We start from the raw sequence: 72089 nt of genomic DNA, 5'->3' as shown, positions 1-72089 counted from the left end.
AAAGAGGCACGAAGCAAACACCATGTGACTTTTCCTGGCGCATTTCAAACAGAACACGTTAAGGTACGAGGCATGTGTGCTGCACGTGCCGCCCAGCTCTAATCACCATTTTCTGAAAATTACGATTGAAGTTAAACAGAGGAGAGAGAAAGAATTCGATCAAATTCCTGAAATTCAACAACTCTTCCTGATCAAATCGAATTTAGTGCGTAATCCAATAAAATTTACTCTAAATTTTTCAGCAATTATTGCCATCTTCTTCAGATGAAGAACACATTTCCAGAGAATTCCTAGCAATGGATGCCCAGGCAGATGAACCACAATCAGTAGAGCAAAGTCAAAAGAGAGAGAAAGTAGCGAAGAACATTCAGGAAGCACACGAAGAAGAAGAGAGGAGAAAGAATGTGGAGAAGAATGAAGAAGTAGATCCGGAGCTGTTTAGCTGCTTGCTTCAGCCAATTGTCGCTGATTCCGATATCGATTACATCGGAATTCGCCGCCTTCTACTTTATCGCAAAGCTCAATCCGGTGTCCACCGCAGACTTGTATGATTCTCTCCGTCTCTAATATTAATCGAATTCAATTAATCAGTAATATGTGCAATTTTTCATTTGATTGATTTGGTTTGGTTAATTTTTGGATAATTGAATTGAACTGCTTTGTTAGATCTCCATCTGTGTGGTTGATTTGTGATCTAGGTCATTTTTAATTGTTTACTTGAATGCCATTTGAGTTGAAGCCTCTTTTCCATGTTTATTAGTTAAGTTCAATCTGCTATTAGAATGTAGGGTATGCACTTCATGTTTTCGTAATGCTACCGTTTTCGTGTAGAAATTGTGCAAAAAGATGGAAAATGTATGTCGTGTTTAGCTAATTTGATTTTATTTATGCCAATTTTCAGCTTTTTGGCCTGTGTTAATCGGCGTATGCACTTAAAGTGATAGAGTATTGCCATTCACTCATCTAACTGAAAGTATTGTTCTTATTAGATTCTATATCTGTTTTTGTATTGTAGGAATGGAGATGTAATGGTAAAGGTTATGCAGCGTATCGTAATTTTATCAACCGACCACGGAACTGGGAGAGCCTCCTTTTGCAAAGCCAATCAAGCACTCCTAATCAAAGGTTGCTGAAATTTAGTTTCGTTCTAGTTTTTCATTGCTTGTGAGAGTGTTAATATAATTGGCATGGCTCTTGCGTTTATAAAGAGGCTGAAATGTTCCATTGGATATTTTAGTCCATTTTCTCCTGTCCATGCTATTATAGATCATATGTAGTCCCATTCCATTTTCTCCTGTACCGTGCTGTTTCACCCTGCCCCCCCTCCTCTCAACCACCCACACGTTGATGTTTTTAATTCATGCTTCGCAAAGGAAAAAAATTATTAGAAAAAAATGGAAATAACCTTGTTTCTTTGCTTCCCAACCTCTGGTGCTTTTCTTTCGATTGTGAACACGTAGAGTATGCCATGGTCTGATTTACTAGTGTCAACTTTGAATTCATATTTCCGAACAATTCTGACATCAGGTTCATTTACTGGTTGATGAATCAGTGGACGATGGATTGCATCTCCAGGCCCACTCTCCCTTCTGTTGGAGGTGGACAGCTTGAACTCTAGCAGGGTATGTGAATGTCATCTCCCATTTTACTTCTGCTACTTTTCCTTTTATTGAGGTATGGCTTGCTAGAGTGTGAGACATTGAGACCCGAACTGAGACCAGAATATTAATTGTTTACACTTCTTCCTTCTCGTGTAGTAATATGCATTTCACACTTGTGTTGTGGGACTTTCTGTTTGTGAACTTTATAAGTTCATCAACCACAAACACAACAAGCAAATAGCAAGCAGAATATGCAGCAACCAGCAATGTTTTTCTTTCATTTCATTTGTGTTTCTTCTTTGCTCTTAAATGAGCATTATAATGCCTTTAAATAGGCGGTGCAATCTTCCTCAAACTATGTGAGAAATCCCACCAACCTAACCTAGGACAAGTGGCCTACAAGCTGACAAAAGACAACTGTCATTCTTACTACAAAACCAAATAAAACAGAAAATAGAAAAGGCTTTGTTTGGACTCTAACTGGACCAAATAGCTTGCTGGATTGGGCCTTAATATTGTAGTAACATTAGCTACTCTCAACACTATTTCTGAAAATTGAGGAGTACTTGCACTTAATGTTTACTTCCTGAAGTTGTATTTGGTAATCATCAAACTCTTCACAGCCTTCAAAAGTACCCCCATGCCTCTAAAAAGCCTCTCTCCTGAAGACTTAGTTTTAAAAAGCGCGCTTTTTTGCGCTTAAAGATCGGAAGCTCACAGCAAAACGCTTCTGCCAACCAAAGCCTAGCGACATACAGGAAGCGCGCGCTTCCTAGCGCTTCGGTGCTTCTGCGCTTCCTAACGCTTTTGCGCTTCCTGTAGTCTGGGCGCACATCAGACCCTTCTTTTTTATAAAAAATAAAGTCACGTGACTCTAATATTCTTTTTTAAAGTATCACGTGATTTCTTTTTTTAAAAAAAGCAAATATTTGGGAAATTTTTGAAAACCCTAGTGCAATTTTATTCCGTAGCCGGATTTCTCTAGCCTTCTCGCCGGATTTCTCCCGTCGGAATCTGAATTTTTCTTTCATCGTTTTGATTTCTCTTTTTTTTTCAATCTTTTCTTTCCATATTTTCTGAACTTTGAAATTTTATTATTTATTTCCGGGTGCGCTTCGCCTACGAAAAGCGTGCGCTTTCGCTTTGCGCTTAAGCTCCAGGGCCCTTTTGCGCTTCAGTGCTCTTCGCGCTTTTTAAAACTAAGCCTGAAGATCAAGTGTGCGGAGCTTTATCCCCGGAATAGCAGAAAAGTTGTTAGTGTATGGCTCTTGATTTGATGCACAATGAGTCAATGACTGTCTGGCATTACATGCTTCACTATATATAAGATAAGAGGCACTTTAATGAGTCATTTATTTTACTCGTTTAAAATCCAAAGGCCAAAGAAGGGTAAATGGACAATATTCATCAAAACCTGTATCTTTCCAAATATACATAGGACACATGTGGGATAAACCATGCTCCCAGATGCACATATTGTGGATAGAAGCTGGAAATTGTGCTATTGTCTATCTTTCACATGTTATAGAAGTTGCTTTTTCCTTGCTATTTCAGGATCTACGAGGTAGCAGCCAAGCAAGAAATAGTTTTAGCTCCAGTACTAGTGACAATGACCATCGCTTTGACCGATCAAGGAGGAAAACTGAACCTGCTTATTCATTTGTAGGAATGCACTGTATCTTTGATCAGTGCAAAGTTGCAGGTGATCATTGCTTTTTTGTTCTATAGAAGAGTATAACAGCAAAAGTACAGGATTCGTGCTAATTGATCTTATATGCAGTAACTGTATTGAAGTTCGGGCACATGAGTTCTGATTTGCTCGCATATGGAGCAGCCGATGGATCTCTGACAGTTTGCGCTGTCTCGGACCCTCCTTCAGTCACAAAACTACTGATAGGGCATTCTAAAGATGTCACAGGTGAAGTGAACTGGTACTTGTTCTCTCCAGTTTTTTTTACGTGTAGTCTAGCGCGCTATGTGAACTTTATTTTTCCTCCCACTCCTGGAATCCCCAACCTTTCTTCATTGGTCTTATATAACTGAATTGTTTGTATAGCCTACTGATGTATGAAGGATGTAATGGTATGTATGGATGGTTTTGTTGTTAGGTACCTTTCAATAACGCTATTTGTGTTTCTTTAATAGCTTTCCAAATGAATCTTTGAGCCTTTTAGCTTTATGTAAATACTGTAGAGTTAAATACATACGTAGGACATGGATAAGTGGTCAAAACTTAAAGAAAATTTGGGAACAACTATATTTTAGTTTACCAATTAAATCTAAGATTTCTCATTCGTTATTTAATCGTTTTAAGTGATTTAAAGCTCATTCTCCTCCTTTATGTGTATACATAGTGACTTTGCTTTTGGAATTTTGTGAAGAATCAAACGAATTGTAAAATATTTGTGAACTTTTAAAACATGAGCGAAGGATCAAACGAGTTGTTATGAAATATCGGTATCTATGAAATCTTTACAGAAAAAGGAGAAAAATGAGCTTTGAATCACTTAAAACGGTTAAGAAATGAAAGAGATACATTAGTTTTAAAATGAAAAAACAGTAAAGTGATAGTGTTTCCAACACAAAAACATAGTCTAAGGTAGTTATTTACAAAAAACAGAGTAGTGTGCCAAATTGAGTTAAATATTTGTCCTTTTGTCCAGATTTTGACTTCACAGCGAACAACCAGTACATTGCTTCAACATCACTTGATAAATCAGTGAGAGTGTGGGACCTATCTAAAGGTGTCTGTATTCGGGTTATTTACGGAGTCTCATTACAATGGTGTATACGTTTTCACCCTGTAAGTGCTTCCATTTACTATATACGCTCGTATATGGATTTTCTCTTGCTTTTCTGTAACATTATATTCGTTAGTCTAAGCTTGATCATTGAGATGACATGGTAGTTGACTCATTTTCCTTTTGTTGCCTATTTCGTGGGATTTACAGTGATATGTGCTACTTTAGTGTTTGAAGATTTTGATTACATAACCCATGACTGTATATATTCTTCTTACGATAAGTATATCGTGGATGCTTTCTTACTTAATATGTTCCTGATGCAGGTGAACAATAACTTTCTTTCAGTGGGGAATGCAAACAAGGAAATTAATGTGAGTTCCGTAATGTTGCCCGTTGCATCCAAATAGGTGGAGAAAATGGCTCGTTTTACAATTTCCTAGTAAATATTTGACTCATGCATTTAAAAACTTCCTTAAGTTGAATGAATATGTTCTCTTCAGCAGTGGGTTTGAGTTTTATTCTTGTTGTTAAGCATTCTGCGTTCTTTGACATCTTTGTTATGGTTATTGTATGCTATTGCAGGTCTATAATTTCAGTACTGGTCGATTGATTCATAAGCATGTTCTTGAAGATGAGGTTACTGCACTGGACCATGATCACACTGGCCAGCTTCTTTTTTGTGGCGATGCTAAGGTAGTGTCCTGCATACACAGAAGTTGGTATTGTTGTCCTAGGAGTAATATTTGTCTTTATGCATGAATATAGTTCAGCGGGATGATGTTTGCAGGGATGTATATATACTGTAGGTATGAACTCTCGGACTGGAGCTTTATCTCGTTTACATCGAAATCGGAATGGGAGTAAGCGCAAGTCCCCGGTGACAGTGTTGCAGTACCGAACCTTTTCTTTGTTGGCACGCGGTCCTGTTTTGCTGACGTGCACTCAGGATGGAAGTTTGGCATTCTTCAGGTTTGGATGACTATTTAATAAAATAAACTCAATTCAGGCGTCTTTTTTGAGCTTGTGGGGTCTGATGATGGTTCTCCTGCAGTGTTGCCTTGGAGGTAAAAGGGTACTTGACGCTTCGTTGCTCTCTCAAGTTAACCCCAAGAGTGCATAGAATTCGAGCTTCTTTCTGTCCTTTATTATCCCTTGAGAAGGGAGAGTACATAGGTTTGCTTTCTCTTCCTGGCTCTTTTAAAAATCTTTTTAGCTTTTGTAGCTCAAGTCAGACCTTCAAGTCCTTAATAAATTATCAGTCTGCTAGTTTTACATGTGTTCCTAAAGAACATTCTGTATCTACCCTTCATGTTCACTTGTTATTTAGTGTTATCACTTAACAGTTTTCCATTGGGCTGATGGTTCTTGTACATCCTCATCAAAACCAGTTGAATTTTATCTTTAGGTGATCTATTATCGGTAATGAAGTGATTAGACTGTTAATGTTCCAGACTGTGATACTATAGTGAATAATTACCCTACTGAACATCGGAGTCATTTGCTCTCTGTGGTATTGCAAGCCGTGGAGAAAAGCAAAATTTTGCTGTGATTATATTGCATTACTATAGTAGTTTAGTGATACTTTGTCTATAAATTGGCTGCTGATTCTTCTATTATATGGGTGAAGTTGCTGGAAGCGAGGACTCTAATGTGTACTTCTATGATTTGACTCGGCCAAGGCATACTTGCGTAAACAAGCTGCAGGTAAATTTAATTCTTGCCATATATTCCATCAAAGATCCATCACTCCGTTATACTAATTTAGGGAACCATTTTCCATCACAGGGTCATAGTTCATCAGTTATAGGTATCACCTGGAACCATGGAGAGAACTTGCTGGCTTCATCTGATTCTGGTGGTACTGTTATAGTATGGAAGAGAGCTAAAACAAGTTCCTAAAGTCCTAGTATATGTGACATGTTCACACTTGTAGGTTGTATTTTCCGTTTTACCCTCTCTCTTTTGTGTTAATTACTCTTTAACATGTTTTTTTACCCAACATTGAAACTGTTGAATTCCTTCATTCGAAATTTCTCATCAATATCTTCATTCGAAATTTCACATTTGATAGGACTGGTATGTATTTTTGTATCCTGAATCTCTGCCTCCCATTTTCACTATTCAATCGATTCAATAATTGATTACCCTTAACTAAGGGTTGGTTTTCAGGACCTGCGTCAATGGATTTCAGCTTCAAATCATGTAACACCTTACATTATAATAATGATAGGCTCACTAGTTTGCCTATTGAGTTGTTAATCCGAATACTTGTTTGGTTTCTACCAGGGATGCTGCTTGTGTGTGCATGTTGTCTACAAAATTGAGAGGTGTTTTACCTTGGATTACAACCCTTGACCTCAATGATTCCTCTATAAATCATTGTTTGTCATGTCCCCATCGAATCGAACGCTTCCCCAGTTTTGTCAACTTTGTGGAAACTGTCCTCCATGCATACCAGTCTCCATATTGAAGCTTGATTTCAACCTTGGTCTTGATCAAACTTGCACCATGCCAACCTCCGTGCGGCTTTCATTGCAGAGGTTTGCTTCCTGACAACACTAGTTTCAAGCTGCCCTTTACTTAGTAAAGACCTTGATGTGGATGCCTTTTTTAACCATATCCATGTCGCGAATATCACTTCATCTTCTCTCCGGAGATTGAGTTTAAAACTGTATCAACTTGATACAGCTGATAACAATGATTCTGGGGTTATTGATACTCTTAATTTGGAGTATTTTGAATACCATGATAATTTATCATTACACACTACTATATCCCTCAAATGAAATCTCTTGCAAAAGCAATCATCAACCTCAGAATTTTTTTGTTTTTTGTTTTTGTTTGTGAAAAAATATATTAAAAAAGCCGAACAAAAACCCGTATCAAGAGAACCACAGTACAAACAGAAAAACCACAATCCCCTTGGGGAGGGAAAAACAATCCAAGCCCAAGGAACTAGAAAAATAACTTGAAAACACTATCTCAAAAGGACAAGGCTATAACAAGTGATAATTGACTGATCCTGGTTGCCCTATGTTCTTAATGCATTCTGAAATTAATCTAGGGTGTTTAACTTTGTGCTCCCATACAACCATATTACGTTGAAGCCAAATATGTTTATGTATGAAGAGCGTGAGGTTCGTTTTCACCAAAGGCTCTCCCTCATTCCTTAGGACAATATTATTATTAGCCCCCACTATAATATATTTGCCATATTACCAACCCAATACCAGCACACCAAACTTACCAATTCAATATCAGCACACCAAACTCAATGTCCCACTTAGCAAATACTCCCACATAAGCAAAATGAAGACTATTATTCTAACACAATGTTTAGTATTTTTCTCTGAACTTCGCATGCACAGAGGTTTGTTTCAATTTCAAGTTCTGTTTTGCTTCCACTTAAAAACAAAAATACTCAATTTTTCAATAAAAAAAAAGGTACTCCGTATAACAACGAACTAGTGGGTGGCCCGGGCGATGCCCCGATCGCTACACTGAATAGTTAAAATTTTAGATTTTTTTGAGCTCAATATTTGACGAAATGCATGTATACCGCAAAGTGAAAAACATCAATTAAGTTTGTCAACTACACAGATACACTACGTCAAAAGTTATCATGCCAGGTAATTTTTCAATTAGATCATCTTACAATTGTATAATTTGTTTTCTAGTGGAACTAAGTGCTTCAAATATAACACCAAATTAGATATAAGCAGCCATGCAAGGTATTTCTATAGTTGATGCTTATGAGATTCATGACATCATGTTTTTTCATAGTTGTCCTAATTATTTATTTTTATTTTTTTCAAAATATTCCATAGAAAATAAAAAATCAAATAAAAATTTAGTTGGTTTAGACTTCATGCTAACATTTATTTATAAATTAATGTGAAGAAATAAACCACAATTGGTGGTTGGTTAAGATGGTAATGAGAATTATCATTCAGACATGAGGTATAGAGTTCGAACCTTGTTGTATTGATTTTTGGTTATCCATGACATGACATACCACTTGGTGAGTGAATGATGTGGCGCAAAGGGAGAGTACTACGTGACACATAGACGTTTTCCAAAACGCCTTTTAATATATTAGTATAGATAGATGTGTATGTGTATATGACTGGCTGCTGTGGTTGAAGGAACTAAACCATGTTGAGTTGAAGTACCAACTGCGCGTCGGTGTTTTGTACTATCTCCAATTCATAAAGATTTTTACGGTTACTATTTCCACAAATATTAAGACAAAAGTAGAAATTTTGGTAGAATATAATAAAATATGGATAAAATATGGATAAAATAAGAGAAATGTGTAAAAATGTGGATGTATGTAAGAAAAAAATGAATAAAGTAAGAGAAAGTGAGTGGAAAAATGTAAATATTATGGGGTAAGAAGGGTAAGGTAGTAAATTTGCATGTCCAAAAATAGAAGAAAGCAAAGTGTAAAGAACATTATGAAATTGACTAAAACGGAAAGCGTAAAGATCATTTTGAAACGGATGTAGTAGCTTGAATTATCTAGAATTGGGTCGTTATTTTAATAACTTATGGGATCAAATTTTGTTGGGAGTTCCGAGTCGTACGCCAGTCTTAGAAACACTCATTTTTCCGAAGGTTAGTACGTGTATGGTTTCTAGCTTGATCTCTCTTTAGAATTATCTTACACTAGTATGTGCCCGTGCTAATGCACGGGACATTGATAATGTCGAAAACTATAAAGATATTTACAAAAAAAAAAAGTAAAGGATTAAACTTAAACTACGTGCAATGGTTTTTATCAATGACGAAGTACAAAGTATAGCCGTTAAAATAAACCCAAATTCTTATATGAGACTGTCCTCACCATCAACTGATGGTGAAACCAGTTCACACTTGCGAATTTAGGTATGTTACTTCTATAGTTTAGACATGTTACTTTTTTTTATAATTTTAGAGGAGGTACTTTTTTAGTTTAGGTATGTTACTTCTATAGTTTATACATGTTACTTTTTTTTATACGGAGTAGTTTTAGGGGAGATACCTTCTTAGTTTAGGTATGTTACTTCTATAGTTTAGACATGTTACTTTTTTTAAAATAATTTTAGAGGAGGTATTTTTTATAGTTTAGGTATGTTACTTCTATAGTTTAGACATGTTATTTTTTTTTATACGGAATAGTTTTAGGGGAGGTATATTTTTAGTTTAGGTATGTTACTTCTATAGTTTAGACATGTTACTTTTTTTTTTTTTTTTAATTTTAGAGGAGGTACTTTTTTAGTTTAGGTATGTTACTTCTATAGTTTAGATCTGTTACTTCTATAGTTTAGACCTGTTACTTTTTTTTATATAGTTTTAGGGGAGGTACGCTATTGGTTTCGCGCTCGTCACACCATCAAGTTGATGGTGTGACTGGTCTCACAGGAGACGCGCTGTAAAATAAATATGGTGCTAGAAACATACGATTACTGAAATTTAAAGGATTAAACTACGTACAATAGTATCCCGGAAGACTTGTTAAAGTGTGCGGAGTAGAATAAAAATATGGTGCCAGAAACCTATGATTACTAAAATCCACCTTCCATTATTCTCTTCAGTCAATTGAAACCATACACACCATTAACCATCAAATTCATACCATGTGTCGATTTTTTTGAGTATACATGGAATTTAGTTTAGATGTGATTTTTTCTACCGTTTTCAAATTTATATCATCTTGTGACCTTTCAATGTATATTGTACATGAAAATTAGCTCTACTAAACGTAAAATAGTTGTAAAATTTAATAAGTCGGTTATAGTTCAACACCTAGAAAAAGAAGATATGATTAAGTTTTTTAAAAATGGATTTACATAAATTTACTTGATATAAATTTTAAAAAAAGCGATAAATATCTCTATATCCAATCCAACCAAAAATATGTTTCCTAAAACAACATACTCCGTAGTTACTTCTTCGTCATCAATCGCTCCGACACCCAACATTAAGACACTAACTTCCAATACTATTACTCAAATATCATAGATAAAATCATTTTCAAGTTTTTGTTACTCCATATTAGTGTTGCTAAGTAGTCCGTAGAATCGTAAATATGTGCAATATGAAGTAGATAAATGCAACTTATAATCACATACTTTGTAATGAATTCATAATTCATGAAGTTCTGAAAACAAAATTATCACATACGAAATGGAATATGAAAAGGCGACCAACTTTACATTTAGGGCACGCTTGGATTGGGTGTAATGGATTATGGGGTAATAAAAGTCAAACCACCATAATAAAAGGACAATGAAGGTGAATTGAAGTGGTTGCAAGGAGGGTGGTGTGGTGGTATTGTGATGAGAAGTTGTGGTAGTGGTGGTGTTGTGAGAAGAAGGGAGGAAGGGAGGAAGTAATTACCCCCGAAATGAGGGAGATCATACACTTATCCTGGGGGTAAGCTGACTAGACTTACCCTGCAATCAAATTAGGACAAGTCAGCAAGTTAATATTTCATTTAAGGGGTAAATGTTCTGTTTTAGGGGGGAAAGAAATTCACCCTTTCCGCCATTTTCATCTTCAAGATCTTGACCTCTGTATTCTCTACAGAAATTATCCCGCCCAAAATTTCAACATTAAAAAAAAAAAAAAACAGAACTTCCATAATCGTATTTTTTAGAGTGAAGTTTTCAGCCCTTCTGTAAGTCATTTTTGTTCTTGACACTAATTTGTAATAAGTTTTAATACATTGCAATTTTTAACATCCCTTTAACATACTCAGATATTATGATATATTAGAAAACAAAACCCCACCCCAACCCCATTTTTTGCCTTCAAGAACACCATTTTTTTCAACCTTCAACACAAAAATGTCTGGTTTTTTTTTAACACCATTTTTTTACAACACAAAAATGTTTGGTTTCTTCAAGAACAACGTTTTTTATTACCTGTAAGCAAAATCCATGGAATACAGAATCATTGGATTACAATTTTTTTACAAAAAACTTCGGTAATATCGAAGAAATTCTGAGTTTGAGCTAGCTTAGGAAACATCGAAAATGAGAAAACGGGTATCATCTTCAGCATAAAGGGAATCACTTTTTAACTACGGAAATAGAAACATCAGGTATATTAACATTCAATCACAAATTACAGTGGAATTAAGTGAACAGATCTTGTCAAAAAAAAGGTTTCATCGTTTTCATCGAAATTAATAAGGAAAAATAAAGGGAAAATAAAACCAAGAGTTTTTTGAATTTCAATTTCAAAATAACCATTAAAATTTTCGTGTTGACTGGACATGACTAGGATCTGAGTTGGAATAAATAAGCCAACTGAAGAGCAGGGTACAATGACTCAGCTTACCCCCAGGGTAAGTGTGGGTTTCACCAGAATGTTTAGTGTTCTCTCTCTCTAGAAGAGACCTCCCCTCTCTAGATTTCTAGAGGCCCACCACCAACCACCAACTTTTGCAATTTCTGCCACGTTACTTCTTAAAACCACACCAATTCCCTCAATACCAGCCAGAAAACAACAATTTACCAACTTTTAACCAGAAAACCACCAAAATACCACCCTCTAACCAGTTTTATTTCTTTTCTGTAATACCACCTTCAATTATTCAAAAATGGAACCGAGCCCAACCCAAACAAATAAACACCCTGATTGTGTGAATGGGGTCCTAAAACAAATGGGACCAAAAATTCAGTACTGCCCAGCGGACTCCCTTCAAGGAGACCGTTTATACCCCATGGCGGTGGTCGGAAAATTTATAGATTCCAGAGAATTTTCATAGAAATCAGTTCAAAACTGGGTAAACATTAACTGGGTTTCAAGCGGCGTTATTCGAGTGGAGAAAGTGGGTAAGCTATTCATTTTCCAGTGCAACCACATATATGACAGAGATAACCTCATCGACCGCGGAACGGGTGACCTTCAGGGAGCTCTTATTGTTTTCAAACCATGGAAACCGGGAGCGGCACTAGGAGACTTTAATTTCTCATCTGCATTTATGTGGGTCAAAATAGAGGGACTTCCGATTACGGTCAATGAAGTCAGAGTTGCAAGGAAATCAATTGCAGGAATGGGGAGGATCTTATTCTTCGATAACGCCTCATCAAAGCCAGGAACTAAGCCATTCCTTAGGGCAAAAATCGAAGTGCAAATTGAATCTGTCCTAATTCCTGGATTCTTTTTTGAATTTGACAGGGGCCAATTTAAATGGGTGGACATCCGATACGAAGGAGTATTCACATTCTGCTCTACGTGTGGGAACATTGGGCACAAAAAAATCAATTGTCCAGCTACATTGGAAGACACCATTAAGCAATTTGGCACCAAAATAGGTAAAATTTGTAAATCAGCCTCAAACCTCAGAGTGGGGGAGGACCAACTCCCATTGTTCTCGAACAAACTCATCGGCCTCAAGAGGGTGGAAAGGAACAGAACAACAAACCTCAACCTAGTTTCATACTCTAGGGAAAAGTAGGAAGATGGAGATAGCAATTCAAACTCAGACGGTGAAATTCAAAGATCAAAACGGAAGTTTTCTAGTCCAGAAGAATTGGGGTGTTTAAAAAGACCTAAATATGATTCCTCATCAGGTAGCAGTGATAATTCAACCACCAGAAAGGGACCTCTTTGGAAGCGTAGAAATGTAAGTCATCCAGGAAAAATTATAACAATGGGCTCGTCCGATTCAGAATTCCGATCAACTGATGAACCAGAAAAGGGGAGATTGAACAAACTCAGTGAGATTATGCAGGATTCAGTTGCAATCAAGAAAAGGAAGTTGGTAGAAAATGCGGGATATGGACTCAAAAATAACCGTTATGTTCGCCGGCAGGAGGAGGGTTCGGTGCAATCTATTAAGCATCAGTCAATGAGTCAAAGCAAAAATTTATTGTTTCCCCACCTCTCCTCTGTTGTCCGTACTTTCACTTATGATCGGGCAAGGCTCGAGGTCAGTTCAACCTTACTTCTACTTTCCTTTCTATTAAATTCTACTGACATTTATCCCCACTCCCAATATCCTCCACTTCTACATAACCTCTCTTCCCCCTTCCCTCCTGTCATAAAATTCGCCCGAAATTCGCTCATGTCAGAAAGAAACATACCTTGGAACTCGCCTCTACAATGCTAGCTAGCCTGGGTAGTACTGTTAGTCCCCCTATTCCTAACAAAGAGTTCAATGCATTTTCCCCCACCCAACCACCCAAACTCAATCATAAACTCACCCAAACTTCCCCCTTTAAAACCAAACACAATTCCATTCAACCCCACTCACAATCCCCATCTCCAAACAAAAATTAGCCTTACCCTGTTCCTAGCACCCCCTAAAATGGAAAGCCAACTTTCAAAACAGAACCAAACCCGCCTGTTAGGCTGTGAAGAAAAGGCCTTGATTTTTGTTGGATCTGGATGCTGGCTTTCTCTAGGTGAGAAGGATGGGCTCTTGTGCCCTGCCAAACCAGAACTGGACCCCCTAACCCCCCCCCTCCCTCGACCCACCCAACCCAAAATTCCAACCCATCATTAAGGTTAGTAATGTAGAGAAAGGGAAGGGAGCCCAGAATGCTGCCCCACCACCATCGCCCCAAAGCTCTGAATCTTCCTTCTCTTTCAATGGAAATGATCATGTTACTGGAAAGATTTCAACTCCTCCGGCCTCTGAAGGCTTTCTGTCTGCGAACTCGGAATTCACATTTGGTTTGAACTGCTTGAAGCTAGAGGAGGGATTTATTGCTGGCCCAAGCTCCATGATAAGAAGAGCTAGAAAGAAGAGCCCGCGAAAAATCAGGAAGGAAAGGAAGCTGCGTAAGGATGCACTTAGGGCCAAGAAAGAGAATACCCCTAAGTGGCTGACAAACAACCAAGCAATTGGCCTTGTGGCTAGCCAGGAAGATGAAGGGTGTAGTAAGAGGCGAAAAGTACAGAAAAGATACCATGGAAGAGGCGAGTTACGTTTTGGGTTTTGCTGTGGAGATACTTCATCTGAACAGAGTTCTTCTGACTCTACAAGCGAGGAGGCTGTGATCGGACAGCTCCTCGCCCATCAATGAAAACATTAAGTTGGAATTGCAGGGGGCTTAACTCACCCACTGGCCTCGCAATTCCATTTCTGAAGCGGCTGATCCCATCCTTGGCCATTGATTTCATTTTTCTTTCGGAAACTAAGTGTAGTATAGATGTATTAAAACCCACTTTTTCTGCTTTGGGTTTATCGGATTGTAATGGAGTAGACTCCACAGATGCGAGTGGGGGCTTTTTATTTGCTGGAGTAGTAGAATTGATGTTTCAGTCCTGTTTAAGGACACTAATTATGTACTCTGTAACATCACTGATGAATTAAACAATACTTTCTACTTGTTGTGTGTGTATGGTGCACCCTATTTGATTGAGAGGGCTGCAGTTTGGAGAATGCTTAGGGGGATTATTTGGTCTCACCCTGGTAAATTAGTAGCAATTGGGGATTATAACCAGTTAGAGCTCCATGATCAAAAAATAGGAGGTAACTCCGCCATTCCAGGTTCCCATGACTTCTCAAAGTGGAGAGTTGATTGCGGGATGCTTGATATCCCATTCCACGGGGCAACATTCACATGGTCAAATAATAGACTTGGTGATGGAATTATTTACGAGAGACTGGATAGGGTGTATTGTTCAGGTGATTGGAGAGACTGTTTCCCAAATGCAGTGGTTTGGAACCTCCCGATCCTTATCTCTGATCATGGGCCGATTATTCTTGATAATGCTCCAACTCCCATGACGAAAAAGAGACCGTATAGGGTGGAATCTTGGTGCCTTGGCATGGATTAAATCTCAGCTATAATTTGTGAAACTTGGAGCACTCAGGTACAAGGATCAAACATGTTCACGCTGCAATCCAAGCTCCGCTCAATTGTAAAAATTTGCAAAGGATGGTGCCTTGATTACAAAAGAGACAATCTGCTTGACTGGAGGCACCTAAATGATCAAATAAGTTCTGGCCAGGAGACTGTCACTACAATTTCAGAAGCAAATGAGGACCTGCAGTTACGAAGGGCAGTGCTTTTGGATGCTTAGCTGAAAAATGAGTATTGGAAACAAAGAGCTCGGTCGAAATGGGACAATTTGGGTGATCAAAGCACCTCCTTTTTCTTCAGGTGTGCGGCTTCCAGGAAAGGAAAGAATGAAGTAAGAGCTTTGAAAAAACAAGATGGGTCGTGGATCACTTCCCCAAAAGATATAAAAATGGAGTTCACCAACTTTTCTTCCAATCTGTTCTCTCCCACGCAAGACCAGAATAATGACCCTCAATTGTGGGACTCTTGGCTTGAGGATGCGCCGACTTTATCTAACACTCACATTTCATTGTTGTCTATGCCTTTTTCTGTGCAGGAATTTTGAGAGGCTGTGTTTAGCATGAAGGGTGATAAATCGCCGGGGCCGGATGGAGTTCCCCCGGTCTTTTTTCACAAGCACTGGGATACTATTTCCAATGAAGTCATTGATGCAGTCCTTAGTTTTCTCAATGGAGGCCACCTGCTCCGTGAAATGAATGACACTTACATCACACTAATCCCGAAGACAACAAGACCTGAGACTGTCTCGGAGTTCAGGCCCATAAGTCTTTGCAATACATCCTATAAGGTTATCTCGAAGTGCCTCGTGAGAAGACTCAAAAGTGTTATGGTTGACATCACTGGAGATTTCCAGAATGCCTTCATCCCCGGAAGACTTCTCTCGGGCAACTGCTTGTTAGCACATGAAATGATGAATTCAATTCACAAAACGAGAAGAACGAAAAAAATTGAAGCTGTATTCAAAGTGGATCTCAACAAGGCCTACGACAGAGTGAGCTAGGTATTTCTGGAAAAACTCATTCGAGCTATGCGGTTCTCGGATTCTTGGGTTAACTGGATTATGCAGTGTGTTTCTACAGTCTCATACTCGATTTTAGTTAACGGTGAGCCAACGGGGAAGATCACTCCAAAAGCAGGACTCCGACAAGGAGACCCCCTGTCACCTTACCTTTTTATCTTGTGTATTGAGCTGCTGTCCAAGCGTTTGTGCAGGCTCCAACATGAAGGAAAAATTGAAGGCTTAAAAATCTCAAGGAGAGCACCAATGATCAGTCACTTGTTCTTCGCTGACGATGCTCTTTTCTTCCTCAATGCTACCATCAAAAACTTCAGCGAAATGAAGAATATTATGGCTGAATTCTGCTCCATCTCAGGAGAAATGATTAACCTTCAAAAGTCATATGTCATTTTTTCGAAAAACATTCATCACAGATTCAAGCGTATATTGCGGAGTATTATTGGGGTACAAGACCAACCAAAGCTAGGTACCTACCTAAGGTGTCCAATTGAGGTTGATGGTCGATCCAAAGAGGCATTTTCCCCCCTTCTTGAAAAAATAACTCAAAAATTCTCTTCTTGGAAGTTTGTTAATCTTTCTCAGGCTGGAAAACTAATCCTCATCAATAGCATCATTGTGGAAATGGCCTCTCATGTTATGTCCATTTATCTCGTGCCAAAAAGTGTGCTCTCAAAAATCAACTCTCTCATGCTCAAATTTTGGTGGTCTTCTTCTGTGGACAAGAGGCCGATATATTGGAGAAAACAATCACTTCTGGAAAACCATAAAGCGGAAGGAGGCCTTGGCCTTCGTAATATTTTCTCACTCAACCAAGCACTCGTGTTTCGCCAAGCTTGGAGACTTCAGGCCAAACCACACCTGTTGGCCAGCCGAGTTTTCAAAGCAAAATATGGAGACGGTTGGTTTGCCAACGCGGTGGGCAACTCTATGCCTAGCACCCCTTCCTGGGCAGCACGGGGGATCATGAAGTCTGTGGCTTCTATGAAAGCTGGCCTCCGTAGAATTATTGGGAATGTAAGCTCACTAACATCACTAGGGATAATTGGGTGGGAAAGGAAAAAATTACTTTTAAGATTGGCCTGCAAGCTTCTACCGCAAGGCCTATCTTTGTTGCTAAACTACTGACTGCAAACCGCTCTTGGAACCAGCCCCGAATTTGGGAGTTATTTGATTATGCTACAGCTAGAGAAATTCTAGCAACTCACATTCAGCAAGATGAAGTAGATGACGAATGGGGCTGGAGCCCAACTCCAACGGGAAATTATTCTACGAATTCTGGTTACTAGCTACTGCAAGGCCACCATACTCATCATACTATTCCTACAAAATTTTGGGCTAGTTGGTGGAAGAGGAAGCTATGGCCCAAGTGGAAGTTGTTTGTGTGGAAAATTTTACATAATGCTCTCCCGGTACGTGATTGCTTATTTAGCAGAGGCATCAATGTTACTAATACTTGCCCATTATGTGGGAGTCTACGGATCACCTTTTCCTTAAATGTGAAGTAGCTATGAGAATCTGGAGTTCTTGCTCACTCGGCCTCAGAACTAGCGGTAACCCACCAGTTAATATCACAACATGGCTCAAAAACCTACTCTTATATCTAATGGAAGAAGATGGCTCTGACAATGAACGAATAGCTGATACTATTTCTATTCTTTGGAGTATTTGGCTACATCGCAACGAATGCATCTTCAGAGGGAAGCCGTGTAACCCCCTGTCGGTCTTGGACCAAGCTCGGGCTTGGAAGCGAAGGTGGAAGTCATCTCTTGGCAAGGAAAGGGATCTGGACAGCATATTCATTCCTCATCATGGAGCTTCAAATTGCCCAGCTTGGTGCTCAAGAACTCCTTCTGGGGAAGACCCCATTGTGATTATCGTGGATGGTGCTTGGAAGAAACGCAAAGGAAGAGATGATCAGACTTGGGATGTTGCGGTGGGGTGGGTTATCACCTTCAAGGGTGACACCCTAAATCATGATGCCACCAAGATTTTTGCTTCGTCGCCACAGCAAGCAGAGGCAATGGCAATTTTACTCGCTCTCAAACACCTTCCTAGCAATACTAGGAACATCATAGTGTGGACGGACTCCTTACAAATCGTTCACGCTCTCAAAGATGAGGCTGCTGCGCCGCTGGAATGCAGAGCAATGCTCAGAGATGTCAAGAAAGTAGCTCTTACTTATAACTCTTGCATTATTAAGAAAGTAGCTAGATTATTTGTGTTAAGGGCTCACATCCTGGCCACTACTGTCAGGAAGGTTTCCTAGCTGTTCCTTCTCATTTGTGTTATCAAAAAAAAAAAACATTGGACAATTTTATTGCATTTATATATATGATATATATATGCGGGCATGGTGCGCCTTGTTTACTGGCTATGGGTTGCATGTATGAACCTGTTGAGAGTTACTATATACTTCCTCTGTTCCGGAAATATCGCACCATTTGTTTTTTACACTATTCACACTACGATTTTGGCCATATTTTGTGATCCGTACGTAAGAAATTTTAGTCATGTGGGGTCATGTTAGATTCGCATCGATATATATTTTCTAAATATTAATTTTTATAATTTTTACTTGCACACGATTTGAGATATTAAGAGTAAAAGTAATGGTTAAAGGAGTAAAAGTCAACCATGATGCGATATTTCCGAAACGGAGGAAGTATATGAATCAAATTTAGAGGTGTGCAAAATCATGGCATACAGTGGTGGTTTGAGCTCGTTAATTTGATGGGATTATTGACTGAATATATACCCCAAAATTGGGATTGTTTTCGTTCATTGTCCATTAGGATATTATGTACATACTGTGGTCTACACAAAGACACCAAGTTAATCCACTGAAAGGGGATCGACCCAAGCCAGCTTTGGTCATGCTATAAATAATATATATGCTCCGATGGATATGTCTATCAAGCAATCAGCCGCCTGACTCTACATGGACTGCGCCACAAAGACTAGTGGAAGCTTGAGGAGTTAAGGACTATGAGAGTGATGACTTTTCAAGTTGGGTCATTTTGTATTATGGAATGATGACCCTGTGAAATTTTGCACTGCCACTAATAGAAGACTAGTACTACCTCCGTTCCTTAATGTACTTTACGCTTATTATTTGCACGGATTCTGATGTAATATTTTAACCATTAATATATCCAATTTCGTATGTGAAAAAATTATAAAAATCTGATATTATGAAAATACATACTGAGACCAGTCTAACAAGATCTTATAGATAACGCTTTGTTGTGTATAATGGTGAGAATTTACTGTCAAAGTTTTCATACATTAGACACATTTTCTAAGGCGTAAAAAACTTTAAAAAATGAAGGTAGTACGGAGTATAAGATAACTGCGTCTATCCAATTAAATTTGGTAATTTTGGGATCTAATCCTCAATAATGTTTTGCATACTATGATATCACATGTCATCTCATTTCATTGATTTTTTTTATTACTTTTTTTTTTTGTAAAACCAACATTTATTTATGTTCATCCTTTCTACTTTTCCTCTTTAATTAGATGTTTCTTTTCTTTGAAATTAATTTTATTTCATATTAATTTCAATTTCATTATAATCTAAATGGATTATAGTTTATTATTTTAAAATTTTCGTATTTTCTCCTATATTAAACACACTATATAATCGGTTTTTAAATTAAGAGATGCGTGCATCGCACATGACGAAAACTAGTTCAATTCAAAGGCTTAGTTAGCTTTAATAAATCAAACACCTTATGCAACATTGCAATTTACATTCAAGTTCGTTTCTTGAATTGCAATGACTGGATTCCGAACTAGGGTTAATGAAAGGTACAACCTAGGTTCTCTTTCTTCTTACTTTTTTTTTTAAACAAATTAATTCATTGATAAAAAGTCATACGACATCTACATAAAGATTTAAATCTAACAAATATATAACAATCGAATCAAATAAAAACTTCCTTTCACCATAGCTACGATCGTAGTATATCAAACATTCTGTATACCCTCTTTTATACCGCTGTGATTTACGGCCTTCATTTACGAGGGGGTCTATAGATATGTTGTAGCCGTGACAAATATGATTTCCGTCTTATTCGTCTGATTGTAGTTGAAAGATTGACATCCTCTTCGATCCCGCATAAATCTTTACCAAAGAAACAATCTGAACTAAACTAAACACATAAAACTTAACTAAAAACAAACCCACCATAGGGGTACTTACTACAACGAAACAATCAAACCCACCATAAGGGTACTTACTACACTGAAACTATGTAATTTTATTGAGATTTAACGCAAAAACACAACAAAATTGAAAGAGAAGGGCGGAAATAACCAAATTTTCGAAGAAAATTGACTATTTCCGCCCTAAAAAACCCTAATTTTTGTGAATCCTAAAAAGAGAGAGAAAAGAACTAAAAAGAGAGAGAAAAGAGGGAGAGAGGGTTTCTCTTTCTTCTTACTTATTTGTTCTTTACATCCTTTTTCCACTAATAAAATACATTAAAAAAAACTCTCATTTTTGCTTGAGTTTAAACTATGGAAATCTAAATGGCTTAATTATACGGAGTAACTAACATGATTTCTTATATTTTCATAGTTTTACTTTTAATTGTTTTCTCTTTTAATAAAAAAAAAAACATGATAAAATTGAGGAGTCAATGCATTTTATTTATACTTTCATTGTTCTCCTCATTAATAATGATGTAAACATAGAATGTATACTTGGATCCTCTAGAGTTCTAAAATAACTCTACGAGGTAGAGTTTGAGCATATTTACCATTGAATAAAAAATCAATGGTTCATATATTATCTTTTCAAAATCCCTCCTATTTTTTCTCATCAATATGAGCCATTGATTTTAAAATGTATGGTTTAGATACAACTCTACATCATAGAGTTTTATTAAAACTTTAGAGGATCCGGACTCGATCATCAAATACTTGGAAAAAATTCAGATTGGATTTGAAACCCCGAAATTTTTTAATTTTGAAACTCTAATTTGAATTTTTGCTTGAATTTCTAACTCCAAAATTTTGAATTCCATTTGGACTATTTTCCTTGGAAATGAAATCCAAAAAGTAAAATGTCAATTTAGTAGGGAGACGGGACAAACGTGGCAAATGGGTCGCTAAGATCGGGGCAATTCGATAATACGGACTAGTCATTTCGGGTTTCCCTTACTTTGAGTTGGGTATGGGTCTTTGTCGAGTCCATTTGGGTGTTGGGTTTAAATTGGATTATGAATTGTCGGATCGGATCTGGATCGAATCAGGTCCATATCGAATCAGATTAATTTAGATTAGATCAGGTAAATGTTCAATAGTATATTTAAAAAAAAAAAATTTGATACAGAAAGAAAAACCAAGTTAACCCCTTTGGAAAGGGTAACCTAAAGCATCCTTACAGATGATAAGGGAAAGGGGAGGATCAAAGGATGAAAACCATAACGACAAAGAAATACATAAGCTTCCTTTTGCCACCATCAAATCAGCCGCTTGGTTGGCCTCCCGGTAGCAATGGTTGATCACGCATTCGTCGATGTTGGATAAATCCGCTGTTGAGTCTTCAATGAGACCCCTAATCTCCCACGGAATCTGCCGTACACGATTAATGGCATTGATTACCATCAAGTTATCTCCCTCAATGATCAACTTTTTGCATCCCGGCGTCAAAGCACTCTTGATTCCTTCTCGGAGTGCACACGCTTCCGCAAAGAGGATTGAATCCTCCGGATGTAGAGCCTTTGTACCTGCAAGAATGAGATCTCCTTTCTCGCCTCTGATGACATAGCCCAAGCTTGAGGAAGTAGTGCCTCTTTTGGCACTGTCAAAATTGAGTTTGAGGAAACCTGGAGGCAGGCATGACCAAGACACTTCTTTGACTATAACACTCTTTTTTCTTACCTTGATGAACAAGGGGGGTATCCAAATCATCCATGCTAGCATGAAACTTAAAGTGATTACAAATTAGGGTGATGTTTTCAGAGATAGAAATACTCTCATTGCGAAAAACTAGAGCATTTCTAGCAAATCAGATGTACCACCATGTGGTGGAAATTCTTGCTATATCTTCCCATCCTAATAAGCTTTTGAAATGTAGCAAATTTTCTAAAATTGAAGCGTTGGGAATGGCAGACGGACTTACCAACCTAAGACAGGTGGAGTTTTTCAAGCACATCAACCCCATATGGGCAGTGGAGGAAAATGTGAGAACTATCCTCGGTATGGTGAGAGCAGAATTGACATTGGAGGGGAACTGTAACATGGCTTCGAAATAATCTCTCCTTAGAAGGGAGAGCATCATTACAAATTTTCCATAAGAAGTTCTTAACTTTTGGGACAACATTGAGTTTCCAAATCCAATTGAAGCAAACTTTATTTTCCGGTGCTAGCGAAAAAGCTTTAATAAGGCAAGCAACTGATTTAGTGGAGAAATCACCACTAGGATCAGGACCCCAAAACAACTTGTCTTGAATATTATTCCTAGGATTTGGGATTGAAATAATGTTGGAGAGAAAATGCAGTGGAATCAATTGACTAAGCTTAGCTTCATCCCAATGTTTATCTAGAGTAATAAACTCTGACACCTTGTGTTCAAAGTTTGTGTTGTGATTACTAACCAAATTTGCAAGAGGGAAGTGGAAAGCCCAATTATCTGAAGGAAATAATGCCCTTGGTCCAAGTATGCATTCAATGATAAGTCTAATATATGCGGTTCAGTATTAATTAACAAGTTAATAATTCAATGAGATCAAGTGAGCTGAATGCCTAGCTAGAGGCCGCTTCAGTTCAAGTGGAATTAATGATATTAATCCACAGCTTACTCTTGACTGAACCCGTAGGGTCACACAAATAGTACGTAAACGAATCAAGTATTTAATGGCATTAAATACTCCATCTATGAATATTCGGAATCGACGGATCTTGGTTTCAGTGGGAGCTGAGATCGTCACAGGCAAGAAATGAATACTCCGGAAACGATGATATTGCCGGAAACGGAAATATGGATCGTATCGGAAATATAAATATTATCCAAGTCGTAGATGTTGCCGGAAACGGAAACATGGTACATATCGGAAAATATTATCGGAAATAGAAATATTGTCGGAATCGGAAATATTGCCGGAAACGGAAATATTGTCTGAATCGGAAATATTATCGGAATCGGAAAATAATCCCGGAAAAGGAAATATTAAATATTTGTTCGAAACGGAAATTAATTCCGGAATCGGAAATGTTAAATATTGTTGGTATCGGAAATGAATTCCGGAATCGGAAAATTAATCGGAAGCGCGTCGTTCGAATTAGCATCGGACGAGCTTGCTAGACGAAGGCCCAGCACGAAGCCAGGCCCACGTCCAGCAAGGGAAACGCGCGCCACAACACGCCAGCCCAAGGTTGCGCCAGGCCCACCGCAAGTCAGGCCCAGCGCGCGCCCAAGGCTGCGGCAGTCGTGGGCTGCGATGCTCGGGCTGTGCGCGCGCGCGCATGGCGCCCCTCGTGGGCTGCTGTGCGTGCGTGGGTGTTTGTGTTCGCATACGAAACCTAAAACGTACAGGATTCGTTTAATGATTAAATTCCTAATTCTATTTGATAAATTAATTAAATAAGAGTTTCATTAGGATTCTAATTTAATTAATTCGTATCCTAATAGGATTCCAATTCTCTTTCCATACCCCTATAAATATGTGGCCTGGGTTCACAATTTATAAAGAGTTATTCAAGTATTCAAAGTGAGTTTTTGAGAGAAAAATTCAGTCACACATCTTGCTCAAAAGTGCCGAAAATTTATAGTACCTTAGGGGCGATTCTAGTTGGTCAATCTTAAGGCGGATCCGGACGTGCTGTGGACTATCTACGGAGGGACGACACTTGGAGTCCTAAAGACTTGTTCTTGTTCGGTTCGGGCGCAGCTAGGGAAGGCACGCAACAAAGAGTATGCATCTAAATTATGCTATATGATTATGTGTAAATAATATGTATTCCTGGCTAAATGGTTTTTCCGCATGATTTATGAATTGTCATATGTATCATAACCTAACAGTGGTATCACGAGCCTCTTATTATTTTCATAATCTAAATTGCATGAACATGGTTAAATATTACAAATTTGCAAGAATTAAAAGGGGTGATTAATTTTCGTAATTGTTAATTAATTGCAAATTGCGTTTATTTAATTATACGTACGCAGTTTTTCGGCAGTTTCTTCGTTACTCATCCAAATCGAGTGATTTTTGTGTCAATTCCGCATGTAAAAGGCATTCTAAAATTTTTGACAAAAACAGTATTTTTCTGCCGAACCCAGAATTCTCAAATTCGAAGCCTAACTATGACTTTTCGAAGGTTTTAGTTTTTCGAATGCAAAATTTCGTAAATTTAAGATGTTAAATTAAATATTTGCGATTCTTGTTGATAAATCTTGAATTTTTGATTGACCTACTGTATATGTTTAACAAGTTTGAATGCCTAGCCTTGTTAATTATGCAATCTAATTAGTAATTATGATTAATTTGTTGAAAATTAGAATAATTTAGAATTAATTTGATTTTCATAATTAATTATAATTTAATTAGATACCTATGATTAAAAACCACCATAAAAATTGTAAATTTATGATAAATTTTAAATTTTTATGACCTAGGCTTGAATCCATGATAATCGGAAATCAATTGAATAATAAATTTTCGATTTTTTCGCCCTAAAATTATGAAATTAATATTAATTTATTAATTTGTCATTAATTTTAAATATAAATTTTTCAAATTTTATGCGATTCGTTCATATAACTTGCACGCACAAAGCAATGGACGCTACGTGTTACCCTTAAGGGGTGTTGTATAGTGCGGGCATGCGACGACGAGCAAGGGAGCTCGTCGCCCATGCGGCACGTATGCAATGAGCAAGGGCATGGTGCACGAGCACAAGGCAGCAGCCCTGCCTTGTGTCGTGGGCTACGAGCAATGGACGAATGGGCATGGGCGAAGGCAAGGCACGACAGTCGCGTGTGGGCAGCAAGCGAGCTGCGCCACAACGCGCACTGCCTCGCGCAAGCGCGCGCAGCCTTGCGCGCAGCGAGCGCAAGCTCGCGTGCCACGAGTGCTGCGCCCAGCGTCGATGCCGCGCGCAGCGAGCGCTGGCTCGCATCAAGCGAGCGCTGGCGAGCGCGCACAGCGAGCGATGGCTCGCGTGCATCGAGCGCTGGAGCGCGCGCAGCGAGCGCTGGCGAGCGCGCACAGCGAGCGATGGCTCGCGTGCATCGAGCGCTGGAGCGCGCGCAGCGAGCGCTGGCGAGCGCGCACAGCGAGCGATGGCTCGCGTGCATCGAGCGCTGGAGCGCGCACAGCGAGCGATGGCTCGCGTGCATCGAGCGCTGGCGCGCGCGCAGCGAGCACCAACTCGTGCGATGGCTTGCGAAGGGTAGAAGCAGCAGCTATGCGACGAGCGCATGGGCTGCGCGCACATGGCCAGCGATGGCTGTGTGCGTGTGGCCCATGGGCGTGCGATGCGTAGGGTGTTTGCGTTGCGATTAGATCGTTTTGAATGTTTAATTTGAAATTTTCAGTTTACGTAATTTTAATTAATTTTAAAATTAATAATTTAAATTATTTTCTTGGATTTTAATTTTGAATATTGTAATTATAATAAATTTTATTTATTCTAATTATTTTACTAAAATTAAAATCATGAATTAATTTAAATACGACTGAAATTAAATTAAACTTTTTGGATTCAATTATAAATTTATATGAGCTTTAAATTTTAATTAAATTTGTATGTTTCCGGTTAGACTAGAAATACATTTTTATGTTTAAAATTAGTAAAGCATATGAATTTATTGGTTTGAGTGGGAGCCCTTTTAGTCATAAACTCTTGATTAGGTCTACAAATCCTTAAGGTTAAAACAACTTGATTAGAATTAATAAGGACTGAATAATTGGTAGATTATTGGTGCCCTTGATTAATTGCTGCAAATGTTTACGTGATGCATAATGTGTTTTACTAACCAGCTATGTGGGCCATTCATGATAATGAATGGGTGAATGGTATATATTGTATATGTACTGTTTTGCAGGTTATGAAGTGACTAGTATGGCCCAAATAGGATAGAAAATATGGTCTGCGTACCATTAATTTGAATGTAATTGGTCTAAAGTACCAAGGTTGTTTTTCAATTCAAATATGGTCTGCGTACCATCAAATAGTTGTAATTAGTTTTAATTATAGCTTATCCTATTTGAAGAAAATGGTGCCTCCCACGGAGATTTTCAAGACGGACTTTGAAGTTAAAGCTTCAAGATGAAGTCGGGCCATACTAGATCACATTTATCTTATGCATGTTTTAAGTTATTTATTGCTTTTAAATATGTCTTAAAATGCATGAGATCAAAGCTTGATTATGTTGCATGATTAAGGATTTTAGTTCACTTAAAATCTAACAACATAGTAAGAGCTTTAAGTTCCAAACTTAAAAATTGAGTTAAAAGGTGCCATGCCAAAATATACACTTGCTTGGATATCCTTTACATCAATCTAGTAATAGTTTTCGCTCAGCAAGGTGTTACTTATTGGTCCTAAAGGGGCAAGGTACACAAATAATTGTGAGTACATGTTAGTTTTGGTGAAACTCAACGATATAAGTAAGGAGTCCTTTTATGTCGTGGCAAAATCGATAGGTTTACCTAATAAGTTCTTAGACGTACCTATCAACCAAGAATAGTTTTTAGACTATTAGCAAAAGGCTTTTGCTTACCTAAGATGTTTTAGGATTAAGTCGACAAACTGTGCTTAGTTCTTCAATGATTTTAGGATCTTGGAATCATTTTATTCACACCTGCCGGAACACATAACTTGAATAAAATGCTTAATAAACATTGAATTATGCATGTATGCTAGAATTTAAGTTTATTAAGAGAAACTGTGAATGGTTATTTATTTGTTTATTCTTTTCAATTGTAGTTTTTAAAATGGCAAACAACAATCAAAACATCATCATAGGTTCTGAGCTTATGGTCAAGCTGAACCTGGCAAATTTTCTTGAATGGGAAGCTAAGCTAGTTGAAATAGTCAAACTCAATGGACTTGAGTATGTACTGTCACATCCCATGCCAAGCTACTATGCCAGAGACATGACCCCTGAGAGATTTTACGCCTGGGATGCGGATCTCAAAAAGGTTATGAGTCTCATGCTGAACAATATCCCTGATGATTGGGCTAAAAGGTTTGTACCCTATGAACCTTTTACGCTCATCAAGAATCTGAGGGATATCTGTCGTGGAAGCACGGAGGACAGGGACCTGAACTCCATGAGTTGATTGAATCAATGTCTGGTCTAAAGGTTAGTTCTCCCAACAGGTGTTATAGGATGGAGGTCCAAGAAACACATGTTCAGCTCCTTCGCACTAAACAGAGGGTAGGCGTCCCACTGAGGTTCCATGTGGATCTTATGCGTTCATACTTTGATCGCCTAAGTCTACTAGGAACACCAATAAGCGAAAGGATGGCAGTCTCTATCTTGCTCAATTCACTACACAGTGGGTTTGGTCGCTTCAAGCAACTATACCTAAGTGAACCAAGAGAAGAAACATTTGCAGAATTTGTTCACCTTGTCAGAAAGGCTGAAATAATACTGGACTGTGAAGCCAAAGATTTACTCAAGGCTAGAAGGAGACCGTTCAAGAAAGGTGGAAAGTCCAAGGGCAATGCTAAATCAAAGCAGGACAAGTCCACATCAAGCTGTCTTTATTGTGATGGAATAGGCCATTACAAAAGAGAATGTCCAAAGCTAAAGGAAGATCAGAAGAACGGAACAGTCGTTCCATCTTCAGGTATTTTCGTTATAGACTGTATACTTGCTAATTCAACTTCTTGGGTATTAGATACAGGTTGTGGCTCACACTTATGTTCCAATCCACAGGGACTAAGAAGAAGTAGAAAGTTAAGCAAGGGTGAAGTCGACCTACGAGTGGGAAATGGAGCACGGATTGCTGCATTAGCTGTAGGAACTTACTATTTGTCGTTGCCCTCCGGGCTAGTTTTGGAACTGGAAGAATGTTTCCATGTTCCAAGTCTTACTAAAAACATCATTTCAGTTTCTTGCTTAGATGCTAAGGGATTTTCCTTTTTAATAAAAGACAATAGTTGTTCGTTTTATTTTAAAGAGATGTTTTATGGATCTGCTAGATTAGTCAATGGACTTTATTTATTAGATCACGACAAACAAGTATATAACATAAATACCAAAAAGGCCAAAAAGGATGATTCAGATCTCACCTATCTGTGGCATTGTCGATTAGGCCATATAAACTTGAAACGCTTAGAAAGACTTCAAAAGGAAGGAATTCTAGAACCATTTGACTTAGAGGATTATGGTATATGCGAATCATGTTTACTTGGCAAAATGACAAAGCAACCTTTCTCTAAAGTTGGAGAAAGAGCAAATGAACTATTGGGTTTAATCCATACAGATGTATGTGGACCAATGAGTACAAATGCTAGAGGTGGTTTCAGCTACTTTATCACTTTCACTGATGACTTCAGTAGATATGGTTATGTCTACCTAATGAAGCATAGGTCTGAATCCTTTGACAAATTCAAGGAATTTCAGAGTGAAGTAGAGAATCAATTAGGCAAGAAGATTAAGGCACTGCGGTCTGATAGAGGCGGTGAATATCTGAGCTATGAATTTGATGACCATCTGAAAGAATGTGGAATTCTATCAGAATTGACTCCTCCTGGAACACCACAATGGAACGGTGTGTCGGAACGGAGGAACAGAACCTTGCTAGACATGGTCAGGTCAATGATGGGTCAGGCCGAACTTCCATTAGAATTTTGGGGACATGCACTAAATACAGCTGCACTCACTATAAATAGAGCTCCGTCTAAAGCTGTCAAAAAGACTCCATACGAATTATGGTTTGGAAAGCCTCCAAATGTGTCTTTTCTTAAGATTTGGGGATGTGAAGTATACGTCAAACGATTAATTTCAGACAAACTTCATCCAAAATCTGACAAATGTATCCTTGTGGGCTATCCAAAGGAAACAAAGGGGTATTACTTCTACAATACATCTGAGAACAAGGTGTTTGTTGCTCGAGATGGTGTCTTTTTGGAGAAAGATCACATTTCCAAAATGACAAGTGGGAGAAAAGTAGACCTCGAAGAAATTCGAGTCGAACAACAAACTCTAGAGAATGCTCAAGATGACATTCAGGATGAAACTCAGAGATCTTTAGAAGAATCTGGTGAGAATCATGGTCAATCTAGAAATGTTACCCCGCGTAGATCGCAAAGATATAGATCTCAACCGGAAAGGTACTTAGGTATTTTGACGAACGAGAGCTATGACGTTCTATTACTTGAAAGTGATGAACCTGCGACTTACAAACAAGCTATGACGAGCCCTAGCTCCAAGCAGTGGCAAGAAGCCATACAATCTGAATTAGACTCCATGTCTGAAAACCAAGTATGGGATTTGGTCGATTTGCCAGATGGCTACCAAGCCATTGGAAGCAAATGGGTTTTCAAACTGAAAAAGGACAAGGATGGGAAACTTGAAGTTTTCAAAGCTAGATTGGTTGCAAAAGGTTACAGGCAAGTCCACGGTGTGGATTACGATGAAACCTTTTCACCAGTTGCAATGCTAAAGTCTATTCGGATAATGTTAGCAATCGCTGCATATTACGATTACGAAATATGGCAGATGGATGTCAAAACTGCTTTCTTAAACGGCGTTTTAACAGAAACTGTGTTTATGACACAGCCTGAAGGTTTTGAGGATCCAAAGAATGCTAAAAAGGTATGCAAGCTAAAGAAGTCAATCTACGGATTGAAGCAGGCATCCAGGAGCTGGAATATACGTTTTGATGAAGCAGTCAGTGACTTTGGTTTCATCAAGAACGCAGACGAATCTTGTGTATACAAGAAGGTCAGTGGGAGCAAAATTGCTTTCCTAGTATTATATGTCGACGACATATTATTTATCGGAAATGACATTCCTATGTTGAACTCTGTCAAGATTTGGCTTGGGAAATGTTTTTCGATGAAAGATCTAGGAGAAGCACAATACATATTGGGCATCAAGATTTACAGAGATAGATCTAAAAAGATGATTGGACTTAGTCAAAGCACTTATATCAATAAGGTGCTTGATAGGTTCAAGATGGCAGACTCCAATCGAGGCTACCTACCCATGTCTCATGGAATAACTCTAAGCAAGACTCAGTGCCCAAAAACACTTGATGAGCGTAGACGAATGAATGGGATTCCATATGCATCATTGATTGGTTCAATAATGTATGCTATGATATGTACACGCCCGGATGTTGCGTATGCACTCAGTGCTACGAGCAGATACCAGTCAGACCCAGGGGAGGCGCATTGGACTGCTGCCAAGAATATTCTGAAGTACCTGAAAAGGCACAAAGATGACTTCCTGGTCTATGGTGGAGATGATGAATTAATTGTTAAAGGCTATACGGACGCAAGTTTCCAAACCGACAAAGATGATTTCAGATCACAGTCTGGGTTTGTCTTCTGCCTCAACGGAGGTGCAGTAAGCTGGAAAAGTGCTAAGCAAAGCACCATTGCGGATTCTACAACTGAAGCGGAGTACATTGCTGCACATGAAGCAACAAAGGAAGCTATATGGCTAAGGAAGTTCATAGGTGAACTTGGTGTAGTCCCCTCCATTAAAGGACCAATATCCCTGTATTGTGATAATAACGGAGCTATTGCACAGGCAAAGGAGCCTAGACACCACCAAAGAGTCAAGCATGTACTTCGTAGATTTCACCTTCAACGAGAGTTCGTTGAAAGAAAAGAAGTCGAGATAAGCAAAATTGGAACTGATGACAACATATCAGATCCATTGACTAAACCTCAGCCGCAGGCGAAGCACAACTCGCACACTGCAGCTATGGGAATCAAGCATATTGGAGAATGGCTTTGATGTCTCTGTTTAATGTTTTAAAGTTTTAGAGTTTAAATCTTTGTAAAACATTATTGGTTAATCATTCACAATAAATGAAAAGAATTCATTTTTCCATTTAATTTGTGGTTTATTAAATGATGAGTCCCTTCAATTTGACGATATATTCAAGATAGACTGTCAGGACCAGTCCTGTGACTAAGAAATGTCTATCAAGTGAACTTGAATGTCAAAGGTTGAAAATGGTCCCTAGTCGGAGTTTTCTATAAAATTGGACGCATAGAAAAACGTTAGACGACTAGAATGCAAGATGACTAGTAGTTCTGTTTCTTGAACTATGTGGACATGGCAATGTCATAATCATTTGCATCGATACTTACTTTGGGAAGACTAGTATCGGACAAGACCTATGAAACTTTACTGTAAGAGATGAAAATCTGTCATAAGTAAATTTCATTAAAATTATTAGACACTAAATCCTCAATACCTGAGTGATTTGAGATTACTTGTTTGAGAACTGGTTGCTTTGACGTTGACCAACCGTCGCACCGTAAAAGGAGGCTATAAAGGCAACGCTCAGGTAATCACCTATGAAACGAAGTCTAATCTCAAGATCGCAAGATTGGGATTGTCCTCCCATAAATCGGGATGAGATGCTTAAAAGTTGTACAAGGCCACTCGGAGAGCTAGAAACTGTGAAATGCATGGCCGTGCTCGGATGAATCATAGGCTATGATTATCTGTTTATTTGATCAGTTGAACTCTAAAACCGAGGAACACCTCTGGACATAATAAGGATGACAACTCTTACCTTATGTTCAAGAGCAAGCATCGAGCGACAAAGGAATTAGGAAATGCACACTTGTCCCTAAGGACAAGTGGGAGACTGAAGGAAATAATGCCCTTGGTCCAAGTATGCATTCAATGATAAGTCTAATATATGCGGTTCAGTATTAATTAACAAGTTAATAATTCAGTGAGATCAAGTGAGCTGAATGCCTAGCTAGAGGCCGCTTCAGTTCAAGTGGAATTAATGATATTAATCCACAGCTTACTCTTGACTGAACCCGTAGGGTCACACAAATAGTACGTAAACGAATCAAGTATTTAATGGCATTAAATACTCCATCTATGAATATTCGGAATCGACGGATCTTGGTTTCAGTGGGAGATGAGATCGTCACAGGCAAGAAATGAATACTCCGGAAACGATGATATTGCCAGAAACGGAAATATGGATCGTATCGGAAATATAAATATTATCCAAGTCGTAGATGTTGCCGGAAACGGAAACATGGTACATATCAGAAAATATTATCGGAAATAGAAATATTGCCGGAATCGGAAATATTGCCGGAAACGGAAATATTGTCTGAATCGGAAATATTATCGGAATCGGAAAATAATTCCGGAAAAGGAAATATTAAATATTTGTTCGAAACGGAAATTAATTCCGGAATCGGAAATGTTAAATATTGTTGGTATCGGAAATGAATTCCGGAATCGGAAAATTAATCGGAAGCGCGTCGTTCGAATTAGCATCGGACGAGCTTGCTAGACGAAGGCCCAGCACGAAGCCAGGCCCACGTCCAGCAAGGGAAACGCGCGCCACAACACGCCAGCCCAAGGCTGCGCCAGGCCCACCGCAAGTCAGGCCCAGCGCGCGCCCAAGGCTGCGGCAGTCGTGGGCTGCGATGCTCGGGCTGTGCGCGCGCGCGCATGGCGCCCCTCGTGGGCTGCTGTGCGTGCGTGGGTGTTTGTGTTCGCATACGAAACCTAAAACGTACAGGATTCGTTTAATGATTAAATTCCTAATTCTATTTGATAAATTAATTAAATAAGAGTTTCATTAGGATTCTAATTTAATTAATTCGTATCCTAATAGGATTCCAATTCTCTTTCCATACCCCTATAAATATGTGGCCTGGGTTCACAATTTATAAAGAGTTATTCAAGTATTCAAAGTGAGTTTTTGAGAGAAAAATTCAGTCACACATCTTGCTCAAAAGTGCCGAAAATTTATAGTACCTTAGGGGCGATTCTAGTTGGTCAATCTTAAGGCGGATCCGGACGTGCTGTGGACTATCTACGGAGGGACGACACTTGGAGTCCTAAAGACTTGTTCTTGTTCGGTTCGGGGCGCAGCTAGGGAAGGCACGCAACAAAGAGTATGCATCTAAATTATGCTATATGATTATGTGTAAATAATATGTATTCCCGGCTAAATGGTTTTTCCGCATGATTTATGAATTGTCATATGTATCATAACCTAACATTATCCTTCTAGAAATCAATCTTCTTCCCATTTTCCACTTGCCAACGGAGGCCTTTAAGGAAGATAGGTTTTAGGTTCATCAAGTTACGCCACTGCCATGAGCAGTTTGAAGAGGGAGTATAGTCAACTAAGGAAACATTCTTGAGATATCTATACCTAATAGTATTTAAAAAGCGAAACTACATTTGATTAGTTGACATGTGTCATCATCATTTCTTTCCTCCACTAATTTGGTTTTTTTTATTTTATTTTTTCTTTGTTGTTTGCGCTATTATACAACTCCAACTGCCTCTTCCACTTTATCTTCCTCATACAACATCATTTAACATCTTCCACTTCATCTTCCCTACTAACACTCAATATTAATACACTATTTAATTTATGTATTATTTCACCTATATTTAAATCATATATTCTCTCTAAAATCATAAGCTCAATAAAATTAGAACTTAAAAAGATAGACTAAATAACCACTATACAACTGTCGTTCTTTGAACAAGCTCAAAAACTTGTTTTCTTTTAATTAGTTGAACCCAAAGGTTTGAAGGGCAAGTGTAAATTCTCCAAATGAGCTTTAATTGCACAACTTTATTATTTATCTCTGTCTTCCTAAAGCCTAACCCCCTAAACACTTTGGCTTATAAATTATGTCCCAACTTATTAAGTTTGGAGCTTTAGACGAAGCATCCTTATTCCAGAAAAATTGCCTATAAACTTTGCCTATAAATATTCAATTAGTAATAATAATGGGAAAATGTAATATTTTGTTTATCGATGAGCAATACCTTATTGTGATGCAATTAACTACTTTGATTGGAGCATATGACCAAAATTAGACCTGATCAAGATGAGCCCGGCCCGTCGGCCTGGCCCGGCCCGCCCGAAATTTTTGCGGGTTTGGGCAGAATTTTCCGGCCCGACCCGGTCCGAAAATTTTATTTTTTGGGCGGGTTTGGGAAACACAAAAATACACTTTTTAGTTATAAATTTGGCCCGGCCCGAAAATGGCCCGAAAAGCCCGGTAGGCCCGGCCCGAAAATAACGGGTTTGGGCACAAAACTTTGGCCCGAATCTTGGCCCGGCCTGGCCCGGCCCGACATAGCGGGCTGATTTTTTACGCTCAAGCCCGGCCCGGCCCGCCATTTGATCACCTCTAACCAAAATACTCTCAACTTACCAAAGCGTCTTCTCAAATCCTGGCTTAATCGCGGAAACACTGATTGTAAAAACGTAAGCCCCGTCCCTCGGTGCCCTAATTATATAATCCACCTCTCGCCGCCGCCGCGAATTGAATTCCCGATAAGGCAGTGTACGAAGAAGATGGCGATGCCGACATTGAAGAAGCACAAGAACATCAACAATAGCATCCATGAGTACACTAAACCAGACATATTAAGCTCTCTTCCTGAAAGCCTTCTTTTTACCATACTATCTCTCATCCCATCGATTCCGCCGTAGCCACCTCCGTCTTATCCCGCCGTTGGCAACACCTTTGGACTCAAATCACCCACCTCTCATTCGCACCTCCTTGGAAACTCACCTCCGATAAACTACGGAATTTTATGACCACGACCACCGTTAGTCACATTCTTTTTCAGCTCACCTCCTCCAAATTCCATACCTTTCACCTTCATTACCCTCGCTACCTATCATCTAATGAATTATACGAACGAACAAACGCCGACTGCCTTTCTTATTTGGTTCCCTGGTTTCAACTAATCTGCCGCCGTAATACAGAGGTAATCAAGGTTAGTTTTCAAGATGTTTTTCCTCCCCCGTTCATTTGACCTGCCCAACCGGTTTCTTGAATCGAAGTCACTCGTAATCCTCGAATTAGCTACAAATTTTGAGTTTAAGTTTCACGATGATGGAAATTTGGTTATTGATCTTCCTAATTTGAACAAGTCACACATGGCTATGAATGATTCACATCGACGCTTAATAGGGACGCTGTTTAAGTCTTTCCCACTACTTGTCGTTGTATTTGAGTGACAATGATCATGTTGTTAATATATCGGCCCCAAATTTGAAATGCTTGTGTATTGATATGGATGGACCATCTTCGAACCTATGCAGATTTGTAATTGATGCCTCTAAGCTGGAACGATTAGAGATAAAGGGTGTTCTAGCAATTTTTAACTTTGTTATGAATCCAAATAATTTACAAGAAGTGGGAAACTGCTTATTTTAGCAAGAAAATAGGGTTTTTCGTGTAGGATTAGATGCTAATAGCGGAATTGCAGAAAATACTTTTCTCACATCTAACAGGATCGCAAGCATACATCAATATGAATCATAATATAGGAGTTAAATATACCTTTGATGCGTGATTCTCGAGTATACGAACAAGGACCAATTCGGAGACAGAACCCCAAGCGTGATTCCTCTACTTAGTCCACACGAGCACAGATCAAGATCTCCTTGCGTCGTTTGCTAGAACGGATGGAGAAGATGGAAATCTCTCTCTCACTTTCACAAGGAAGGGACGGATTTGGAGTATTGAATAAGGTTAATGATTTATTCAACTTGTGTTTAATCATATGGTCATCACGTTTATATATAATAACTTGATAACCAATCCTACTAAAACTAGGGAACCTAGTATCCTAGTAATCCTTAACTACTCCAAAATCCTATCCAACACCAAAGACCATCATGGGCCTTGGGTCATATTGATCATATCCAATACTCTATTGTGTGTGACCTTATAGGACCCGGTTATATTGGTAGTAGCCCAAAATAATTAGCCCACAGATCATAATTGGTTTCTAGCAAAACATTATGACCACCTAAATAACCGGATTATTAATCTCCATTATTAATCCTAATCTATATTTAGTGATTGCCATCTTGATTAAAGGACATATTCCTTCAATCTCCCACTTGTCCTTAAACAAGTGTGCAATATTAAATTCCTTCGTCACTTAATGTCCAATTTGATAATATGATGACATCTTATGTAATCCATATTAATATTCAAATTATTTCTTGAACTTCGAGCTCGAACTATCAAAACAAATGATTAACTTTAATCCATTTGAGTACGGCCATGCATTTTCAGTTCTTACTCTTCAAGAGGCCTAAGACACCATTCCTATTGACATAGGAGGACTTCTTCATTCTTGTATAGCTATAACTCCCACTCAATTTTTAGCAATCCCGAGCACTGCCTTTATAACCTCCTTTTACGGCAAGGCGTTTGACAATGTCAAAGACATACTAATCACTGAGTGTGAAAATACCATACTCATGTCTGAGGAACCCACTAAAACAGTTTAACCACAAAATTCTATAACATGTTTAAAGAACTTTTAGGTAGGTCAGTCCAACATATATTCATAATATATATCCATGTAAATGATTAGACATCCTTATGTCCCTATAACCCATGAAACCAGGCGTTATCAATCAACTTACAAACCAGTCTTTTAGTTAGTCGTTTATGTCCAATTTAACGACTTAGACTAGGGACAGTTCATAATTTATAATCTCAATTCACTTAATAGGTTTTCATTCACCAAAACTTTTATGATGATCCTATTTGATAATTATAAATTATTTGGACATTTTATTTAATTCTAAACCATAATTAAATAATAATGAAACTTCATTTCAAATCAACAAAACATGATAAAGAGTTTTATACTTATGAAAACAATGTTCATAATCTAAAACGAAACAATTAATTTCAAAGCCATTCTCCAATGTGTTTGATTCCCTTGGCCCTAGTGTGACTGTCATGCTTGGGCCTAGGTAAGGGTTTAGTCAGCGGATCTGCTATGTTGTCATCCGTATGAACTTTGCAAAGCTTCACATCTCCTCTTTCGACATAATCTCGAATGACATGGAATTTTCCAAGTACATGTTTGGATCTAGGTTTTGAACCTGGTTCCTTTGATTGAGCTATTGCACCATTGTTGTCACAATATATGTCAATTTCTTTAGCACAATTAGGAACAACGCCAAGTTCAGTAATAAATTTCTTAATCCAAATTGCCTCCTTTGCAGCTTCTACTGCGGCAATGTACTCAGCTTCTGTTGTAGAATCAGCCACCGTGCTTTGCTTTGAACTCTTCCAGCTCACTGCTCCTCCATTTAGGATGAAGACATATCCCGACTGGGATCGAAAGTCATCTCTATCCGTTTGAAAGCTCGCATCAGTATAGCCTTCAACAATCAACTCATCATCTCCTCCATACACTAAGAAATCATCTTTTGTCCTTCTCAAGTACTTTAAGATGTTATTAGCTGCATTCCAGTGTGCTTCTCCTGGATTAGATTGGAATCTGCTGCACATACTCAAGGCATATGCAACATATGGGCAAGTACAGATCATGGCATACATGATGGATCCTATTGCAGATGTGTAAGGAATCCTACTCATTTTATCTAGCTCAACTTGTGTAACTGGACACTGTGTCTTGCTTAGATGTACGCCATGTTGCATGGGTAGGAATCCTTTCTTTGATTCCTTCATATTGAACCTGTCAAGAATCCTATCCACATAAGTTCCTTGACTTAGTCCAATAAGATTTTTAGATCTATCTCTATGGATCTTTATACCCAAAATGTACTCTGCCTCTCCTAAGTCTTTCATTGAAAAGCATTTCCCCGGCCATTCCTTGACGGACTCTAGCATAGGGATGTCGTTTCCTATGAGTAGTATGTCATCCACATACAAGACTAAGAAGACTACCTTACTCCCACTAAACTTCTTGTACATACAAGCCTCTTCTTGACATCTGATGAAATCAAACCTTTTGATAGCTTCATCAAATCGAAGATTTCAACTCCTTCATGCTTGCTTTAGCCCATAAATGGACTTCTTAAGCTTGCATACTTTCCTAGGATTTTCTGGATCCTCAAAACCTTCTGGTTGTGTCATGTACACATCCTCTTTCAAATAACCATTAAGAAAGGCGGTTTTGACATCCATTTGCCAAATCTCATAGTCATAATGAGCTGCAATCGCTAGGATTATCCGAATGGATTTAAGCATAGCCACTGGTGAAAAGGTTTCGTCATAGTCAATACCATGAAATTGTTTGAATCCTTTTGCAACCAATCTAGCTTTGAAAACTGTTATGTTTCCATCCTTGTCCTTTTTCAATTTGAAAACCCACTTGCACCCTGTGGGTATTACCCCATCTGGCAAGTCTATCAAGTCCCATACTTGATTTTCGGACATGGAATCCATTTCAGATGTCATGGCTTCATGCCATTTTTCGGAGTCTGGACTCGTCACAGCTTGCTTGTAAGTGATAGGCTCTTTGCTTTCCAGAAGCAAGATGTCCGAATTTCCAGTCAATATGAAATCAGTATATTTCTTTGATGGGATTCTGGGCCTTTCAGATCTACGTGTGGGTTGAACAACAGGAGGAGTTTCCACAACTGTTTGTGGTACTCCGCGCGAATTAGATTCGAGTGGGACGTTAGGAGGAGAATCATTGAATGGTTCTTCCTCCGGCGTAGGGGTAGCTTCGCTATAAAGGGTTGCGTCGCCCCAAACCGTCGTCTCTAACATAGGTTGATCTATGTCCATTTGTTGCTCTTCTCGAATTTCTTCGAGATGAATATTTCTCCCACTTGTCTTTTTGGAAATAAAATCTTTTTCCAGAAAGACACTATCCCGAGCAACAAACACTTTGTGCTCACTTGGATTGTAGAAATAGTATCCTTTTGTTTCCTTAGGATACCCTACGAAAAAGCATTTATCTGATTTGGGTGCGAGCTTGTCTGAGAGTAAACGTTTTACATAAGCCTCACAACCCTAGATTTTTAGAAAAGAAAGTTTTGGAACTTTTCCGGTCCATAACTCGTATGGAGTCTTTTCAACAGCCTTAGACGGAGTCCTGTTTAGTGTAAATGCGGCAGTTGTTAGAGCATGTCCCCAGAAAGATATTGGAAGTTCAGCAAAACTCATCATCGACCGAACCATATCAAGTAGAGTTCGATTCCTCCTTTCAAAAACACCATTCAATTGTGGAGTTCCTGGTGGAGTGAGTTGTGAAACAATTCCACATCTCTTTAGATGATTATCAAATTCTTGACTCAAATATTCGCCACCACGATCAGATCGTAATGCTTTGATTTTCTTGCCAAGGTGATTTTGTACTTCATTTTGAAACTCTTTGAACTTTTCAAAAGATTCAGATTTATGTTTCATTAAGTAAATATACCCATATCTACTTAAATCATCCGTAAAGGTAATGAAGTATCGAAACCCACTTCTAGCTTCTGAACTCATTGGTCCACATACATCTGTATGGATGAGGCCCAAGAGATCACTAGCTCTTTCACCTTGTCCAGTAAAAGGTGATCTTGTCATTTTTCCCATTAGGCATGATTCGCATGTATCAAAAGATTCACAATCAAATGATTTTAGAAGTCCATCCTTTTGGAGTTTCTTGATGCGTTGCAAGCTAATGTGACCTAAACGACAATGCCATAGGTAAGTGGTGTTCAAATCATTTGATTTTTGCTTTTTAGTATTTATGTTATAGACATGGGTTTGTAGATCTAGCATATAAAGCCCATTCAACAATTTAGCATTGGCATAAAACATATCATCCTTATAAATAGAACAACAATTATTCTTTATAACGAATGTAAAACCTTCAGAATCCAAAACGGAAGTTGAAATGATGTTTTTGGTAATTGCAGGAACAAAATAACAATTATTTAATTCTAACACTAAACCAGATGGTAAAGATAGACTATAATCTCCTACTGCAAGAGCTGCAACCTTTGCACCATTGCCTACGCGTAGGTCTACCTCTCCCTTAGCCAAGCTCCTACTTCTTTTTAGTCCCTGCACATTCGAAATAATGTGAGAACCACAGCCGGTATCAAATACCCATGAAGTAGTATTTGCTGCAAGAATATCTATAACATATATACCTGGAGTGGAAGCTACAGTTCCATTTTTCTTGTCTTCCAGGTACTTTGGGCAGTTCCTTTTCCAATGCCCTTTTGCATTGCAGTAGAAACAATCGCTGTCAGCAGCTACTCTAGCCTTTTCAGAAGTTTTTGCCTTAGGATGAGCAACTTCTTTGCCCTTCCCTTGAACATGCTTCTTCTTCTTTCCAGCGGCCCCTTTCTTGAACCCTTTTCCCTTGTTGACCATGAGAACTTCCTTCTTAGGTTCAACAATTATGTTTTTCTCAGCAGTTTTAAGCATTCCATGTAATTCTTCAAGAGTTTTTTAATCTCCATTCATATTGAAGTTTAGCCTAAACTGAGAAAAGCCATCATGTAAAGAGTGCAGAATGATGTCAGTGGCCAACTCTTGACCATATGGGAATCCAAGTCTTTCCATGTTCTCAAAATGTCCAATCATATTGAACACATGAGGACCGACTGGCTTACCCATCTCGAGTTTGGACTCAAGAATTGCCTTATGGGTATCATACCTCTCCACCCTTGCTTGCTCCACAAACATACTTTTAAGAGTAGCAATGATGGTGTAAGCATCCATTAAATCAAACCTCTTTTGAAGCTTTGATTCCATGGAAGCTAGAATAAGGCAAGTGACAACTACTGACTTCTCTTTTATAGCTTTCTGATTAGCCTTTTCAGCATCAGTTGCTGTGGCGCTCAGAGTTGGGATAGGGGTCTCAAGGACATCCTCTCCTCCTTCGGATCTAAGAACGATTCTTAGATTCCTTTCCCAATCAAGGAAGTTGTTTCCGTTCAACTTGTCCTTCTCAAGGAGCGAACGAAGATTGATGATAGGTTGGTTGTTAGTCATTATATCTACAATAGAAAATTTGCAAAATTTAAAATCATGTTTGTCATACAAAAGCTTAAGAAAATTTAAACATGCTTTAAACATACATAAGCTAATGTGCATTCTATTCAAATTATTTTGTCCCTTGTGAATAAAATGATTCCAAGACCCCATTCCACAAGGTTTTAAGCGTACTTTAGCACTTCCCTAAAGTTCATTGTGGTCAAGGTAAGTAAACCCCTTTACTAATTATACCATTTATAATTCTTGGTTAATAGGTTACATTTTATGTCAAGCCTATTTCTATGCCTCAAAATCCAAAACTTTATCTTTTGATGATTTTGTTGAGTGCAACCAAATCAAGGCTATAAACCCCTTATATAGATTTACCCGTACTATCCTAAGGTCAATGAAAAGACACCCCGCTTTAGCAGAAACTATCCTGCATATTCCTCAAGGCCTCATAGGTTATGATTTGGAAAGACATTACCTCAATTTTCTTTTAAGGGACCTAAGTGTTACTATGTTGGTTCGTTTACTAGTGAACTAATGACATAAACTAGCAACATACATAGACTTAGATAAGCATTTTAAAGCAATATAAAATGCATAAAATAAATGTGATCCTAGTATGGCCCCTAAAAAAATAAGATCAAATCTTCAAAAGTTCCTGTTCATCGTTCTTGGATCTCCATCCTTGAATCTTGATTGGATCTTCTTGCTCCATTGTGCTTACAATAGTGTATTTATAATCTAATTTAAACTCTTAAATTACAATAACACAAACGATGCGCAGATCGTATTTAAAATTTACAAGAATACAAAACGATACGCAGATCGTATTTTCTATCCTATTTTGGGCCATACTAGTCACGTGCCTGTAACAAAATATCATATATTCCATACACGCATATCATATAATATCAAAATATTATCATTCATTCATTTACTTAATTAAAGTAAATGACCCTAATTAACTATTAATCATATTAATAATTATCTTATTTTTAATTAATTAGCCTAACTTTAATTAATTAAAACAATTATCTTATTATTTTGATTCAACCAACATTTCAACGTGTCTAATGTATATATGGAATTGTTTGGTCAATATGCTTTGTAGTTTGCGGTACTAACGAAGTAAACCAAAACCCAATGGATCATGTATTCACGTGATTTTGAAAACCGAGTCACAGCACCACAAAACCCCAATTCAATTAGGTAGCGCCTACTTCATCAGTTCATCCCCTTCACCATAGAATACAACCACGTCGGAAACCAAGCAACAATTACGAGGTTTCTCCCGCAGCTTCGCTTTTCGGCATCGATCTAGTAGCAACAACGGCAAAACGAGCCACCGCGCAGCCACCAACACAGAACAGAGTCACCACGGAGCATCCACGCAACTGTTGCGCGAGCCCACCGATTTTCCCGCTTGTGCAGCCTTGCTCTACAACCCCGGGAACCCAGAAAACCTTGCCCCGCACAAGCTGCGCACAATCCCCTTTTCTCCCACTAAATTCGTGCAACAATTTGCGTGAATTTGGTAAGATTTCAAGCAACAATTTGATTGAATTTGGGGGGTGTGTAATTTTCATAAAATTAGGGTTCATAGAAGAATTGGGCATAATTTGGGTACGAAATCGAATAAATAGGCTAAATAATCAAATTATTTACATATAAATTTCGAATTGTTCTTGATAATTTTCAGATTTATATTTACATGAAAATCGAATATTTTCAATGTCTTTATAAATTTGTACAATTAATCGTAATTAGTTGCATAAATTTAAGAAATAAATCAAAACTTTGTTGTGAAGCTCAAGTTTCGGGTATGGCAGATGTGTTTTGACTAGAGTACTTTGTATAAGATCAATATTTTATACAACCCAAACAATTTAAAATCAATATTTTAATTAATACATATATAATTTTCTGTCGTAATTGAATCAAAATAATCAAGAATATGCATCAAAAATTTAAAACTTTAATCATGATCAAAATTAAGGTATGCAAGGAGCTAACTAATACCACTGTAGGATTAGATGCTAATAGCGGAATTGCAGGAAACATTTTTTCTCACATCTAACAGGATCGCAAGCATACATCAATATGAATCATAATATAGGAGTTAAATATACCTTTGATGCGTGATTCCCGAGTATACGAACAAGGACCGATTCGGAGACAGAAACCCAAGCGTGATTCCTCTACTTAGTCCACACGAGCACAGATCAAGATCTCCTTGCGTCGTTTGCTAGAACGGATGGAGAAGATGGAAATCTCTCTCTCACTTTCACAAGGAAGGGACGGATTTGGAGTATTGAATAAGGTTAATGATTTATTCAACTTGTGTTTAATCATATGGTCATCACGTCTATATATAATAACTTGATAACCAATCCTACTAGAACTAGGGAACCTAGTATCCTAGTAAACCTTAACTACTCCAAAATCCTATCCAACACCAAAGACCATCACGGGCCTTGGGTCATATTGATCATATCCAATACTCTATTGTGTGTGACCTTATAGAACCCGGTTATATTAGTAGTAGCCCAAAATAATTAGCCCACAGATCATAATTGGTTTCTAGCAAAACATTATGACCACCTAAATAACCGGATTATTAATCTCCATTATTAATCCTAATCTATATTTAGTGATTGCCATCTTGATTAAAGGACATATTCCTTCATTTCGAAGGGATTTCTTGTGTTAGGTCCTTTACATTACAGTTTAGTCTGTTGGATTCCTTTGTTGGCTTTGTCATTGCTCTGCCAAGAAGGCCAACCTTTGACAATCTTGTTCATCTTAGCTTAACCTATGGTGATAGTGACTTGGAATCTGAAGTCATCGATTTGAGTCCTAAAATATTGTTCCGGGTGTGGAATGAGAACAGCTGACTGTGGGATACTTGATTCCTGTTGAGAGTGCCGGTTGATATCTGCACAACAGAATGGATTAACTAGCCTCGGGGGTGGTTCGAGGATCCCCCCTCCGAAGCTTAAGTAAGATTACTGAGGGATTAAGAAGTGATTAAGAGCTAATCAGTGAGTAAGAAAGAAGTGTGTTTAAGTGTTTGTGTACCTCATAGCAATAAATGAGGTGCTCCTTATATAGACCAATCCAAAGGTACGATCAGGTGGGTCCCTTGTGGTTAGATAGCGACCTGTTGATAGTGATCCTTGGTTGGTTGTCCTCATGATAACGCCGGTAGGGGTCTTGCAAATATTGCCGGTAGGTGCTGTTTACCTAAGATGACCAGATTACCTGCAGGTTAAGTTTACCTACGGGGAGTTCTGCCGGTACCAAGTGGTGCCGGTAGGACACCCCGTACAACTAGCCCCCTTAGAGTAAGCGCATATATAACAATTGTTGCGCTTGCTCTGAATAAACGGGAAAAAATAAGTACTATTTTGATACCTGGTGGTACAACTAGCCCCCTCAGAGTGAAGTGCGGGCGTTGACTGTGTTGCGAGTGTTTTTGAGGAAAGACTGCGAACAGTTTGCCGACTGCCTTCGCTCTGAATGAAGAATTTGATTGCTAGGTCCTTTGGGAAAAAAGAAAAAAAAAAATTGACAACTAGCCCCCTTGATACAAAAATTTGGACGACTAGCCCCCTTGAAAAATATTTGGACGACTAGCCCCCTTGAAAAATATTTGGACGACTAGCCCCCTTGAGAAATATTTGGACGACTAGCCCCCTTGAAAAGGATTTGGACGACTAGCCCCCTTGAGAAATATTTGGACAACTAGCCCCCTTGAAAAGGATTTGGACGACTAGCCCCCTTGAGAAAGATTTTGACGACTAGCCCCCTTGAGAAATATTTGGACGACTAGCCCCCTTGAGAAATATTTTTGACAACTAGCCCCCTTGAGAAATATTTGGACGACTAGTCCCTTTGAGAAATATCTGGTTGACTAGCCCCCTTGAAAAATATTTGGACGACTAGCCCCCTTGAAAAATATTTGGACGGCTAGCCCCCTTGAAAAAGATTTTGACGACAAGCCACCTTGAGAATACTTCGGATGACTAGCCACTTTTTGAATTTTTACCCTACAAGTGGCGGGAGATTGCTAGCCACGTTCTTCCACGTGGCCTTCATCCTGTGTCTCATTTCTTGCGCTTATTTTGGGCCGTTGATTTCGATCGTAACTGTCTTTTCAACTGCTTGACTTAAGGGGCATGACCTTTCGCATACCCCCCTTTGACCTATAAAACCCAAAACTTCTTCGAGAATTTGCCATTTCAACCATTTTTACTCCTCTTGAATTTTCGATTTCTCTCTCTTCCCTTGGGGTTTTGCGCTGAACTCCGTTGCTGTTTTACCAAGCCTTTGCTGTTGTGGTGGTTTGAATTTGCCAAGGTTACTAGCCTCCTTTCCTTTTGTTACTGAATTTCGGGTTTTCCTTCCCCTCTTTTGTCTTTGTGGTTGATTTTTTCTTCGTTTCTGTGTTTTTTGCAGGTTTTTCCTGTATTTCTCTTTCACGTGCTTCATTGTATTTCAAACTCTAGAAAACTCATAGGTACCCCCCCTTCTTTTCTGCTCCTCTTTGTTTTCTTAGTTTTTTTTGCTTTTTTGCTGTGTTAAACTTTTTACTACCCGCCGCCTTCAAAATGACCAAAACTTTGGGTGGGGACAATCCTTCTTCTCAACCTTCTGGGTTTTCTTGTTGGAGTGTTCCTCGAGAGAGTAATTGTAGTTGGGCCCAGGAGAGGCCGTCCTCTCAATCTAATTTAAGACGGACTGCCATTCGTGAGATATATGACGAGGGTTTGAGTCAGGCTGAGAGAGAGCGTTGTTTTGCCCTACATCAACTGCGGGCTCGAATGATAAGGGAAATGCGGTCTCATGAGCGCCCTATTCCGGCTACTGAGCCTGTTTTAGATGTTTCCCCTATTTCAGTGCGATATCACATTTGCTCTTATCGGGAATTTTTGGATTCCGCCGGTAGTGGCCACGGGCAGTATGGAACTAATACTGGCAACTTCGGTGTTTCTTTTGGTCAGGCTGATAGGATGGCACCGAAACAACCGGCTAGCACTAGCGGCCGCCGCCCTGGTAAAGAGCTTGTAACTGATGATGTTGATATGGCTATTGGTGAATACTCTGATGGTGATTCCATTTTTGAGGATTCCGCCAGTAAGGGTGTTGACGAACACAGGGGTGGTGGTGGTGATGAAGCCGGCGTATCTGGTAGGGATGGTATGGAAGCCAGTGATAATGGTATTGGCTCAGATGATGATGATCCTGCCGACGTTATAGTGGCCGACGTTCTTGCGGATGAGGCTAAGGAGCAGCCTTATTTTACCGATGACGCCACGGATGTTCACAGGAAAGAAGAGCTTCTCCCTTTAGACAGTCTTCCTCGTACGACCGAGATTTTGACGACATGGCGTGATTTGATTATCAAGAGAAATCATGTGGTTCATGGGGGGATTTTTCTTGGCTTACCGGCTGAATATAAATTGGTAGTGCCGCCTGAAGGTGCTACAATTTTTTACTGTCCTCCCGGCCATATTGCTGTGTACGAAGCATTTTGATTTTGGGCTTCGCTTTCCTTTGCATCCTTTCGTTGAGAAGATATTTCGAGCCTGGAATGTCTGTTTGGCCCAAGTTACACCTACTACTATCAGAACCGTCATTTCTTTTGTCTTGCTGTGTCTGTTTAAGCAATGGCCGCTGACGTTGAATTTATTCAAGCGGTTGTTCTGGTTAAAGAAGGACGGTGAGACAGGATGGATGTCGGCATATAGTGCAACAAAAAGGAAGACTGTGCATCCTCCTATGTCGAGCTGTAAAGATTGGCAGGATCGTTTTTACTTTGTTCAAGTTCCTGACGATTTTTCTCTTCGGCGGACCTTTACCAAACCTAGGACTCGAATAGAGCAGTATAACCAGCGTGGTTTGGGCCGTCGGGAAAGAAAAGCATTTGATTATTTAGAGTGTGACATTCTTGATGTCGGCCTCAGCAAAAAGCAGGCTGTAAATAGAAATTGGCTTCCTAACGCCTATTATATTTTGGGTAGCCAACCGTTGTCTGCTGTCGGCTTATGCAATACTCATTGTTTTGGTAAACACGCCATTAGTTGATTTGTCAGCTTTTATTATTATTTTGTTATATATTATTTATTTATTTTGCTTAGTTAGGTTTTTTGTTTTGTACAAGTGTCTTTCCGGTATTAATTGCTTTGTCGTCTTTTGCAGGTACGAAAACCTTGGATAGAGATATTCTTGGTTTTGACGAGAATTGGAGACCTGTGTGCACGCAGCCTCCTCCACCTAAAGCTAAATACGACACGATATCAACGTATTCGACACGAGCTTCTTCCCGTCGCCCTACTACCACTGTTGCGAAGAATCGTGTGAGTGCCGCCTGCAAATCCAAATCTTCTTCTGTTGCTGTTTCTAAAGCTCCACCATCATCTACAATGCAATCCAATCCTACAGGCCGAGGTGGAAACCGCCGGAAAAGGTCGTCTCATAATACCAGTCGGTCTAATCCGACTAAGAGGACAAAGGCCACTGGTGAGGATGATGTTCTTGCCGATCTTGAGATGAATGAGCCTGTCTTGGAATCTGCCGCCAAGAAAACTGCTGATTCAACCATTCAGGTGCACCCGTCTCCTCAAGCTTCTCTTGAGATTTTGGACACCGAGGGTCCTGGCGGCGGTTTTGATGAGAATTTGCACCGTCAAGCTACTTCTGTTGCTGTTACCGGTGGTAATTCTAGTATGCCTCCTGTTAGTCGCAGCGAGAAAAAATCTGGGGATTCTAGGCTGAATTACCACCTACCTTTGCGTACCGGTGGTTGGATCGAGGATACTCCTTTCAAGATTCCGCCGCAAATGAAGTCATGGTTTGAGACTCCTGGCGGTGAGCCTACCGATCAGTTTTACCCCACTATTGGCTTGCTGTGTGGGGAGTCGGTGGCCACCGACTCAGCTAAGGACGGTGGTGATTTAGGCTACCGTGCTTTTAAGGACTTGATAACGCCTTCTGACAGGCCACAAGGTCAGATTGATGCCCCTGCTGCTCAACACTTTAATGACCTCTACAAGGTATGTTATCTTGTTGTTTTTTGCAATATGTCCATTCGGTTGAGGGCCATTTTGAATCCCTTCCTTGTTTTATGTTCAGGTCGTTCAGTCCAGCATGGACTTGTACTATGTTTACCGTTGGAATCAGCTGCAGCTGACCCAAAACAACATTGATATGGCCGACTTGAGGAGGCGGGCTGAGGATGCGGAGTCTTCGTTGGAAGATAGCAAGAAGAAGTTGGATACTGTGACTTCTGATTTGGAGGTGGCTAATAAACGGCTCAAGGATATTGAGCCTAGGCTGCAGTCTGAGACTGAGAGGGAAAACGGCTTGGATCAACTGTTGACGAATGTTAATGAAGGCTTGCCAGGAGTGAAGAAATCTACCGCCAAGAGGGCTGTTGACAAACTTCTTCAGTCTGACTGGTTTAATGACCTTCTGACTCTGCGCCATAACGGCGGTTGGTGTGTTGCGCATCGGGTCGTTTGCCATGTGAAGAAGCTGGATGAGGATGGGTGGCAAGAATTTGAGGATGGGTATGAGGAAAAAGAGTTGTACAAGGTTGCTACCGGCTTTGAGCCTCAGGAGCTACCCGAGGCGGTGATCTGTAATGCTAATCAGAGGACCCTGCCTCCTTTGCAGGTTCCAGAAGCAGCCTATTGGTCTGATGATGAGCATGCCGTTTGACGGTTTCGGCAGTCATCACCTCCCTCCTCTTGCGGATCTTCTTCTTTTCCCAGCCGGCCTCATACTTGTTAGGATTTTATTTTTGGCGGCTGGCTTTTGATTTTTTGGCAAATGCTGTTAGGGCACTTTAATGTTGATGTAATTTAAGTTAGAACATCGTATTATCGTGGCGGTGTCGGTTTTATTCGGCATCCCTTTGTGCCTTGTTATCAGCTAATCACTTCGCAAGTTTTTTGGGTGATGGCTGTCGGTTTTTCGTGTGTTTCCTTTTGTAGCCGTGTATTTATAACAAGTAATTTTGATTGCATATTTACTTCATTTTGCGTATGATACTTCCAATTTTGTCGGCATAAACTCTTTTTGTTGTCGGCATCACTATATTGCTAACTTGTTGAATGTTACACTTCGAAATGGAGTGCATCTTAACAGCGTTTATTTTCTCTAAAGCTACTGATCATAACAGCTTATTATGGATTGCTACGCTTCACAGTAAAGTGCCCATACGGCATTTATTTTCTTTACGGCTACTAATCACATCCATACACTTCGTTGAATGCTACGCTTCGCAATGGAGTGCCCCTTAACGGCATTTATTTTCTCCAAAGCTACTAATTACAACAACTTATTATGGACTGCTACGCTTCACAGTAAAGTGCCCATACGACATTTATTTTCTTTACTGCTACTGATCACATCCATACACTTCGTTGAATGCTACGCTTCACAATGGAGTGCCCCTTAACGGCATTTATTTTCTCCAAAGCTACTAATCACAACAACTTATTATGGACTGCTACGCTTCACAGTAAAGTGCCCATACGGCATTTATTTTCTTTACTGCTACTGATCACATCCATACACTTCGTTGAATGCTACGCTTCGCAATGGAGTGCCCCTTAACGGCATTTATTTTCTCCAAAGCTACTAATCACAACAACTTATTATGGACTGCTACGCTTCACATTAAAGTGCCCATACGGCATTTATTTTCTTTACTGCTACTGATCACATCCATACACTTCGTTGAATGTTACGCTTCACAATGGAGTGCCCCTTAACGACATTTATTTTCTCCAAAGCTACTAATCACAACAACTTATTATGGACTGCTACGCTTCACAGTAAAGTGCCCATACGGCATTTATTTACTTTACTGCTACTGATCACATCCATACACTTCGTTGAATGCTACGCTTCACAATGGAGTGCCCCTTAACGGCATTTATTTTCTCCAAAGCTACTAATCACAACAACTTATTATGGACTGCTACGCTTCACAGTAAAGTGCCCATACGGCATTTATTTTCTTTACTGCTACTGATCACATCCATACATTACCTTTGTGTGTGGATTTATGCAACGTTTGTTTTTTGCTCTTTTCTTCCTTCATTTATGGACTGGTCGTATTTGAGGACCGCCCTAATTATACACAACAGCAAAATGCAGACTGCTAGTGCAGTCAGTCTGCTCATACATCATCATTACAGTTTTTTCAAACATAGTACTTTCTCAGAGTACTGGCATTCCAGAAGTTCTTGAGCGTGGTACCATCCATCTGCATTAACCGGTATGACCCAGGAACAATTTCCTCCCATATCTGGTATGGTCTTTCCCAATTTGCTGTCAGCTTTCCTTGAGCATTTCCTTTTCCTGTTGCGGCCGTTCTCCGCAGTACCAGGTCTCCTACTGCTAGAGGCCGGTGTTTCACTTTTTTGTTGTATGCTCTGCTCATTCTGCTTTTGTATGTTGCCGAACTGATTTCTGCTTTCATGCGGATTTCTGGCATGAAGTCCAACTGATGTCGTAGCAGCTGATCGTTTCTTTCCTCATCGTAGTGCTGGATTCGCATGGTTGGCAGAGCCATTTCCGCCGGTATGACTGCCTCAGACCCGTAGCTTAGCTTAAACGAACTCTCGCCGGTAGCTTCCTTGACAGAAGTTCTGTTGCACCAAAAAATTTCTGGCATAAGATCTGCCCATTTGCCTTTACAGTCTTCTAGTTTCTTTTTCAACGCAGCCAGGATTTGCTTATTCGCCGCCTCTGCTTGCCCATTGCTTTGTGGGTGACATATTGATGAGTGGGCTAACTTTACCCTGTATAATCCCAGGAAGCATTGTATGGGTGCACAATCAAACTGTGATCCATGATAAAAAACTATTGCCTGCGGCAGTCCGAATCTCGTTATTATGTTTTTCCATATGAACTTTTTCACCTGGTTTGCCGTTATTTTTGCTACCGGCTCCGCTTCTATCCACTTGGTGAAGTAGTCCACTGCTACTATTAAGAACTTGCGCCCTCCGGCCGCCATTGGGAATGGTCCAACAATATCCATTCCCCATTGCGCGAATGGGATTGGGTTCAGAATGGGCATCAAATCATTAGCTGGCAAGTTTATCACAGCTGAAAACTTTTGACATTTCTCGCACTTTTTTACATATGCTCGACAATCTTCTAACATTGTTGGCCAGTAATAGCCTTGTCTTTGGCAGATGATGGCAAGGGGTTTTCCACCGGCATGGTTCCCACATGTCCCTTCGTGCATTTCTTCGATCAGCCTTGCTGACTCGAATGCTGTCAGGCACCTTAAGAATGGCAGGCTAAATGACTTTTTGTACAACCGTCCCCATAGGATGATGTACCAAACCGCGTCCCTTTTTGTCTTTTTGGCTTCTGCCAAATCTGCTGGTAGGGCTCCAGTCTGTATGTATGTTTGGATATTATTGTACCATTCTGAAGTAGTCGTGATGGCCATGACCCGTAGTTCTTCCGACTCCGTACTTCGCTTATTCATGACTTCCATCATGACTGTTCTTTTCAAGTCGGCGATATTCGAACTTGCTAACTTTGATAGCGCATCTGCCAGCGTATTTTCTGCTCGGGGTACCAGATTAATGCTGAATTTCTCTAGCTGAGCCGACACTGACCTCAACTTTTCCAGGTATTTTACCATTGAAGGTTCTTTGGCCTCGTACTCTCCGCTGAATTGACTTGCTACTAGCTGGGAGTATGTTGTCAGTGTTACTCTTTTGGCATCTGCTGCGAGGCTCATTTGGATGCCGGCGATTGCTGCCTCGTATTCTGCCTCATTATTTGACGCGTTGAACATAAACTTTATAGCATACTCAAAGATGTCTCCTCCTGGCGATTTCATGATTATTCCGGCCCCACTGCCTGTCTGCGCAGCTGAACCATCCACTGACACCTCCCATACTTCAGCTTGTACTTCATCCTCTTGGTATGACGCTTCAACTATGAAGTCCGCCAATGCCTGGGCTTTGATTGCAGTTCTTGGCCGGAATTCCAAGTCAAATTCGGACAACTCTATTACCCACTTTAGCAGCCTGCCTGATGTATCTAGCTTGCTAATGGCTTTTTCGAGAGGGAAGTTTGTCAGCACTTCGATTGTATGCGCGTCAAAGTATGGTCTTAGATTTCTAGCCGCGATAAGGACTGCATATGCCATTTTCTCCACCAACGTGTATCTTGTTTCTGGGCCGTTTAGCACATGGCTCACAAAATATACTGGTTGCTGCACTTTGTTTTCTGTTTTGGCTACCAGTACTGCTGCGACTGTTTTTGGTGACGCCGATATGTACAACTGTAATTTTCCGCCCTCCTTTGCCCTTGCTATTGTTGGTAGGTTCTTCAGGTGACTTTTTAGAGATTCAAAAGCCTCTTGCTCTGCCGGCACCCATTTGAATTTCTTGTTTTGCCTCAAGGTTGTGAAGAAGGGCATTTGCTTGTCTGCCGACTTGCTCACAAATCTGTTCAAGGCGGCCATTTTTCCTGTCAACCGCTGTATGTCTTTTACACTTTTGGGTTGCGGCAGACTGATGATTGCTTCTACTTTTTCAGGGTTAGCGTCTTTGCCACGCTCGCTGACTAAGAACCCCAGGAATTTTCCTGATCTTACTCCGAAGACGCATTTTTTCGGGTTTAATTTCATCCTGTACTTTCTCAAAGTCTCGAAAGTTTCTCGGAGATCGGTAATATGATCCTCCTCTTTCCGGCTTTTTACGATAGAGTCGTCTACATAGACCTCCACGTTTCTGCCTTTTTGGTCGGCAAACACCTTGTCGACCAGCCTTTGATACGTTGCCCCTGCATTTTTCAACCCGAATGGCATTGCCTTGTAACAGAAAACTCCTGCATCCGTGATAAAAGCCGCCTTTTTCCTGTCTGATTTATGCAGGCTGACCTGGTGATATCCTGAGAAAGCATCTAGGAAACTGAGCATTGCGTGGCCGCTAGTAGAGTCTACCAGCCTATCAATCCTTGGTAGTGGGTAGAAATCTTTCGGACACGCTCTGTTAAGGTTGGTGAAATTTACACACATTCTCCATGACCCACTCGGCTTTTTTACCATTACTACATTTGCCAACCATTCAGGGTAATCACATGGCTCAATGAAACCTGCCGCCAACAGTTTATCCACCTCTTCTTGTATTGCTGCCATTTTTTCCGTGGAGAAATTACGCTTTTTCTGCCGTACTGGCCTAATATTTCTGTCGGCGTTTAACCGGTGGACCATTATCTCTGGATCGATACCAGGCATCTCATCCGCTGAGAATGCAAAGATGTCCGCGTGCTCTCTTAGCAAACTTATGAGGTTGATCTTGATGTCACTCCCCATTTCTGTACCGATCACGACCGTTCTTTCCATATTTTCAACCTCCAGCTCAATATTTTCTGTCAGACCATCTGGCATTGGTCTTGGTGCTGATACCGGTCTCTCATCAAAGTGTTCCATGTCTAGGTCAGTTCGACCTCTTTTCGTGTCGTTCTTCTTTTTTGGCCTTTGTTCTTGCCTTGCCGGCTCAGTAGTCCAGTTTACTTCTTGCCTTGCCGGCTCAGTAGTCAAGTTTACTTCTGGGACCATTCTTCCCGGTGTTCTCAAAGCAGTCAAGTAACAGGATCTTTCCGCCAACTGACTTCCCCTTATCTTTGCCGGCCTTTCCAGGTTCGACATGTATATCTTTGTCAAGTGACAGGTGGAGACTACCGCCTGCGCGTCATGTATGAATGGGCGACCGATGATCACATTGTAGGCCGCTGGTACTTTGATGATTAGGAAATTCCACCATGAGATCTCGCATTTCAGATCCCTCTCCGATTTTCACCGGCAGCCGTATGCTACCCTCTGGGTATACTGTAGATCCTGAGAAACCTATTACTGGGTAGTTCACCCTTTGAAGCTCGTCCTCTGGTATGTGCAATTGTTTGAAGGCTTCCCAGAAGATGATGTTTGCTGAGCTGCCGCCGTCTACCAGTACTCTGTTCACATCGGCATTTGCTATATCGATTGTGAGAACTAGCGGGTCATCATGCGGGAAAATGATGCCTCTGCAATCCGATTCCGAGAACGTCATCACTGGTATGCTGGGTGGGTTCGGCCACACTCTTGTGTTATGATAGTTTACCATGTGCCTGTGTTCCTCCAAACTTCTGCTGGCGCCGCTTATCGTCCCTCCGTGGACTGGACCGCCAGAAATTACATACACGGGTGGTTTTTTCCCGCCATCCCTCTGTTCTTCTCTGGCACTGGTTTCCGGCTGTTTTTGCTCGATTCTAGGTGGCTGATATGGCTGTTCGATTCTAGGGTATTGTTGTTGATTTTGCTGTTGTGGCCGGTATGAATTGGCAGAGTTTCCCCCCACCGAGTTGTTGTTACCATTTCCTTGTCTCGCCCTATACTGCGAAAAATACCCCTTTCTGACCATATCCTCAATGTTGTCTTTGAGGTCTCTGCAGTCCTCTGTGAGGTGGCCGTGCTCATTATGGAAGTCACAGAATTTCTTGACATTTCTTTCCCTACTCTGCATTGGTGGCGGCCTTCTCCAACCGTCCATCTTGTTGTTTATGTTGTAAATTGTCGTCCGCGGTGTGTTCAGCGGAGTGTAGTTATCAAAGAGTCCTCTGGACTCCCTTCTGTCTTGTCGGGGTCTCTGCCCCTGTGGATTGGCATTTCTGTTATTCTGGTTTTTCTGGCTTGCCCCTTGCTGATTACCGTTCTGGTGAAAATTGTTTCCTCCTTTTCCCGCCTGGGGGTTATAGCTTGGATTGTATCCGACATTTCCGCTGGTTGCCACTACCACATTGGAGATCTTCATCATTTCATCCCCCCTGATATACTCATTTTCCTTGTGCAGGACGTCGCCCAGATTAGTGTATGATTTCCGGCTGAGGTACTTCTTGAATTCGCACTCTTACATTCCTCTCATCAGAGCCAGAACCGCAACCTCCTGCTGTAGGTTGGGAATAGTGATTGATTCGTTGTTAAAGCGGGTGAGGTAATCTCTTAATGGCTCTCTATCTCTTTGAGAGAACGACATTAACTCTCCCGACGATTTCTTTCTCTTCTGTTTGCTCACAAATCGTGACAAAAATGACGCCTGCAGCTGTCGAAAACTGTAAATGGAGTGTGCCTCTATGCCCTTATACCAGCTTGCTGCAACTCCTAAGAGTGTGGACGGGAATACCTTGCACCACATGGCGTCAGAATCTGTGTACAGCATCATGTGTTGTTCGAATGTGGTGCAGTGATCCTCCAGATCCGTTGTCCCATCGTATCTCCCTGTCGGGATTTTTATCTTTTCCATCCTTTCTTCTAGGATTTCTCGGCACAGAGGAGAATCTTTTGGATGGATTGTCTGCCGTCTAGCTATCTGTAGAACCGGCGCTCTTCGCTCATATTCAGTGGTGGGGACTTGCTCTGTTTCAGGCCACTATGTTTCCGTCGGATCCGAGCGCTTTCTTTTTTCCGGGGTGTTTTCTTGATTCAGGGCGGTTAGGAGATCCCTAACGGGTAACTGGGGATTCGCCGACTTGGTCTTTCTTAGACTGCCGACTGAGCCTGGCTGCTGTGAGGCCGGTAACTCTGACAAAGCGGCCATCACCGCCGACAGTGTTTTCAATTGTTCTCCCGTGAATACTTCCGATAGGGGAGACAGGCGCTCCTGCAGCGTCTGCTCCAGAGGAGTTTTTGTTTGCTCTCTGGCAGGGCTTTCCATTTCTAACTCATCATCGTCCTCCACTGTGAACTCTTTTTGTGCCGGTACCGAGGTGTTTTTTGTTGCTGGGTTTAGAATTGATTGTGCTTGTAATGGATGGGCTGGGTTTACAAGTGAGGGTTGGAATTTGGAGGTTGTCGCCGGTTGTGGAGTTGCTGCTTTTTCTTGACTTTTCTTTGATTTTTTACCGTCTTTCTGTGAGAGATCCATACTGACTGTTCTACCGTTGCAAGGGATGAGGTCCCCTCCTTCTAGCGCCAATTGTTCCGGGTGTGGAATGAGAACAGCTGACTGTGGGATACTTGATTCCTGATGAGAGTGTCGGTTGATATCTGCACAACAGAATGGATTAACTAGCCTCGGGGGTGGTTCGAGGATCCCCCCTCCGAAGCTTAAGTAAGATTACTGAGGGATTAAGAAGTGATTAAGAGCTAATCAGTGAGTAAGAAAGAAGTGTGTTTAAGTGTTTGTGTACCTCATAGCAATAAATGAGGTGCTCCTTATATAGACCAATCCAAAGGTACGATCAGGTGGTCCCTTGTGGTTAGATAACGACCTGTTGATAGTGGTTGGTTGTCCTCATGATAACGCCGGTAGGGGTCTTGCAAATATTGCAGATAGGTGCTGTTTACCTAAGATGACCAGATTACCTGCAGGTTAAGTTTACCTACGAGGAGTTCTGCCGGTACCAAGTGGTGCCGGTAGGACACCCCGTACAAATACCATCTTGGTTGTTAGTGAAGCTGAAGAAGATGGAGGTACTATATATGCTTGGAAATAATGATTATGGGCAAGAGAAGCTGCTAAATGACATTTTAAGGGATGCAACTGTTTTGGAGCACCTTTATGTTTCAATTATAAAATATGATGAAGAATATGAACGTAAGCAATATCAGTTATGGAATGAATACAAGTTCTGTAAAGAGCTTTACATGCTGTCAAGGAGTTCATTGGGTTGTCAGATCGAGTTTTCTGGTAATATGATTACTGCTTCAAGTAATGACTTGAGTAATGGTGAACTACATTGTCAAATTGTAGAATGATATTGCATTGCAATGTCGATCAACTTTTGTAAGAGTATGATAGCAGCTAAATAAGCATATATGCTTTATCTTTTGCTAAAGAAAAACGTTGAACAGTGGTTGATCCACATGTTATATGGAATAAATACAAAGTCTGCAACTCTGCAAGAAGCTATTCATGCTTACATATAAGGAAGGAGTTCATTGAGTTGTCGGATTGAGTTCTTAACTGGGTAAAATTAAATGATTACTGCTTCAAGTAATGACTTCAGAAATGGTATACTTGCTTGTCAAATTGCAGATGAGATTGTTGCATCAGCTTCTGTTGTACCATCAACTATTATATACTGCTAAATTCTGGTACACAGGCGGTAATTTGAACTCTTTCTTTCTCAGAAAATCAGTATATGATTTCCTCAGGTTTCATGTTTGCATAATGTGTATGCAGCTTGCAACTTGTGTTTGAACTTGTAACTTGTATCTCACGAAAGTTGATTGGATTGGGGGGATGTTTGAGGCTCAATTACTACTACAACAAAAACTTCTGAATTGTTAATTAATTCAGATGAAGGGGATGATATGCTCCTACAATATTCGGTCACTTTCAAGATGCTGTTAAAATGTTAATCTGGAAAAATCTAAATCTAGAATGTACTATACAAAAATCCAGTAGTAAAGTGTGTGGAAAAATCTAGTTAAAATAATGTCTAGAATTTACTTAAGAAATATCTACTCCCTCCGTCCCGGAATACTTGACCTGTTTTCCTTATCGGGTCGTCCCTTAATACTTGACATGTTTCTAAAAATGAAAATATTCTAACAATATTATATTATTTCTCACTCCACCCCTATTAACCCACCTACCCCCTACTCCATACAAAAAATAATTAAAAATTCAACCCCAACCCCACCTCTTAACCCACCTCTCACTAACTACATTAAAATAATACCCCACTATCAACTACTACCTATTAAATTAAATAAGTCAATTCAAGTCCCTTAAACTCTGTGCCGGTCAAACCGGGTCGAGTATTCCGGGACGGAGGGAGTAGTTAAGAAGAATCTAGATAAATGACAAGTATAGAAAAATCTAGAAACTAGGATATACCAACTATAAATATGTTGTATGCATAAGTTAAGATGTGAGCTAATCAAGAGAGTTCCCACGAAATATGAGTGGTAGAAACAAGTGTTCTACCAAAGTAAATGTTGCGTTCCATCAATTTACAATGCTTAATTGTTCTTTAATTGCCTTTAAACGGCCAAATGTGTTCTTCTCTCCATGTTTATAACTTCTTCCAGTCTTATTTAGTTGACACATTTCTTTGGTCGCATTTTCTAATGCACGTTTTTTTATCATTAATATATTTAATTAAGTAAAAGTAAATATCATCAAAAGTTGGACATTTTGAAAATATGTTTCAAGATGAATTTAATAAGAACTCACCTGACAATATTTTGCATATACATAGACAACAAAAAAACGATGTACAAACAATATCAACTAAAAAAGAAGGGATAATATAATATCTTTATCGATTATCTATAACTTTGTTGAAAAAATGTCTCGCATTTCCCTGTGTGAGGTTGTCGTCGATTAACATTGCATCCGTATTTTTTCACTGGACTGGTAATCTTTGTATGATTGTAGCTTGTTTTTCACGTGCTTGAAACAACTTATATATACTTGGTATGGAGTATTACTTTTGGTGCGAAGAACTAACTGTTTATTCACGTTGCACAACTCTATTGCTAGCACGATATGAAAAGGCACGAACCTACTTGATTAGACTAAGAGATAGTCCATGCCTACCCCATCGCGGCCACAACCTAGCTTAACGTTAATCCAAAGCAGCAACAACCGACACACAGGTGAATCTTTCTACGAACATGTATATGATGCAGCACCTCATTTCATTATTGATTATTGATAGGAAATCACCTCCTTTGTTGCGTTGAAGTCAAGTCTAATAGCAACAACAGACATACAAATATGTGCATTCTATAACCTCTACATATAACCTCTATATACTACATCAAAATACCCTTCCTACACATTCCTCTTTGTATATATAACCTAAAACACGATAACCACTCTAACCAACGTACAATGTTACAGGAAACACATCCTTGACCTTCAAGAAAACACAAGAGGAACTACTCTTCAAAGTCATAACTGTGGTTTTTACTTTTGAGCGGCAATCTTCTGTTTGGGAGGCTACGGAAGGTCAATTCAGAAACCAAAATAACCGGTCTCAATATACACCTACCTCATAACACTACTTATAGAGTCCCACCACTATACATCACCTTCTACGACGTTTAGTGTCCACCTGAAATATCCATATTCAAATTTGTAAGACCAGCAAAAAAAAAGTAACACAACCAAAAGTATTACAAAAGTATTACAGAAATACAGAGCAATGAATTTAAGCACAATATACTACAAAGTATACCCTTTAATCATCACAAATAGGCCAAAGCGTAATTCTTAAAATCACGTAAAACTCTCAATCATTTTCTTCTTGGACTACCAAAAACTTAATTGATTTGATACACAAGATTTTTTTGTCCAACTGGGGTATTCCATGTTTCTTGTCATTTCTTCATGACAATTCAGAAATTTACAATCAGAAATTTACAATCAGTTTTAGTAATGCAACCCTCCAACGAGCGGAAGAATTGACATCCACCACAATTCAAGACAACTGATAATTCTGCTAAATGACTCATCTTTGAAAGATAAAAAAAATTCTACAATTCAGCTCAACTACTGCATACAGCAATAGCCAATGAGCAAGCTGGTTTCAAAACCAGATGTAATAATAGCCTAAATCATGGACCTGCAATTTCCTTCTTGTACTCTTAACATTACCATGTCCATGTACAATGCTCCAGTTACAACCAAGTGCCTCACTACTCTTAGGTGCGCGACAGTCCCACTCTCACCCCCACCCCAAAAAAAACCAATGTAAAATATAAAAAGTAATCTAAACACAGGTTTAGCTGAAAGCATTTTGACCATCTATGTTGATATATAGGTAAGCTACATAAATATGTCATGTGAGATCTTGTAAGATAAGTCTCAACGCATATTTTCAATATCAACTTTTTATAACTTTTACTTGTAAATAATCAAATATATTTATGGTCTAAGTTGCATTGACAAGTGTGCAAGTCAAACGGTTGCAACTAAAAAACAGAGGAAGTGTAAACGTGTTATAATATATCTCGTCCCTAGTACCCAAAACAAAGCAACTTGCCAACACATAAACAGAGAACTTGGTTCTAAAAGCTGCACATTAGAAGCATTACTCCGTAAATAGTGAATCCCTGTCAAAGTGCTCTTCATCAATGCCATACCCCCACCCAAAAGATGATACAAGTAGTGATCTCCTGGGCCTTAAGTTTTGAATTTTTGATGGCTGAGTAAAAGAGGGCCAAACGTGATGGTTCTGACATCCTAGGCTCCCAAGAGCAATCAAGAATAGGGAAAATTCAAGTCTTAGCATTTAAAAAAAAACACTTGAAAATTTATCAAGATCTATTTTTCCAAACATATGTAATATGTTGATTGAGAAATGCCAAAATACAAATAAGAATGCAGAGCTGAAGAGTGAAATGTCTAGAAACATGCATACCATAATTATAACAACATTTCACAATTATCAACATGACAAATCATTAGAGATCCCAAACAGCGTGCCGAGAAAATGCTGATTTTTTTATTATTCTGCAGCAATCCTTGGGGGAAAGAAATTGACAGTATACATCCATTATCCCACTTCTGAAACACCATCATTCCATACCGGTTTCCTATCCCTAGTGACATTTACTCAAATAATCAACTTTAGAATCCAGAAGATTTTATGAATTGGAAAACTAAAAAAAATGTAAAAACAGGATACAAACATAAACCCCCCTAAAAAATGTCTATTGTGAGTTTATGACTAATAAGTCAGTGACAAGGATATTAGGGAGTAGAGTATATGAACCCACTCTTCCATTAATCAGTCAGCTTTCTTCCATGCACACTAGTTGCTATTAGAGATTCAAAACATAACCCAAAGAGCTCAAGAAAACATAATTTGCACCTAACTTATTTTAGATCTGTATTCAAAACTGAATTCTTTAAATGCAACTGAAGAGCAGCCATCAAATATCCAGTTTTCAAGAGCACTAATATTACTTTAAGCTTTCTTCCTAGTTCCTTCACAATTTTTCACCTTGATCCTAGTTCTCTATTTCTCCCATACTCAATTCAAGCTTAGTGCCCACTATTCTAGTGAAAGTTGTTATCAACACCGTACAACCCAGTTAACTAATTGATTTACATGCAAAGCGGTGCTCTTCCAACCCAAAACAACTCCACTTTTTACAACAAACAAGTTTCCTCCTTCCATGTTCCAATAACAGAGTAAACAAGCTTTGATTCAGCAAAACTTATCCTTTTTGGTTAACACTCTTCATAATTGGTCGGATCGGATATTTTAGACTATAGGTGAAAAAGCAGAATATCCCATTATTGTGTACACCTAAAGAGAATTTATTAAAAGCTACCACACGAGGAAGTCATATACCTTCGTATCAGAATGTCTAGATGCAGCATGTGAGTTCTGCAACTTCTTTGGATCTTCGGAGGAACAATTTTGGCAGAAGAAGTGATCAAGTCTTTTAGCTTCTTCTGCCGTCATTTCTATACAAGCAGGGTGAAACCTGAGTATACAAGGCAAAACCCCAAGGATTAATGAGAAAGGGAGGTAAAGGAGGCTGAATAATAGCATTAAATGTTATAAATTTGTGGGATCACAGGGAAAGGCAGGACACCAGCTTTAAATCACCAAAAAAAGAGATTGAGAACCCCATTTGACAGAGAAACAGACAACAAATACAATGGAATACCATCAAGTCTTTCAAAAGTTGCTGTTTTTCTCAAACAACAATTACCAAAAATTTATCACAAGGGCCAAAAAAATTATGAGATCTGGGAAGGGAATGATCGAGTAGAAGAAGCTTACAAAACTCCTCACAGAACCTGCATAAGAATGCAAATCACTATGTAAGGTTACTCATCAGAGAATATCAAGGTTTTTGTAGTAACTATAGCAAACCCAGGTTCTGCAATAAAAAATTATTGAGCACAAAACTCTATTCTGTATTTCATAAGTGAGCCTACAGAAATATCAGAGCCCTTCATCTATTGGAGAGTGTTTGGGTTCGGTGTAAATGTTATCCAGGAAAATTATGTTCCCCTTTTAATCATTTTTCGTTGTCTATTTTGGCAAAGAAGGAAAACAACTTTCCATGGAAAATAACACTCTGAAGGGTGGAAAGTATTTTCCACTTGAAAGGAAGGGAAACCACTTTTTCTTCTTACCTCCCTCTTATCTCTTCCCATCAATCCTCACCCATCCAATCCCATTTTTCTTTTCTCTATGACATTTCTTGTAAGGAACCGAACAAAGGATAGCTAGTTTGGAATTGCGTTTTTCCTTGAAATATTCTTTCCATCGAAAATCATTTTTCACTGAAAATGACTTTCTGTTAAACCAAACGGAGCCTTGGTGTAACCACAACACATTGTAAAGAAAAAATCATTTCACTTGTCATCTCTGCCCCACCTGGTGAAGTTTCTACTCCCAGATTAACGATGGACATCAGCAATATTTACCAACCACAATATTAACTTGGTGACTAAATTTGAAGCCAAAACTCAGAGAGCAAAGCAAAATTTCAAATCTCCAGAGTACCCACTTGGAAGAATCATAACATTACACAAGACAACCAAACTACACGAAAATGAGGTAAATCTCAAATTTAGGACTCACCAATCACTGCATGACTCACACTGGACCATCAAATCATCGGGATTGTACGGCATTTCACACTTGCAGTACCTGCAATAACAATCCAAAATCACTAAAAATCTTCAGTTACAGTAGACAAACCTAACAAACCCCGCATTTCCAAATTTCAACAATAGAGCTGAATACAGTAACCATTAATCCCAAAGCAGAGTGGTAGGACACAACAAATACTCGAATATCGATAGATCAATCACTTTTAACTGAAAACCACATCCAGTTCAACAGAAAAACTCCAACTCAATTCCACAGCCCAGCACAGCTCAACCGTATTAGATAACAACTAATTGTAAATTATCACATTCTTACCGAGTTTCAGTTCCTCTCAAAATATTTGCCAAAGAAAGAAAAGAAAAACCAAACACATACGAGTACTCATTTTTGCCATATAGGCAAACTGAACAGTATAAATTAATATAAAAACAACCCAAATTCCCATAAACAAATAACAAATCATCCAAAAATAACTCTCCAGTCTCCAATTTTCCCTGTTTCTCCTCAATTTTCAATTCAATCAAATGAAACAAATTCCCACATTTCAGCACAGCTCAACCAAATAAGTTCACAGCAGAAATGCAAAATATCACATTTCCAAATCCAACTCACAAAAAAAATAGAAAATAAAAAATCAAATCAAATTTTACCTAAACTAAACAATCTAACAACCCGGTAGGAACAAAATCCAACATTCATATTTATAAAATCAGCTAATTACCCCAAACCCACACTCTCCTATTTCCAATTAACAATCAAATTCAAAAACCCCAAAAATCCCTAATTAGCCAATAATCAAAGAGGATGAGAGAGAGTACATACACGGCAACGCGATCAGGGGTAAAAGCACCGGTAGAACAGTTGTACTCAAAACGACAGAAGAAATCGTCGTTTCCAACAGCATCAAGCTTAGTATAACTCTTAAAACTATGAACCGTACACTTCCCTTCAATGGTATCAGCGCTTTGAACATCGAAATGATCCGAAAGAAACAGCTCCTTCGACCCATGAAACTGCCGCCGACCACCGATCGACTCCTCCGGCCGGTAATACCACCGCACGTGGACACGGGCATTGGTCCCACGTGAGTCGGATTCTATCCTCTCAACGCGCGCCACGTAGGAAAGATTCGAGGGATCTGCCGGCTTCATCAGGACGCAGTCTCCCGCTGTAAAAAAACAAGGAGATGAATGAGTTTTACATTTTTACCCTGTCTAGAGAGAGAAATAAAGGGGGGAGGGTTTAGAGAGAGAATTACGCTTGATGGGCTTGTTTAGGGGTTTAATGGTAAAGGTATCAAGGGTGCGTTTGGAACCTCGAGGTCTTCCCATGGAGAATTGAGACAAAAAATGAAGAAGTTTGAGGTAGAGAGAGAAAGTGAGTTCAGTCAGGTTAATTTGTTGTTCTTGCAGAAAAGAGAAAAAGGAGGAGGGTTTTTTCTTTTGTTTTTTTTACTTTTTTAATTAATATTGGGTGGATATGGGTTTTGTGTTTTGGCGGTGAGCGTGACTGCGTGGGATCTGCCGGTGAATAAGCAACTGTTTGTACAATTAACCTGTTTTGAGTCATGACGTGGAATTAGGAGTGAATTGTACGAGGAAGTACAAATACATATCAGATATGTATGGGGAAATACATATCAGATATGTATGGGGAAATACATATCAGATATGTATGGGGAAATACATATCAGATATGTATGGGGAAATACATATCAGAATATAAGACAAAATAGGAAAAATGACAAAAAAGTAATTAAATTGTACTTTTCTAAACACAAATGGTACTTTTTTTTACAGAATGGTACTTTTTTTAACAGAATAGTACTTTTTTTACATGAATAGTACTTTCTTTTTTGTCTTTTAGCTATTTGTCTTTTAGTTGATATGTGTGTTTCCACACATATCAGATATGCGAAAAAACGAACCCTAAATTGTACTTCGTAGAACACACTCCACTGTTTGTACAATTAACCTATTTTGTTTTAATGATTGTCTTATTCTTACTTTGTTGGGGTGATATGTATGTTTTCACAAAAACATATCACCCCACAAAATGATAAAATAGCCTAAAGACAAACACTAAAAGACAAAATGATTTTTTTTGGAAAATGGTTATCTGTTTTTCAAAAATGGCATCTGTTTTTCAAAAATGGCATTTGTTCTTTAAAAAATGACACATGTTTCAATGCTTGTTTTATCCCTATTTTGTCGTTTAGTAGGGTTATATGTTTTTGTAAAAACATATCTGATATGGAGCACGCCGCCCTCCAATCATAACACTTATAAAGTTTTGAACTTTAATTATTATTCATATAACAATAATATTACTGAAATATCCCTCAATTTGTTTTTTCGATTTTTTTCATGAAATACCCTTAATTTGACCATAATTCTCCAAATGTCAATCAAGTTTCAATAATATATAAAATACCCTTATTTCAATACGTAATAGTCCAACTACCCCTATTTCAATACTTAATACACCAAATACTTTTAATGACGTATTGACTCTATAATAAACCAATTAACATCTAATTAACTTACTAATCCCCCTAATTAATCCATTAATTAATACCCTAATTAATCCACCCACTAACCTACCCATTTCTTTTTCTTTTTTTTCTCTCTCTCTCTCCTTTGTCACTGACTTCATCCATTGAAAGACAATCAGGCTAGCTACTTCACTTCAAGGTCAAGATCCTTCATAATGGAGGATTGTGTTGGGGATGAATACCCACACTGCAAAAATTAAATATAAAAAATCCCGACTCATAATTTAAAAAAGATAAAACCTAAACATTAGAACTAAAAATACGAAAGAAAAAATTAAAGGGAGAGAGGGAAAAAAAATACGGTGAAGCCAAATTGAATAGGGCCAAGTGCAACGACAAGAACACATAAAACAATGGAGATAGCAGATTCTCTCATATTAGCAATGGAACCAAAAATACTGGATTTTCTTGAACCCATCACCATACTCCCACTATTGATCGGATCTTCCCCGCTGGTGGAGCCACTCATCCGATACCAACTCCCCGTATGAAGGAACGTCTTTTTGAGCTTCGCCACCTTCGCTTCCTCCGCATCGCCGCCGCTCATTTTTGTTTGTTCAATCCAAATCAAAATCAGAGAGAAACGGGAAATGTTTCCCACGGCGAGGATTTAGGGCGGAAATCTAAACAAGGATTTTGGGCAGTGAGGGCGCCGAAAACGTTGGTGGTGGTGGTCAATTGGGGATCTGGAAAGAGGGTGGAAGGGGGCAGCCATGGAGAAAAGGCTAGGGAAGAAGAGAGAGGGAGATCGAGAGAAAGAAAAATGGGGAAAATGGGTTAACGGGTTAATTAGGGGTTGGTGGGTTAAATTGGGGTTTATGACATCATTAGGGTAGTTGGGGTATATTGAAATAGGGGTGTTTTATGTATTAATGAAACTTGATGAGCATTTGGTGAATTATGGCAAAACTCGAGGGTATTTCTTGAAAAAAAAAACTATTTTTTTTGTCTTTTCCTTAACAAACGTGCATTTACATTTTTCCCCCTTCCCTCTTATTACACTTCATATCCTAACACCTATAAAACTTTAAACTTTGATTACTGTAACAATGGTATTACTGAAATACCCCTCAATTCATTCTTTGTTATTTTTGTCTTTTCCTTGACAATAGTGCATTAATGTTTTTTCCCTTCCCCCTTATTACACTTCATAGTAGTTATTTTACCCTTCCTTCTTATTACACTTAATAATTTATTGCATTTTTTTTGTCTTTTCGTTAAACACTTATACATCGGTTTCATTTTATATTAGAGTTTCCTTAGATAAGGTGTATTTAAATTGTGGATTGATCAAGGGGCATTCAAGTTTATCCAAGAGTTGCTTCGCACCAAGAATTTGCTGATCGAAATAGGACCCAATAACTCTTTCTGGAGGAACAATGTTGTGTAGTGAGCCCTCAAGCAAGTTGTTCTGAAAGACAGAAGATGGTAAATGAATGCAGTTCGGTTATGATGTCCAGCTCTATGTGGCTAAGCATCAGTGTCAGTTTCTATATGTATAAGTTACAGAGTATTTTGGCACTAACAGATAATGGTGCATCACCTTAACTCCCCAAGTTTAATGTAGTATGTACCGAGAAATGTTGCAAGGCAATGCTTCATGTTCTTGACCAATACTCTTTTCCTTTGCTCCTCTTGTAAAAATTAAAGAATTTTGGTTGCCAAACACATCTAATGTATAATATCTATTACCTAAGTATTTGTGTTTAAAATTCGTATATTTGTGATTTTCATATTTCGTTTTCCTGGCCTTTACTATACAAGTTTGACAAATTTACTTTCATTAATTGCTTTTACATCCTAAGGGGGGTCGTCGTAGTCTAACAACTAGTTACCTAAAACGTTTCTTGTTTTCCTAATAGGATTCCCAAAATATATTTTACTCCCTCCGTCCCTAAATGTTCTTTACGTATTCAGTTTTGGGTGTCCTAAAATGTTCTTAATTTGTGCCCATGGATTATTTTGACCAATTAAATTCATTAGGGAATTTAGTCTCTCCACTTTTCAATTGGGGCATTAAAACGTTCTTATTTTCCCAATGTCACATTTTTTTTAATAAAAGTGAAAACCTTATAAATAAACGTAATTTCCTTGTTTAAATAAAAAATAGAAGAATCTCAATCCATATTAATTAGTCATTAAATCACGTGAATAATACCAAACGTAAAGAACATAAAAAGAAGGAATGAATATATATCTATTACTTTTCCGATTTTTCAAGAAACTTATGTTAAAAAAAATATAAAAAAATGGAGTCCAATGTGCCAAAATTCCCCAATCCGGTTCGTACTAAAGATGGTCGTGGGCCGGGCTTCGGCCCAAGGCTAAACGGGCCGAGCCCACTCTGCATCATGGCGGGCCAGGTCGAGCAGTTCAAAACATGGCCTAGGTCCACGGACTGTCGTGCTGGGTCGGGTAGTCGGGCTAATTTTACTAAATTTAGCGTGCTTTGTCGTGTCGGGTCCAATCGTGTTTTGCCTTGTGTTTTTTCCAAAAAAATGCGTCTGAGGCCCGACCCACGACTTCGTGCTCGTACTAGGCCGCTCTTTTTTTTCAAGAAACTTATGTTAAGAAAAATAAAAAATTAGAGTCCAATGTGCCAAAATTCCCCAATCCAGTTCGTACTAAAGATGGTCGTGGGTCGGGTTTCGGGCCGAGTCCTAAACGGGTCGGGCCCTCTCGGCATCACGGCGGGCCGGGTCGAGCAGTTCAAAACATGGCCCAGGTCCACGGGTTGTCATGTCGGGTCGGGTAGTCGTGCCTGAGCCTAATTTTACTAGTGTGCTTTGTCGTGTCGGGTCGAGTCGTGTTGTGCCTTGTTGTGTTTTTTTCCAAAAAAATGCGTACGAGGCCGACCCACGACTTCGTGCTCGTACTAGGCCGTTATTTTTTTGGGCCCGTGTAGGGCCAGGCATCGGGTCGGCCCAGCCCACGACCATCTTTAGTTCGTACTAGATTTGGATTTAAACTTTTGCACGCAACATTTTAAATATATTTCTTCTCAGTAAGATGGATACTTGTATACTCATCCGTCCCCTTTTATTTGCTTTATAGTTAAAATTCACATTATTGAGAATTGAGTGTAAATTTTGCACATTGGTTGATAAAGTGAGTTTATGAAGAGAGAGAGAGAAAGCAAGTGGAAAATATAATTTAAGGTATAGAGCAATTTCAAACGGACACCCCAAAAAGAATATGGGGCAATAAAAAGGGACGTAAGGAGTACTTTCAAATGCAATAGATAAGATGTGTACAAGCTAGCTAGATTGTTGAAACTAACTAGGTTTTAGCTCGTGCATTGTTTACCAATTATGCTCACATAAATTTGATATTTGGAAACCAGTTTATTCAATCTCTCTCTCTCTCTCTCTCTCTCTTTCTCTCTCTCTCTCTCTCTCTCTCTCTCTCTCTCTCTCTCTCTCTCTCTCTCTCTCTCTCTCTCTCTCTCTCTCTCTCTCTCTCTCTCTCTCTATTATATATGAAAATAATGAAAAAGACATACTCACATTTTAAGATAAAATTGAAAATTTCTTAGAAAAAGATAAATATTGTAAAGAAAATTTGAGTAGAGATGTATTTATACGCATAAAATGTAATGTTATGAACAATATATTCATGCGGAAAAACCATAAAGCCAGGAATCCAAATTAATTGTCACATAGTTAATTAGCACAATTTAGTATACATACTATGTGATGCGTGTCTTCCCTAGCTGCTCCCGAACCGAACAAGAACAAGTAGGACTCCAAATGCCGCCCCTCTGTAGAAAGTCCACAGTACGTTCGGATCCACCTTAGATTCAACCAACTAGAATATTCTCTAAGGTTTTATGCACTCGGGAAACTCACAAATGTGATAGGCAAAGATTATGAATTATGTGCTTAATTCAATGTTGTATTTTGTCTTATAAATTGTGATCATGAACCACATATTTATAGGGTGAAAATAGGGAATTGCAATCCTACTGGGAATCGAATAACTAAAGCTTTTAGGCATTTAGTTAAACGCAAACTCTTTAGTATTCTAAAAATAATAAAACTCTAATTATGTTAGAATTCCAACAAATTTTGGACTAGGAAAACAAAGGCTTGAGGCCCAAGCTACTTTCTGCGCAAGTAGACTTGGCGCCTAAGCTTGCTTGGCGCACAAGCCAAGCGCACGGACTGGGCCAGCGGTGTAGCACGCGTGGCTTGAGGCCCACACTGCTGCTTGTGGCTTGGCGCCCAAGTCATAACACACGGCCCATTGCTGGGCGCTTCTTGGCGCGCGCAAGCCTGCTGGGCGATGGGCCTGGCGCTTGCGCTGGGCCTTGCGTCTCGCGGGCTTGCTCGTCTAGCAGTCGCTCGTCGTGCTTCCGATTCGTTTTCCGATTCCGGAATTTATTTCCGATTCGAACAATATTTACATTTTCGATAATATTTCCGATACCGACAATATTTCTGATTCCGATAATATTTCTGTTTCCGGCAATATTTGCGATTCCGACAATGTTTCTATTTTCGTCTATACTTTCCAATACGAACCATATTTCCGTTTCCGGCAATATATTCGTCTCGTCTTGGATAATATTTATATTTCCGTCATGAACCATATTTCCGTTTCCGGTAATATCTTCAATTCCGACAAATATTCTTTCTGTTTCCGGCAATATTTCTATTTTTGTCTATACTTTCCGATACGAACCATATTTCCGTTTCCGGCAATATATTCGTCTTTGATAATATTTATATTTCCGCCATGAACCATATTTCCGTTTCCGGTAATATCTTCAATTCCGGCAAATATTCTTTCTTTGCCTTTTGATGATTTTAGCTCCCACTGGAACCAAGATCCATCATTTTCGAATGACCATAAATAGAGTAATTTAATGAATATTATATTCACTTAAATACTTGATCTGTTCACGCACTATTTGTGTGACCCTACGGGTTCACTCAAGAGTAAGCTGTGGATTAATATTTTTAATTCCACTTGAACTGAAGCGGCCTCTAACTAGGCATTCAGATCACTTGATCTCATTGAATTATTAACTTGTTAATTAATACTGAACCGCATTTATTAGATTTAACATTAGATGCATTAAATGCAAACATGGACCAAGGGCATTATTTCCTTCATAAAATCCACCTAATTATCAACCTAATTATCAACCTCACATTCCTACACTGTGCCCCTAAGGCCCTATTTGGTTCATTATTAGTAAAGGAAAGGAAGAGAAAAGAAAGGAAGGGAAAAGAAAGGAAAAGAAGGGAAGGGAAATAGATTTTATTTTCCTGCGTTTGGTTTAAGGGAAAGAAATGAAGGGAAGAGAAATGAAATATAACTGACAGCTTTTAATTTTCTCTTTCCTTCCAAATTCCTCCAATTTTGGGAGGAAAGGAAAGTGAAAATTCTATAAAGGAGCTTTCCTTCCAATTCCCTTCCTTTCCTTCCACTTCCCATATAATTATTTGTACCAAATACAGGAAACCTTAATTTACCTTTCCTTTCTTTTCTTTTCCTTCCAATTCCTCCCAACCAAATAAAGCCTAAGGAAATACGGAGTACTTACGTTTAGACCTGGCAAAATTGACCCGATCCGAATGATCCGATCCGAATGACCCGATCCATTACCCGATTTTGACCCGAAATGACGACCCAAAATCAACCCGAAACCCAAATTTATCCGAACCGAAACTGAAACCGATCCGAAATTGATTTTAACCCGAAATGATCTGATAACTGAATCGGCCCGAACCGAATTAACCCGACCGAGTTTCATCCGAAACCGAAGTAACCCGAACCGAAAATAACTGGAAATTTTGAATCAAACCGAAACCGATCCGACCCGAAGATCCGAAACCGATCCGAACCGAAGAAAAACTCAAATTTATCAATAGTTCAAACTAAATAACACAAGTTTTCTAACTTTTATTATTATTATTATTATTATTAGTATTATTATTGTTATTATTATTTTTATTGTTATTGTTGTTATTATTATTATTATTATTATTATTAACCACATATTATCTATGAAATAATTCGAGAGTTTGGTCTCAAATACTAGTTACTTTACTAAATCATGATAATGTTTTTTTAATTACCAATATATATTGTTATATTCGTCAATATTTCATGTTTCGTCGTCTAGACCATACATTAGTAGAAGTAAGACTAGAGTCGTCTAAATTATCACTTGTAACAATGTGAAAAGGTAAATGTAACCCTTATTGTTTACTAAAATTCCCATACAGTAAACCAGTAATCTCGAACTGTATACGCTTATCCCTTAATTACTTCGTAAGAGATATTGTTATAAATAATATTAAAAATAATTGAATATTTATGAATAATGACCAAATCTAAAGCGAAATTGCCAAACTTGAAATTAAACAAGAAAAGTCCGATCTAACCCGAAAATATCCGAACTAAACCGGAAAAAACCGATCTGATATGATCCGATCTGAAATGAACCGAACCGATAATGACCCGATCCGATATTGACCCGAAATTTTGACCCAAATCCGAACCGATCCGACCATCAAAAAACCGAATTAAACCCGAAACCCGAATGGACCCGAACCATACCCGAACCCGATCCGAAGTCAAAGTGACCCAAAATTACCCGATCCGAACAAACCCGATCCGAACCCGATCCAGACGACCCATTTGCCAGGTCTACTTACGTTTACTACTTAAAAAAAAAATGGTTGATTTGTTTTGATGTGCGTTTTGTTGTTTGAGTTTGCTAAGACATATGTTTACTGCTTTATCTTTTTTTTTCTTTTTTTTTGTTCTCTTGTTTTTTCCGGGGGTTTTATTTGTTATCATGAGATACTGCGT

The 72089-nt window shown here is 39.1% G+C and overlaps 5 protein-coding genes across 9 annotated transcripts; 1 reads left to right on the top strand and 4 right to left on the bottom strand.

Annotated features, from left to right (window-relative positions):
* Positions 1 to 81: 81 nt before the first annotated feature.
* On the top strand, positions 82 to 6513 carry LOC110796324 (uncharacterized). The gene is made up of 12 exons (XM_022001384.2): positions 82 to 545; positions 1016 to 1125; positions 1553 to 1622; positions 3156 to 3303; positions 3382 to 3519; positions 4265 to 4404; positions 4669 to 4716; positions 4928 to 5038; positions 5133 to 5314; positions 5397 to 5518; positions 5973 to 6049; positions 6131 to 6513. The coding sequence occupies exons 1-12, from the start codon at positions 297 to 299 to the stop codon at positions 6242 to 6244; spliced, it is 1509 nt and encodes a 502-aa protein (XP_021857076.1). The 5' UTR covers positions 82 to 296; the 3' UTR covers positions 6245 to 6513.
* Positions 6514 to 21520: 15007 nt separating this feature from the next.
* LOC110796335 (uncharacterized) lies at positions 21521 to 22091 on the bottom strand. Its single transcript, XM_022001398.1, has 2 exons — positions 22058 to 22091; positions 21521 to 22002 (listed from the first exon to the last, which is right to left on the bottom strand). Exons 1-2 carry the CDS (start codon positions 22089 to 22091, stop codon positions 21521 to 21523), a joined length of 516 nt encoding a protein of 171 aa, XP_021857090.1.
* Positions 22092 to 40561: 18470 nt separating this feature from the next.
* On the bottom strand, positions 40562 to 41107 carry LOC130471986 (uncharacterized). Its single transcript, XM_056842377.1, has one exon. The coding sequence runs from the start codon at positions 41105 to 41107 to the stop codon at positions 40562 to 40564; it is 546 nt and encodes a 181-aa protein (XP_056698355.1).
* A 13919-nt stretch (positions 41108 to 55026) lies between these two features.
* LOC130471985 (uncharacterized) lies at positions 55027 to 55419 on the bottom strand. Its single transcript, XM_056842376.1, has one exon. The coding sequence runs from the start codon at positions 55417 to 55419 to the stop codon at positions 55027 to 55029; it is 393 nt and encodes a 130-aa protein (XP_056698354.1).
* Positions 55420 to 58747: 3328 nt separating this feature from the next.
* On the bottom strand, positions 58748 to 64171 carry LOC110796325 (chromatin remodeling protein SHL). 5 transcript variants are annotated; one of them, XR_008919236.1, is made up of 6 exons: positions 63969 to 64170; positions 63533 to 63878; positions 62681 to 62749; positions 61871 to 61887; positions 61433 to 61568; positions 58748 to 59185 (listed from the first exon to the last, which is right to left on the bottom strand). XR_008919236.1 is itself a non-coding variant. In XM_022001386.2 (5 exons), exons 1-5 carry the CDS (start codon positions 64039 to 64041, stop codon positions 59159 to 59161), a joined length of 651 nt encoding a protein of 216 aa, XP_021857078.1. In that variant the 5' UTR covers positions 64042 to 64165; the 3' UTR covers positions 58748 to 59158. The 5 variants fall into 5 exon arrangements, 3 of the variants coding, with proteins under 3 accessions (XP_021857078.1, XP_021857082.1, XP_021857079.1); XR_008919237.1 differs by lacking the exon at positions 58748 to 59185 and adding an exon at positions 59198 to 60674 and having other exon boundaries at positions 63969 to 64171; XM_022001386.2 differs by lacking the exon at positions 61871 to 61887 and having other exon boundaries at positions 63969 to 64165.
* Positions 64172 to 72089: the final 7918 nt, after the last annotated feature.

This window comes from Spinacia oleracea, chromosome 4 (assembly GCF_020520425.1).
Source record: "Spinacia oleracea cultivar Varoflay chromosome 4, BTI_SOV_V1, whole genome shotgun sequence".
NCBI classification, from domain to species: Eukaryota; Viridiplantae; Streptophyta; class Magnoliopsida; order Caryophyllales; family Amaranthaceae; genus Spinacia; species Spinacia oleracea.
Note: the sequence above shows the minus strand (reverse complement) of the source record. Positions and strands in the feature narration are given on the sequence as shown.

Excerpts from the sequence above, each read along its gene's own strand:
- LOC130471986 (XM_056842377.1), bottom strand. The coding sequence starts at position 41,107 with ATGACTAACAACCAACCTATCATCAATCTTCGTTCGCTCCTTGAGAAG.
- LOC110796335 (XM_022001398.1), bottom strand. The coding sequence starts at position 22,091 with ATGGATGATTTGGATACCCCCCTTGTTCATCAAG. Across the intron at positions 22,003-22,057 it reads TACCCCCCTTGTTCATCAAG|GTTTCCTCAAACTCAATTTT; the intron begins GTAAGAAAAAAG and ends GCCTGCCTCCAG.
- LOC110796325 (XM_022001386.2), bottom strand. The coding sequence starts at position 64,041 with ATGGGAAGACCTCGAGGTTCCAAACGCACCCTTGATACCTTTACCATT. Across the intron at positions 61,569-62,680 it reads TGTGAGTCATGCAGTGATTG|GTTTCACCCTGCTTGTATAG; the intron begins GTGAGTCCTAAA and ends TTGTATACTCAG. Across the intron at positions 59,186-61,432 it reads CTAGACATTCTGATACGAAG|GTGGACACTAAACGTCGTAG; the intron begins GTATATGACTTC and ends TGGATATTTCAG.
- LOC130471985 (XM_056842376.1), bottom strand. The coding sequence starts at position 55,419 with ATGGAAAAGATAAAAATCCCGACAGGGAGATACGATGGGACAACGGAT.
- LOC110796324 (XM_022001384.2), top strand. The coding sequence starts at position 297 with ATGGATGCCCAGGCAGATGAACCACAATCAGTAGAGCAAAGTCAAAAG. Across the intron at positions 546-1,015 it reads CCGGTGTCCACCGCAGACTT|GAATGGAGATGTAATGGTAA; the intron begins GTATGATTCTCT and ends TTTGTATTGTAG. Across the intron at positions 1,623-3,155 it reads ACAGCTTGAACTCTAGCAGG|GATCTACGAGGTAGCAGCCA; the intron begins GTATGTGAATGT and ends TTGCTATTTCAG.